Raw genomic sequence first — 72,089 nt, forward strand, 5'->3', positions numbered from 1 at the left:
CCTTGGTGAAGATGCCCCGCTCATCGGCGTCAATCCTCAAGCCCGTGCCCCACACGTCGCAGATGTAGTTCTGGTTCATGAACTGGTCGGCAAAGTATGGCCAACACAGGAACGGGACGCCGTGACTCACCCCTTCCATGGTGGAGTTCCATCCGCAGTGCGAGATGAAGCATGCAACAGAAGGGTGCGAGAGCACGCGCTGCTGGGGAGCCCAGCCGACGACTAGGCCCTTGTCTCCGACGCGGCGTCTGAACTGGTCCAGCCAGCCTTCATCGACGCCGTTGGCAAAGTTTGGCCGGACCACCCACAGAAACGGGCGTCCGGTGAGCGCCAGCCCGTCGGCGAGCTCCTGGAGCCTTGCAGTGTCGAAGACTGTAAAGCTCCCGAATGCCACATAGACTACTGATCCGGGTGCCTGGGCGTCGAGCCAGGCGAGGCAGGCCGGGTCTTCGGGCCAGAGCTGGCTGGCTGAGTTCGACGTCGGCCCCTCGAGGGGGCCGATGGCTAGTGCCACCTTGGGGAGGAGTGCCAGCGCCTCGGACTCGATGGCATGGAACGTGTTGCAGACAATGGTGTCAGCGAGCGCGAACATTTGGTTGGTCTTGATCATGCCCTTTATCATGGGGCTTCGAAGCCTAACCCAGGGGATGTCGACGGCGTCGATGGCTGGCGTGTTGGGGCTCAGCTTGATCCTTTCATTCCTCTTCACATTTGCTGCGCACGGAAACACCATGTCCAGCTTGAATTCTGATCTGAAGAGTACAGATGACACAGAATCGGGTTTGGTTTGCTCTTACCATTTTCGTCAATGATGCCATCCTCTACCAACTTGGGAATACGCATCCTTACCGCGAAGGTGGTGGCCGAGAAGGTCGAGAACAAGGCGACGCGCACGCCCACCGTTCCGGCCAGGTCCAGCACCCAGCTCATGGAGACATCAGCCACCACCCACCGAGTCTTCTGAGCTCGGACCAGCTCTTCAAGGCGGCCGAGCATCGCCGCCGGCAAGCCCTGAGCCAGCCGAACGATGTCTGCGCGGTCGCCGTCGGGGCCCATGCCGTCCGGTAAAGAGACCAAGTGGATCCCGGCGTGGACAGCTGCCCCGGTCTCTCCTCCTGCCGCCAAGGCCGTGAGGATGCGGGCGTGGTTGAAGTCCGTGTTCACGAAGTCGACCTCGAAGCCGTGGTCGACGAGGCGGTGGGACAGCTCCATGAGCGGCATGATATGACCCTGGGCAGGGAAGGGCAGCACCATGACACGAGGCCGGGGAGGAGGAGGAGCCGCGGCCATGGCCATGGAGGCTGTTAGCAAGTAGCGTGTGTGCGCTGCCGCGCTGGTGTGGTATACTGTCAGAGCCCCAGAGGTCAGAGGTCAGAGCCTGCTGTTGGCTGCTTGCTGCTCCTGTGGATAAGAGAGAGAGAGAGAGGTGCATGCATATGGCTATCCGCCCGGTGCAGCCGCGTCAGACATCTGCAAGAATCCATGGGCGCTCGTCTGACTGCATCAGATCTCACATCAGCAAGGATCCATTGGTGCTCGTCTGCTTGCCTATCGGTTTCTCATTTTGACAAATGGTTCATATCGATGAATTCCCAGCCATGTCGATTGTCGAGTTGTCTCGTGTCTATTTGTGGAGGCAACCAAAATTTCTATACTAGTACTTGAGTATAGATACAGACGAACATGCACAACTTTGTGACAGCTAAGTTCTGCCACCAAATTAACCAGGCCAACTGTATTTGTATCCATTTCCCTGGGACACGATTTTGTACAAGCAGGGGGACCAGTGGTAATATTCTCTTTCCTATACCCTCCCTGAAATTGAAGAAGACAAAGTCAGGCATGAATCTCACGGCCGAATTCGAGTGTTATATCCTCTTTTGTGTCGATATTAGCTTTACCATGCTCAATATGGAAGTTGCCAAATGCTTTTATATATGAACAAATTGCATTTCTAGTACTAGTACTCCCTCCATCCCTGTTTATCTGTCGTTTTGGCCTTCTACTACATACATGAAAGATTCTCTGAATTTAGACATACATGATATCTAGATACACAGAAGATGCTTTGAATCTAGACACCTATAAATATAGTTAGAACGACGTATAAATAGGTACAGAGGGAGTACATTCTTTTTTTTTATGAAAACAGGAGAGGCTTGCCCTACTGAATTTATTAGAAAAAAATTAATAGGAGTACAGCAGAAGTACAAGAGGGGTGGGAGAAAATTAAGAAACAAAAAAGGTGAGGAAGAAAATGAGACTAACTAAAAAGATTAATCAAGGAGGTTTAACCATTGATCTATGATGGGGAAGTAACTGCGTTTTGCGTGCAGTAAGAGAAGCGCAAATTCTGACTTGAAAAGCCTTTTGGCAGAAGCTAGAGATGGCTGGGCTTGGTTGAAGATCAGACCATTCCTTTAGTTCCAGATTGTCCAACACATTAGGATTATTATCTCCATGAAGAAAGGAACTTGGAAGCTGATTTTTTAGGAGAAAGAGAAGGTGGACTAGAGTTTCATCTGAAGAGCTGTCACACAGAACACAGCTGTGATCTTCTAATTCCATGTTTTTCTTCCTGAGAAGTTCTCTGGTACTCAGCCTGTTCCTTAACAGCAGCCAGCAAAACACCTTATGCTTGTTTTGACATCAGCTTTTCCATGCCCAAATCTGTCCACTAAGGTGCTTACAAGCCTTTGTTACAGAGAACGTGGATGAGTTCCAAATGTAAGACCATGTGTTCCATAGTACATTCTAACGTTAGCACTGTACTATGTAGTGTTTGCTTGGTTGGTAAATGGCAGGCATTAAGCATTCGGCCATTCGTACATCAATCTAGCAATTGGTTTCTTGTCTGGAACTTGTCATGGCACTTTGCCAGATTAAGAGATGCTATCCGTTGTCGCTTTCAGGACATGGTCCATTGCTCCATATATTGTGCATTGCACTCGTTCTCTAGTGATACAGTTTAAATGCGAAGAATCCTTTATTGTTGCCTAAAACAATGCGATCAGACATGGTCCTCCTAACATGTTTGCACATAAAGTTTTATTTTTCTAACGGCTTTGCGACAGATGAATATATAACCACCTAACCTCTGAACTCTGAAACATTTCTGACATGAAGACTAATTTTCTCTTAGCAGATTCACTAACTTGATCAAATCCTGATGCGAGGACCCTCCATCCGCGACGCTGGCGCACGCCGCGCTCTTCAACGACAGCGTCCTCGCCTTGATCCCCTCGTCCCCAAGCAGCCGCTCCACCTTGTCCCTGATCTCCTCCTTGGTGACAATGTCCCTCCCGTCGGCGCAGACCTTCAACCCAACGCCCCACAGGTTGCAGATGTAGCTTTGGTTCAAGAACTGGTCGGCGAAGTAGGGCCAGCAGAGCAACGGGACGCCGTGCCGCACCGCTTCCATGGTCGAGTTCCACCCGCAGTGCGTCACGAAGCACGCCACCGAGGGGTGCGAGAGCACGCGCTGCTGGGGAGCCCAGCTGACGACGAGCCCTTTGCCGAAGACTGCGGCGCCGGAACCCATCCAGCCAGCCCTCGCCGACACCGTCGGCGAAGTTCGGCCGGACCCCCCACAGGAACGGCCGCCCGGTGAGCTCCAGGCCTTCGGCCAGCTCCTGGAGCTGTTCCGCGTCGAACACCGTGAAGCTCCCGAACGCCACGTAGACGACTGAGCCGGGAGCCTGCGCGTCGAGCCAGCGGAGGCAGGTCTCGTCTTGGGGCCAGAAATGGCCGGCCGCCGCCGACTTGGGCTCCTCCAGCGGGCCGATGGCTACCGCCGGTATGGGGAGGTGGGCCAGCGCCACGGACTCGATCTCCTGGAAAGTGTTGCAGATGATAGTGTCGGCGAGCGCTAGTGTCGGGTTGGTCGTGATGGCTGCTCTGGATCATGGCTCTCCGTGACATAGGGCTCTTGCCAAGGCTGGTCCACGGAAGCTTGGAGGCGTCGATGGCTGGCATCTTGGGGTTTAGCTGGATCCTCTCGTTCCTTTTCACATTCCCTGCGAACGTAGAACTATCATGTCCTGATCTAATATATATAACAACGTGATTTTGCTCTTACCCGTCTCGTCGATGATGCTATCCTCAAGCATCTTGGGAAGGTGCATCCTCAGCGCGAAGGTGGCGGCGGAGAAAGTGGAGAACAAGGCGACACGCACGCCCACCTTGCGGACTAGCTCCAGCACGAAGCTCATGGACACGTCCGGCCACCACCCACCTGATGTCCCTCGACCTGATCGTCTCCTCGAGGCCGCCGAGCATCGCCGCCGGCAAGCCGTCGAGCACCTTGCCGATGTCGGTGCGGTCGCCGTCGGGGCCCATGCCGTCCGGGAAGGAGATCATGTCGATCCCGCCGGCGGCAGGGGTCGCTCCTTCCAGGGCCGTGAGGATGCGGGCATGGTTGAAGTCCGTGTTCACGAAGACGACCTCGAAGCCGTGCTCGACGAGCCTGTGGGAGAGCTCCATGAGGGGCATGACATGGCCCTGCGCGGCGAACGGCAGCATCATTACACGAGGCCAATGAGGAGACGCCGCCATGGAGGATCGGACGGTGGCTGAAGACACTTGGACGTGCTGGTAAAACGGCTGCTGGCCGGCTACAGGGCGATCGTGAGCTCTGAGCTGCACTATCAGATTCAGTATCAGAGGTCGTGTCGCTTGCAACGGCGCCACTCCTTGTGGATCAGGAGGTGCATATATAGCCTGTGGCTAAGACTATGAAGTCTCATCGACGCAGACGTCATGCCGTGCATCAGCAAGAGTGGACTAGCATCATCTGCGTCGCGGAGTTGCCATATCTTTGCTCGGCGGCGCTAAAGAACAAGTCATGTGAACTGTACCACAGATTTAATTTGGCAGTATTGATTATAGCATATGTAACGTCGAAGAGCTGCTTGTCTGGAATATAGAAATTTTACAATCTAATTTCACAGAAAAAACACAGGAACAAGAAAATTTTACCGTTATTCCAAAAGGATCCTAAATTCTACCAGCAACTAGGAGTAGTAGTTTTCTAAGAAAAATGACGCTGGCCACAGAGAGCGAATTTAATCAGGGCAACATTTCATTTGGGATTGACTGGCCAGAACCACACTCAAGGAGTTAAGGTTTTGTCATGAAGATTACTGACATTTTGGAATTTCGATCGATTATATGTTTCCAAGTTAAAGCTGTAGAACAATTTAGATTGGATTTTCCCCTTTCCGATATTCTTTCCCCTAGAATATTTTCCAGGATTCATGGCCTCAACCTCAAGCAGTACAAAACGTTGTGGTAGCCATGGCGCTAATGACTCAATGAATGAGGATGGTGGTTTTTGTGTCACGGGTCCGTAGGGCAGGAGCCGCACGTACTGACGAAAAACTGTCAAAACTCGCAGACAGCAGAGGTTGAGCGCACAACCCCTGTAAACGTCTGACCCGTGTCTGTGGCTACCAGTTCCTAGCGGGAGAGCATGCAATGCTGAGACTGAGACGTCCCTTTCACGTGAGGTCATTACTGATTTTAGCAACAAAAGTTGGTTCCATTTTCTTTAAACGAGCCCGTTTTCAAACCCTTTCACAAAACTGAAGTTGCTTCTGAACTTTGCTAGGATCTCATCAGAGAAGGTTGAGCAATCCCTCGTGGTGCAACTGTTTGAAGTTTTGACCAAATCTATCTCTTATTAAGCTAATCCTCAGTATATGTTCTATCTCAACGTGTAAGACATTCACGTCATCTTCCACCTAATAGTCATGTCATGCCACTAACTTCTAACCTCTTAATGCAAGCTATCCACGTCATTTCAAGTTCTATCTCAACATGCCAGACATCCACATCATTTTCCACTAATAGCTATATCAATGCCACTGACTTTCGACCTCTTAATGCAAACTATCAACGTCTCCTGTAGTCCTGTTCCTTTGGAGCGAGAGACTTTAGGCATGCCAACCAAACGGAGCCTTATTCAGCAAGAGCCGAGAGTGGACTAGTTTTATCCATCTCTTTGCGCGGCGGTTGCTAAAGAACAAAGAACAAGTCGTGTTGAACACTTGAACTGTACCACAGATCTGACAGTATTCATGTGATATTGTCATAGCATACAGTACATATATAACGTCTAAATTCTGCCAGCAACTAGGAATATTAAGGGGCTGTTTGGTTCCTACAGGAACTCCTAAAATTCCTGTCACATCGAATGTTTGATACATTCAATGAGTATTAAATATAGACTAATTACAAAACTAATTGCATAACTTACGATTAATTTGCGAGACGAATCTTTTAAGCCTAATTAGTCTATGATTTGACACCGTGGTGCTACAGTAACATACGCTAATGACAGATTAATTAGGCTTAAAAAATTCATCTCGAAAATTAACCTCCATCTATGTAATTAGTTTTGTAATTAATCTATATTTAATGTTCCTTATTAATATCTAAATATTCGATGTGACATGAATTTTAGTGCATGCATGGATGGGACAAGATGCTTCTTTACAAAATGCAGTTAGGTGTAATAATGATCAAACTACAGAACTCCTTGATGTGCCCGTCAGTTGTCACGCTACACTCAGCTCGACCGACCGATCGGCCCAGCGAGGGCCCAAACATCATCGTGGATGTTGGTCTGGTCTACCACCACCAAAGCTGTCTTTAAGGCCGCAGATTGCAGAAATACAACCTCAAAACCAAAACACCCAACTCTCACACTAACCACGCCGAGCTCACCAGGGAGGATAAAGGCGTGGCCGGGCGGTGTGCTTGAAAAATTGGAGTGTAACTATAAGACTTTTCACCAAGGCACAAAATAGCAAAGCCATAGCACTATGCTCTTGCATGAGAATGTAGGGAGGGTCTCGAACTCTCGATCGAGGGCAAATTCTTGTACGATGATGAACCACAGTAAGATAATATTGATTCACCAAGAATATACTCCTTTTTACTTATAGTTTACTTTGGATTTGTCTTAAATCAAACCTTTTGACTTTAACCAATCTTATAGAAAATACACCAACATCAACAGTATCAAATTAGTTTCGTTAATTTTTTCACCGAATATGTTTTGATAATACATTTATAGATGTTAATATATTTTTTCTGAAACTTGATCGAAGTTATAAAGTTTTACTTATTAGCATAAAGCCGAAATGGATTATAATTTGGAAGGGAGTAAGCATCTTCAAACAACGAAGTGAGAGCTGTGCTATCTTGGTTGTGTCGTTATGAGATCATGATCACTGCCCTGCTGAATAATCTGGAATGCTAGGAATGGCTTCATCTTCGACAACAAAAATGCAAATCTTCAGGCTTGGAGGATTGCCTTCAATGAAGAAATTGGCTTGGTTTGTATCAAAGCTAATAGGAAAACTAGTAGCCTTTTATCCACTTGGAGAGATAGCCTTATTTAATTCGTCTTTTTCTCTTTGGCTCTGAAAGCCTTGTAACTTCTCTGTACATACATTCTTTTACATATATACAAAAATATAGGTAGGGGCCTCCCCTGTTGACTTTTGAAAAAAAAGGAGTGGAAAAAAAGGAATAGAAGAGAGACAACGATAGCTTTAAGTCAAGAAATTGTTCGACGATAGCTATATAAAGTTTATGCCAATAAATGCAGGATACATGGAGCTAGAACAAGTTCAATTAATAAACAGATAAAAATACTTGCAAAGTATTTTTAAATAAGAACATAGCTACACTAGAAAAATAAAAACCATTTGCGCGGGTCCATCTTGCTAGTTTACTTCAGTAATTTAGAAGTTTTTTTTGAAACTTAAAGGCATACAGTAGTAATTTAGAAGTTAATGGATCAGTTTGCAGCCACCTGACAAGTTGTTGCATCGTGAGCCACAATTCACCCTAAAAATATCCAAGAGCACTATAGGAGTACATACAAACTAGTCAGTTCCCCGCGTTGCCGCGGGGCGAGTGGTTGTTGTCATGATTCAATAATATGAACCATTCGAGGAAAGTGGATTCAAATGTGTTGATACGGAGTGGTCACGAGAGAGTGGAGTTTAATAGGATGTCAGTAGGTTCTGCACGCATGGGAGGGTTGTGAGACGCAAAAGGAGCATTGTACATTACAAAATAAGGATGCATCGTCACAAACACTTGCTGTCCTAGGCAGTCCTCCCGCGCAATGTGCGGGCGCGAGCTAAGGATAGAAATGTGCTGCATTACATGTCTGTGTGCCAAATAAAAAGATCATAAAAGCTTAAAGCTACATGTTTCTTGTAATGAAAATTAGACAACTTCTGGCCAAATCAAATGTGCCGCACCTGCATAGAAATGTAACAGAAGCCATCATTCTTCAAATGATAGCAAAAAAGAATGAAAATTGGACAGCATCTGATGGAATGAAAATCGGACAAATTAGAAAACCTGAACGTTTTCACGCGAAGCGTTTAGTGTACAATGGCAACTGAAGCAACCTTTTTGCAGGCAAGGAATTGTAGCCTATGAGGTGGAAACATGTTAAAGAAGGATTGTATCAAAGTTGAGTGTTGTATCATTATTAGTCAGTCTAAATATTAGAATTGCAGTCATCCATTAAATTTGGTGTATAATTTGGTGGGCCAAAGGTTCAAAGCTTGATCAAATACAATATAGTTCATGTCATCGTAGAAACGAATAGCTTTCACACACCAAAGAAACATCATCGTGCACATTATTTTCTAGGATTAATCAAGCTTTCCCGTTCTTTTTTTTTGTCAATTAATCACCTTCTAAAATTCGACTCCCAGGACCCCCATAAGCCTGATTAACCAAAATAGAGGGGTGAGAACAGATACAGTACAGGTTTGGAAATTGAATCTTTAAGGGGGTATGACCCAACCAAGTGTCATCTCAACATCTGTTTAATCTTATGTAGGCCTTGCGAAAATTGAGAAGACCCTTTCACCGTAGACTGAAAATAGATTTTTATTTGTTATATAAGCTGTTTGCCTCAAATGGCCTTGGTTCCTTTAACCAATTTGGAGATCCATTCTATGATGAAACACCCATTCATGAGTCTGGTACTAATAATCCCTATTCCCCTAGGTCCTCTGGTCTATGCAGCATGTCTCATCTTGCCATATGATGTTTGTGAAAGCTTTAGTTTGGTTTTGGTGAATTGATGAAACCCTAAATGCTAACTTAGTTTATCAAAGTGATCATGAGATAGGTAGCACTATTCCAAGTGGTGGAGCAAAGGTGAAGATCATGATGATGGTGTGACCATGGTGATGATCAAGTGCTTGGACTTGGAAAAGAAGAAAGAGAAAAACAAAAAGCTCAAGGCAAAGGTGAAACTCGATATGAGCTTTTTGGTTTGGTGATCGAGACACTTAGCAAGTGTGATCACATTTAGGATCGATAGCCGTACTATTAAGAGGGGTAAAACTCGTATCGAAATGCGGTTATCAAAGTGCCACTAGATGCTCTAATTCATTGCATATGTATTTAGATCTAGTGGAGAGCTAACACCCTTGAAAGTGTTTGTGAAAATATGCTAACACACGTGCATAAGGTGATACACTTGGTGGTTGGCACATTTGAGCAGGGGTGGAGAAGTTGGTGAAGTAAATGAGGTGTTTGTCGCTGTGAAACAGTGACCGGACGCAGGCCTTGGCTGGACCTGCGCTTCTGGTCATGTGTTACAGAGAGGGTGCGGTCTCGGCCATGTGACCGGACGTTGGCGCGAAGTGGTGACCTGACGCGCAGTGGCCGCGTCCGGTCGTGTCTAACGTATGGTGACGTGGCGTCAAAACTGTTGGCGCGCTGCGGCTGTGAGGACCAGACTCGAGGCCGAGTCCGGTCATGCACTCTCGGACGTGTCAGGTTGAGAAAAGGGCGCTCAGGGCGCTCTCTGGAAATGACCATACGCCACATTGGTGGCGCGTCCGGTCATTCCCTCTGTGCGTCAGGTCACAGTGTTGGGCGCGTGATGTAGACTAGGCCCGATCTTCCGAAAGATATGATAGCGTCGATTGGTGGAGACTCGATGTTCACGATCTAGGCTTCAAACCAAGATTGATTCGGACCCCCGCAACCGTTACACCACTGCTCCGTTGGTTATCAACCACGCAAACGCGATTGACCTCGCCGAGAGGCTTTCCTGCAAGCGAATCGAGAACACAAGCAAGAACGAGATAAACACAATCTGAAATTGCAAATAAATATGAGGCTTATGATAATGAGAAAGAATTCAAGTCTTTATTTGAAAGGACTAATCGCCACAGGCGAACAAGATCAAGAACTAGGGCCCTGGTTCACAGCAAGCAGCCTTGGCGGCGACAGTTGCAGCAAAACGACGTCTGTTTCACGAGAAAATCAAGAAATAAACAAAACTCAAACCATAAGGAGAGTGACGGCTGCTATTTATAGAGTCTTGTGCGTTACCCCCCTGGACGCGCCCCCTAATGGGCCTAAACACGATACACGGTCCAACGGACTAAAAGACGGTGTCGCAGCACCCTGGCAGATTCTGGACGCTGACTTGTTTCAATGATTCCTATTGATTCCGAAGGTCTTTTGATGTGAAACCACTTGGATTGGCTTTCTTATCAAATTAGCTTTCCAACCATATATGGATCGTCAAAAACAGAGTCCAGATACGTCCTGGGTGACTAGTTTAAGGCAGTCTGGTCCTGTAGCCCGAACCAGACTCGAACTTGAGTTGGACTGGGCTTCCACCATGAAAAAGATGAATTGGACACCCATGCTGGACCTCCTCCTCTACTTGGCTTGTATGCGATGAAGTAGTGATGTCCTCATCATCCTCCCTTTCTTGAATTGAAGTCGTCCTCGACCGAAGTAGATCGTCTCCTCCATTGGATGACAGCAACGATGGTTCTGGAAGAAGACGTTCATCTTGGCGCCCCATCCTTCACAAAGACGGCTGCCATAGTGGCTTCCCTGTTGGGAATTCATCCTCCTTCTCCTGTAAAAGGTTAGTACCAACAAGAGGCATAGCACTAAGAGTAGGACCAAGTGGATATATAGGCGATGTACAAGTTAGAGCATAACATGGTTCATCATGATCAATAAGAACAGATTTAAGAGCAAATAAAACTTCTTTCATGTTACTTGATGGTTCATTTGTTGGTTTGCTAAAGTCTTTATGATGGTCTTTCTTTTTCTTTTCAGCAAGTTCATTTTCATATTACATAATTTCAGTAGGTGATAAAGGAAGTAAAGCAATAGTCTTTCCTTTAAACATAAAAGTATATCTATTTTGCCTACCATGATGTACAATATTATTATCATATTGCCAAGGGTGGCCTAACAAAAGTGAACAAGCTTGCATAGGCACGACATCAAAATCAGCATAATCACGGTATGACCCAATAGAAAATTGCACACGAGCAGATTGTGTTACCTTTGCCTTATCACTATTGTTGAACCACTAAACATGGTATGAATGTAGAAGAGCACGTGTAGATAAACCAAGAGTCTTGACAAGCTCAGAACTTACCAAGTTATTGCTGCTCCCTCCATCAATTATAGCACGAATATGGAAATTATTGACAATGAAGAACATTTGAAACAAATTATGGCGTTGTAGCTTGTCTACTGGCTCAACTTGTGTACTCAAAACACGCTGAACAAGGATTGATTTGTAGTCTGCAGTGCATGCCACACTATCAATTACCTCATCAAGATCTTCAGCACTATCCGCAAATTTATCTGCATAAAGATCAGTTGCAAGTGCAAATTCATTCTCTTCATCACTAGCACTAGCATACCCACCATCATCAGTAGCAATATATGCGCGTTTGCTGGGGCATTCTTTAGCAATATGTCCCATGCCCTTGCAGCGGTGGCACACAACTTTAGAAGAGCTGCTAGAGGAAGGTGTAGCAGATCCACTAGAAGAAGGTGTGGTAGGAGAATTCTTCTTTACAGGCGCTGGTGGTGTCTGCACATTAGAAAATTTACTCACCTCGGTTGGACGTGAAGGAATGGATGGAGTCACGGATGGAGTCGTGGATCGCCTAGGTTGTCATCTCTGTACTTCCCTTTCAGCTTTAATAGCATAATAATATAATTGGGAAAATCTAGTCCATTCTTTATAGTCAAGAACATCCTATATTTCAAGACGTAAACCTCCAAAAAATCTAGAACACTCATCAGCGTGTGGGCAAGCAAGCGAACGGACGCGGCGTTGGGTGCGCCTGGTCATTGATCAACGCGTCCGATCACAACTTAACCATGCGCAGGTGAGACTAGCCGTTGAAATCAAATGAGCAACGTTGAACAAGGACGACACATGGCATGTATCCGAGGACCAGACGTAGGGACCGAGCGTCAGGTCGATTCGACCTGCATGTCCGGTCAGCGTGATGACAGTGGGGTGCAGGGGGCCAACGACTCTATTTCGTGGGAGCTTCTATTTAAGCCCCTTGGCCGGCTCAAGCTCACTCTCTTGGCCATTTTGCATTGATATAGAAACCTTGTGAGCTTAGCCAAAGCCCTCACACTCATCTCCATCATTGATTCATCATCTTTGTGAGATTGGGAGTGAATCCAAGTGCATTGCTTGAGCGATTGCATTAGAGGCACTTGGTGTTCGTGTTTCGCTGCGGGATTCGCTTGTTACTCTTGGTGGTTGTCGCCACCTAGATGGCTTGGTGTAGCAAGGATCGTCGAGTGGAGGAAGGTGCTTGTCTCTGGCTCTGATCATGGTGATTGTGAGGGGTTCTTGACCTTTCCTCGGTGGAGAGCCAAAAGGTACTCCAGTGGATTGCTCATGGCCTATGTGATCCTCATCTTATGTTGGTTGTGCAGCACCCTTTTGAGGGTTTAGCGTGTGTTGCCAATTAGCGTGTTAACCTCCAAGTGAATGAATCGACACAACGAGGACTAGCTTGCTGGCAAGCAAGTTAACCTCGATAAAAAATCTTATCATCTTGTTCTGATGATTTCTTGATTGATTGTGATTGATTGGCTCCATCATATTATGATTGGCTCTATCCTCGACACGGCGGTATAATTATCACATCCCCTCTCTTGTATTTATATTTCTAGTATTGTTTTGCTCTTTAGTGTAATTAGTTTTGAGAGCAAGCTTGTGTCAAGTCTAGTAGTTAGTGTGACTCTTTAGTTAGTCTTTGAGAGTACTATAACTTAGTGTAGCGACATAGCCTTTATGTGCTTAGAGATCATAGTCACTAGAATTATGGTAAGTGGCTTGCATTTTTAGTAGGCTAGCGTAGCATTTGCTTCGCCTCATATTTGTCTAACCGATTTGTTAAGTGTTGTTGTAGAAATTTTAATATGCTATTCACCCCTCTTTAGCCATTAGGACCTTTCAAGTGGTATTGGAGTCGTGGTCATCTTGATTTGAAGCTTAACAACCCTCGGTGTTAAAATGGCTCAAATCAACAACACCAAGAAGTCATCCTAATTTGATAGAATAAATTATCCATATTGGAAGTCAAAGATGACCACACATATCAAGTCAATCAATAGAAAGAGATGGAATGTGGTAGAGACCAAGATTGAGGTTGCTAATCCGAAGGCACCCACCGTGGCCAAAGAGATATTGCTCCAAAACAAGGACATAGCTCTTAGTGAAATTCATGATGCTCTTGATGAGAAGACATTTGAGCAAATCAAGAATATTGAGATGGCTCATGAGGCTTGAAATAAGTTGAAGAAATCATTTGAGGGCACTTAAGCGGTGAAGGGCGCCAAAGCATACATTCTCAAATAAAAGTTTGTAAGCTTCAAGATGAAGAATGATAAGAGTGTGCTGGAGATGTTTTATAGGCTTCAAGTGCTAGTCAATGATCTCAAAGTACTTGGTGAAGAAGTGAAGGACAAGGACTTCTCTCATAAGTTCTTGAGATGCTTATCTTCAAGATTTGGCATGTTGGTCACATTGCTTGTTAGGAGTGGTTTGGACACCATGACACCAAACCAAGTGTTGAAAGATGTGATGATCGATGACACATATAGAGATGATGATAAGGAAGAAAAGAAGAAGAAGAAAGATGAGAAGAAGGATTAGAAGAAGAGTGTGGCATTCAAGGCCACATCATCCAATGGCAAGGCAAAGCAAGAATCATCAAGTGAAGATGAAGACTTGAGCTTTGATGAGATGGATGATGAGAAGATGGCTCTCTTTATCAAGAAATTTAGCAAGTTTATGATGAAGAATGGCTACTGTACTAGAAGAAAGAAGTATTCATCCAAGAACAAGGAAGAGTCAAGAAGGTGCTTCAAGTATGGAAGCAATGATCATCTCATTGCTCAATGCCCATACCCTGTTCGCTTTGCTAAAAAAATAAGCAGAAACACTGTTTCGACTGGTTTGTTGTGAGAGAAAACACTATTTTGGCTAAAAAACAAGCTAAAAAAGACAGATTATAAGAGAAGTGAACAGGGCCACAATAGAGACAATGATGATAATGACAAGAAGAGCAAGAAGAAGGACAAGAAGGAAAATAAAGAGAAGAAATATAAGATTACCATCAAGAAGAAGAAGGGTGGTTCATATGTGGTCACTTGGGATAGTCATGCTTCCTCAAGTGATGATGATGATAGTTATGATGACAAGACCACCAAAAAGAAGGCTGTTGCAAGCATTGCTATCAAAGAGAAACCTTCTCTCTTCGACACTCCATCTTGCTTTATGGCTAAGGCCACTAAGGTACAAACTTATGATGATGGATGTGATGAGGAACATGATAATAAAAGTGAAAGTGACAATGATAATGAACCAACTAAGGATGAATTACTTGACATGCTAGATGATGCTAAAAACACTTTGACATTAAAAGAAGGGAATGCAAAAGCTAGTGTAAGGAACTAAAAGCCCTTAAGCAAGTCTTTGATGAGCTCAATGCATCTCATAAGAGGCTAGAGGAAACCCATGAGAAGCTTGGCAAGGCTCACAAGAAGCTTGAGAAAGCTCATTCATCTCTACTTGATGAGCAAAATGTGAAAGAGCATGTTGAAACATGTGATGTTGGCTTAACTTGTGATATAATTGATGAATCATTCTATAAGCCTATCATTTTTTGCTCCCACTAGTCCTTCTTGTAGCACATCGACTTCTACTTCATCTAGCAGTGATGGTTTCACTTGTGATGCCTCACTAATAATTGAGAATAAGACTATCAAGAAGGAGGTCAATGTGCTCACTCACGTCTTAGACAAAGCCTATGGTGGTGAGGGCCACTTGCTTATATGCTTGGGTAGCCAAAGAGCTTCTCTCTACAAAAAGGGATTGGGCTATACTCTAAAAAAGGCAAGGCGGCCTATGCTCCTCACAAGACTAGTTTTGTGAAAAACAATAGTCGGTTTTGTACTAGTTGCAAGCAAGTTGGTCATATAGAGCAAAAGTGCATAAACAAGAAGTCACAAGCTAATGTATCCTCCATTAAGCTTGATTCTTTCTATGTGCTTATCAAGAGTACAAATGGTGTGAAGGCTAAGTTCATTGGTGCACCATGGATGGGCTCAAAGAAGAAAACCATTTGGGTGCCAAAGAGCTTAGTGACTAACATTCAAGGACCCAAGTAAGTTTGGGTACCTAAAAAGAATTAATCTTCTTTTGTAGGTCAATTATAAGACCGGTGGAAGGTATTGGGTTCTTGATAGTGGATGCACTCAACACATGACTAGTGATGCAAGAATGTTCAACTCAGTCAACACCAATGATAGTAATAGCTATGATAGTATCACATTTGGTGACAATGGCAAAGGCAATGTCAAAGGGCTTGATAAAATTGTAATATCAAATGACATGAGCATTTTTAATGTGTTGCTAGTTGAGAGCTTGAACTTTAATTTGCTATCCATAGCTCAATTGTGTGATCTTGAATTCAAATGCATATTTAGGGTAGATGATGTAGAGATCATAAGTGTAGATGGCTCTAACTTAATATTCAAAGGCTTTAGATATGAGAATCTATACTTGGTTGATTTCAATGCTAGTGAAGCTCAATTGTCAACATGCTTGTTCACTAAGTTTAGTATGGGTTAGTTATGGTATACAAGGCTTGGTCATGTTGGAATGAAATAATTGAATAGATTGATTAAGCATGACTTGGTTAGAGACTTGAAAGATATTGTGTTTGAAAATGATAAACTTTGTAACTCTTGTCAAGCCGGTAAATAAGTTGGAAACACCCGTCCTAAGAAGAGCATAATGAGCACTAGTAAAGCATTTGAGTTGTTGCACATGGATTTGTTTGGGCCAACACAATACACTAGCATCGATAAAAATAAATATGGTTTTGTGATAGTGGATGATTACACTAGATATACTTGGGCATTTTTTCTAGTGGATAAGAGTGATGTGTTTGTAATATTTAAATCATTTATCAAGGGCATTCACAATGAGTTTGAAACAACCATCAAGAGAGTTAGAAGTGACAATGGTAGTGAGTTGAATAACACTAGAATTGATAAGTTATGTGATAAATTTGGAATTAGACATCAATTCTCGGCCAAGTGCACTCCACGATCAAATGACCTTGTTGAGAGGAAGAATATAACACTTATTGACATGGCACAACGAGGACTAGCTTGCCGACAAGCAAGTGAACCTCGGTAAAAAAATCTTGTGTCATCTTGTTCTAAGGATTTCTTGATTGACTGTGATTGATTGGCTCTATCATATTGTGATTAGCTCTATCCTCGACACCGCGGTATAATCATCACATCCCCTCTCTTGTATTTACATTTTTAGTGTTGCTTCGCTCTTTAGTGTAATTAGTTTTGAGAGCAAGCTTGTATCGAGTCTAGTAGTTAGTGTGGCTCTTTAGTTAGTCTTTGTGAGCACTCTAACTTAGTGTAGTGACATAGTCTTTGTGTGCTTAGAAATCATAGTCATTAGAATTGTGGTAGGTGGCTTGCATTTTTAGTAGGCTAGCGCAACATTCGCTTCGCCTCATATTTATCTAACCAGTTTGCTAAGTGTTGTAATAAAAATTTTAATAGGTTATTCACCCCCATCTAGCCATTAGAACATTTTAGTTTGGCAGAAGAAATTGCTCTTGATGGAATCCATTTGATCATGAATTATCCTCCGGGAGTAGTTAGAAACCGTAGTGTAAATAGGAATACTACTTAAACTGTAATTAGAGTAAGGTTCTCTTCCCGTCTAAATTGCACTTCTTGTTCTTTGATAGAAAAAGTTAATAATATTCGTAACTCTAATGTGCGTCACCTACCTGCCACAATGGTACATATAAGACCATGATAATAAAAAAACATATGTGCATGTACGTTTCTTATAATTTCATATCAAGCATGCATATGTGCGCATAGATATTGGATTATGAAGAGCAATAATGTATGGATAAAAAATTATAGGTGTGCCATAGATCAAAGTACGAAGGATTATACAGTATGTAACCAATTAAAGACTAAAAAATATCATTGACTTACCGAATGACATCCATCATGAAAAGCGACAAATACCAAGTTGTTTGGTTACTGCTAGTTGAACCCTGCGGTCGAAAATGTCATGTATTTCGTGTAGGCGGGAGTGACAATAATTAAGCAAATGTGGTAAACAATGATCATGAGAAGGATATAGAGCTTGTTAGGAACTTTGTGGCAGAGGATAAAAATCCAGATATGCTGCTAAAAATTAGGGAGTTGAATATTGGCACTGGAAGAGGTAGACAGTTTGTGGTAGGAAACATTTGGCAACAGCTTACGGAACCATACACGACACCAAAGAGATCAATGTAGCTTTTGAAGGCAACAGAATTTTCCAAATTTCTATAGCAACTGAAAAATAATAATGATATGGTTGCTGAAATTCTGATTAGCAAGCCATCGAACCATGAAATTAACGATGCTCAGATTATTTCCTTGTCACAACCAACCTCTAAGCTGAAAATAGGATTGATCTGTTTTTTCAGCAAGCACGCTCTGATCATGCACCCAATGGAACACGGTATTTCTGAAGATTAGCTATCTAAAAAATTAATAATTGTAATGCCTCAACCTCATGTTGATGAGATTAGTTACACACTAAGCTTACTGATATTTGGTTGGGTGTACACTGACCATGTTGTGGAGCACGGAAGCAGAAACATGGATGGATCGATAAGATTATGTATTGCAGTAAAAAAACACTCGAATATTTAAGTCGTTTCATGAGCCGTATGGTCTATACCATGTCACAAATACATGTAGTAAGCTGCAAACGTTAAAAAAAGGATTGACAACAAAATAACATTCAGGAGAGGAAGCACACAGGGAAAGGTAATCGGTAAATGTGATCTATAAGCGGTTCACATTCTTTATATCTTTCGTGACTGCTTTCAAAGAAGAGAGAATTCCTTCGTTGCCATCAAAATCTATATCGGTCCCTTAATTGCCATCGAAAATTATGAGTTTTCTTCATTGCCATTGTTTCTAATTTTTTGATCCCCTCATTGCCATCATACATCTATTATTCCTCTCATTGCCATCTAATTACATCATTTATTTTCTTCATTGCCATTGTCCATACATAATGGAGCTTCAAGTGCCAAATTTACCCCTGCCTCCTACCTTGACCCTAACAACGCCCCTGCACAGCCTAGATCGAGTTCTGTTCTGCGCCTCCGTCTCCAATCCAAGAGAAGGCTTGCATCCTTAACCCAGCTCCTATCTCTATGGGTGCATCGAAGCAGGCAAGAGCTCGCGTGCCGGGCCTGTTGGAACTGACCTACGATCAGGTCGGCGCAGGCGCTTAGGTGCCAGAGACGAACAGGCCGGCGCAAGGGCTTCTTCGACGCGATGAACTCAACAAGAACTCTCACAAACGGGGGATTGGATTATTTGGAGTGGAACACGAACACAGAGGCACGAGTACATGGCTATTTGAAGCCCAGCGACACAATGCCGAGCAACAACTACTGGCCGGGTTCTCACACACGCACGAGAGCCCATGTCACCAATGCATGCACGGGCCACCACCGCATGCACCACACGAGTACACGACTCCCACTCGTTCCGTGAGAACACAGAACAGGTCCACCCAATTGACGGCCGCGTCTCCCTAATGCATGCAAACTACTAGAACATATCTCGTTACAGCTACATGCAGGACCGAGAAGTACGTGACACACACGTACTGCAACAAACAAAACATGGCCTACATGCAAGTTAAGGACTCAAACTAATTCAAGTCACGATTAGCGCTAACAGGGCCCGGCGTCAGGGAGAAGCGAGGACGGCGCGCGGAGCAGGCGGCAAGGAGCAGCGAGGACGGCGCGGGGGCCGCGGCGAACCGTGGAACCGGCGAGGATGTCGCGCTGGGCCGGCTGCGAGGACAGGTGCGTGGGACCGACGGCGAGCAGGGCCGCGATGAGGATGGCGATTGCATGGGGCGCCGACACGATTGGTTATCAGAGAAAAAGGATGGGCATAATCGTCTTTTCGCGTCAAGACTAAGGGCATCAAGCAAGAATGGCAGTGAGAGAATTAAAAATTAGAAATAGATGGCAACGAAGGGAACTCATAATTTTCGATGGCAACGAAAGGATTGGTATAGATTTTGATGGCAACCCAGGAATTCTCTCTTCAAAGATTTGGTTGTAGACTTGTATAGCATTTCTATTGATATGGCGGAACATGCATGGGAGGCTCTGCACTAATGTATAAGGCAGCAAGAGTTATAGGCGTAAACAGACTCAACATTAAGGCTAACTGGAAATTGAGAAATCAGAATTTGCAAGAATAATCCTAACTCTTCCAACACGATTTTTTTTAATTTTAACATTTTTTTAAACTAATTCTAAATCTAATATTGTTTGTTTTTTATTTCTAAATCTAATATTTTTGGCCGCGCCTATTGCCATGGCATGCCGCGCCATGCATGGTGGCGCGGCGAGAGAGCTGATGTGGCGATGACCGGGACGCTGACCGGTGACGTGGCAGGGTCTGCCACGCCACCGATCCGCGCCATCCATCACGATGGGGCAGAGAAGAACAGAGAGCGGCCGCTGGGATCAATGCGACGTGATGGGCTAGCACATTGCCTACTCGTGGAAATGATTTCGCTTTGGGAAATGATCTTTTTCTTGCAGCGGAGGACATGAGCCAGATGGCAGTTGCAGATCAGATGACGCCGCTTTCCCTTGATGACTTTCATTACTGCTGTTACCTTTAGGAGCCCACGGCATGTAGAGACAGTAGACCTGCATCATGGCCGCTTAGGATACCCGATGCAACAGTGGATGCACTACTCGGCCGCCTCGATGACGAGCTAGAAGAGAAAGAGATGGTGCGGCGACCGAGCAAGAGGACCAGAGGAAGCATAGGCGGGGGGGGTTCTGGGGCCTTGGGCGCACTGATGATGCATGCATCCCAGACCCACCTCCTTGTCTGACTGCACTGTGCAGTGCAGCCTGGTAGGCGGCAGGCAGTAGGCACGCCATCCATCGGATCCTGCTGGGCTGCTGCTGCTGCTGAAATCTGAATCTAATCCAGCCACATAAACGCAAGGACCGACGCGAGGCACGCCTGCTGAAATCTGCATTGAATCGCTCCAGATCTGTCTCACCAACCTATCATGGACTCTCCACCCCCACCATTTGATGCCAGACGATGTCGATCAGGCCCTTGTTTAGTTGGCCAGAGTTGGCGCGCGCCGGGTTCCTGTAGCGCACTGTTGCGCAATGTACCATTTCGTTTGTATTTGGTAATAATTGTCCAATCGTTGACTAATTAGGCTTAAAACGTTCGTCTCGCAAAGTACAACCAAACTGTGCAATTAGTTTTTGATTTCATCTATATTTAGTACTCTATGCATGTACCACAAGTTTGATGTGACGGGGAATCTTCTTTTTGCATAGTGCCAAAGTTGGGAGTTGGGGTGAACTAAACACCCCCCAGGAGTAAACGTCGCACGGTAGCCATTTTGGCCACCGACACTTTGCACAGAGTTAATGTCTGTCAGCCTTGAAGTACAGGTTTGAACCCAAGTGGAGCAAGGTCTATTTAGTTCCCCTCTAAAACGTTAATTTTTTCAAGATTCTTTGTCGCATCGAATCTTTAAACGTATGCATGAAGCATTAAATATAAATAAAAAATAAAACTAATTACACAGTTTAGACGAAATCTACGAGACGAATCTTTTAAGCCTAATTAGACTATGATTGGATACTAATTATCAAATAACAACAAAAATACTACAATATCGTTTTGCCAAAATTTTCGACAACTAAACTGGGCCAAGATAGTAGCATGCAAGCCAGTTTATGTTCCGATTGTTCCCTAAGGCCTTGTTTAGTTTCCATCAAAATTCTAAGTTTTTTCACTCTCCATCACATCAATTTTTAGACGTTTGCATGGAGTATTAAATATAGGTAAAAAAAATAACTAATTACACAGTTTAGTTGAAAATCACGAGATGAATCTTTTGAGCCTAGTTGGTCCACGATTGGACAATATTTACCAAATAAAACGAAAGTGGTACTATTCATCAGGTTGAAAAAACTTTCGATCTAAACGAGGCCTAACTTTTACATTCAGAGATATGTAGTGGTAGGCACTAGGCAGGAACATTGGTACAGGTCTTGTTTAGTTCCCTTCAAAGTTCCAAGTTTTTTCACTATTTCTCCATCACATCAATTTTTGGACGCTTGTATGGAGCATTAAATGTAGGTAAAAAAAATAACTAATTGCACAGTTTAGTTGGAAATCACGAGATGAATCTTTTGAGCTTAGTTGGTCCACGATTGGACAATATTTACCAAATAAGACGAAAGTGCTACTATTCATCGGATTGAAATTTTCTTCAATCTAAACAAGGCCACAATATCTATCTATTTCTCAGGAGAAAGCAACGAAGTATAATAGATTTGTGCTACCTTTTATACACCGTGAAAGAGGCCAAAGCCCGTTCGGCTTGCTAAATCTTAGCTTAAACTGGTTGAAAAACGATGTTCTAGCTAAATTGTTGTGAGAGAAAATTACTATTTCAGCTGAAAAAATAAGCTGAATATAAAGTAAAATGAACGGGGCAAAAAAAAAAAAAAGTTTATCTTCTCCTGCCGTGCGCAAGGCTATAGCGGTAGATTGCGTACTTTCTTCTGGTCCTAGTCCAGCTAGCAAATCCTCAAATCATAATTCATGCATGCATGATACTAGTCCGCGACCTGCCTTTTTTGTTGCTGCACAGCATACGCGAAATACAGAAGAAAACATAGCGCGTGTTTAGTCCTAGAAAGTGAATTTAGGGCTACTGTAGCACTTTTATTTTTATTTGACAATTAGTGTTTAATTATGGACTAATTAGGCTCAAAACGTTCGTCTCATAATTTCCCACCAAACTGTGCAATTAGCTTTTTTTCATCTACATTTAATGCTCCATGCATGGACCACAAACATTTGATGTGATAGGTACTGTAGCACTTTTTAAAATTTAGGGTGGAACTAAACAATGCGACAGCATCCAACCAATCAGTTACCAGAAAGCAGTATTGTGATTGCACTAAGAAAAAGAACAGGTAGCATAGCGACTGAAGTTGATGACTTGCACTGGCTCACTGCACAGCTCACTATACGGCTACTGCATGCCGTGGGCTCCAAAGGTAACAGCAGTAATGAAAGCCATCGAGGGAAAGCCGCGTCATCTGATCTGCCACTTCCATCTAGCTCGTGTCCTCCGTTGCAAGAAAAAGATCATTTCCCAAAGCAAAATCATTTCCATGAGTAGACGATGTGCTAGCCCATCACGTCGCATTGATCCCAGCGCCCGCTCTCTGTTCTTCTCTGTCGCGCCGTGATGAATGGCGCGGTGGCGCCGCGCCAAGATCGGTGACGCGGTAGACCTTACCACGTCACCAGTCAGCGCCTCGGTCGTCGCCACGTCAGCTCTCTCGCCGCGCCACCATGCATGGCGCGGCACAGATATTTCGCCGCGCCATGGCAATAGGCGCAGCCAAAAGTGTTAGATTTAGAAATAAAAAACAAACAGTGTTAGATTTATAATTAGTTTACAAAAAATATTAAAATAAAAAAATTCTCCAACACATCATGATCAAAATTTGTGGAAATTGCCTAAAAAAGGTTTCATCTGTTATCTGAAGGTAGTATCAATGGTACATAAGGGCATGCAAACTGTACAAATGATGGGGCAGTTAATAAGAAATGGTGAAACTAAAACAATATTGGCAAAAAACGGTCTTGTTTAGTTCCAAAAAGTTTTTTCAAAAAGTGCTACAGTAGCCATCACATCGAATCTTGCGCATGGAGCATTAAATATAGACGAAAAAAACTAATTGCACAGTTTGGTTGGAAATCGCGAGACGAACGTTTTGAGCCTTATTAGTCCATGATTGAATACTAATTGCCAAATAAAAACGAAAGTGCTACAGTAGTCAAATTTTCAAATTTCGCCCAACTAAACAAGGTAAGAAAAAAGCAATCATGGTGCTCATTGCTGGGGTGCAGCCGGAGGCAAGAGCAATAAAACGCATCACTTTATTTTGCTGCACAAATAACAATCCTACAAACCCCTGAGCAAGCATGTTCTATTAACCGGGAAGTGGCAACTAACCTTGACTTGAATCATCAGAACTGTTTTTTGCGTCAGTCCATAATATGATTGACCGTCGTCAACTAAAATTGCAACAACAACCAATGATCCAGTAAAGCAACCAAGGATCCAAAAAAAAAACCTGGCACCCATGAACGGCACTCTGCTAATGTACAGATTGAGGCACAGGCAAACACCAAATGAAGAGGGGAAAATACCTGGAACTACCACTCAATGGGCTAATGCACTGTTTGTTTGGCGGATAAGACATAACTGAGAGTACTGTTAACTGATTTATTGTGAGAAAAAAATATTATTGATTAGCTTAAAAAAAAGTATCGTTTATAAGCCAAATGAACGTGACGTAAATCGGTGGTCGTCGGCACCCAGATGCTTCCACTCTATGATGTCCCTGGACGCTTTTTTTTTATGGATACGGCATTTGGGCTGGAGGAGGGCTCTGTGGTGGAGGTGGCAGAAGGATAGGGAAGACAGCTGATGGATTGCAGGAGCGCGTGGTCAGGAAAGAGCAAGAAAAGAGCGCACAGTGCGTGCAACAGTAACGGGAGACGTGGTCTCGCGAGGGTTCAGCTTTAGTTTACGAAAATAAGGTTTATTATTGTAGATTGTAGATGGTCTACGAAAATAAGGTTTACGGTAGATATGGCCAGACAATAACTCTGCCTGTCGTGTTGTCACGCACTCACGCTGCACTGCAAAGAAAAGCACATCTCGGCCGACCGGCGTACCTGCACCGCCGCACAGCCAGTCAACCAGCTGCCTTCTTGCCGCGGAGGGAGGTTACGGAGAGGGCGAGCGAGCTAGCAACCGATGGCCACGGGCACGGCCACTGCGGCGCCTCACGTCATGGTCCTGCCGTTGCCGGCGCAGGGCCACGTCACGCCGCTCATGGAGCTATCGCACCGCCTCGTCGACCGCGGCTTCCAGGTTACCTTCGTCAGCACCGGCTCGCCCTCGTGCTCGACGCCCTGCGGTCGCCGGCTGGTGGCAGCGCGCAACTGGACGGGATCCGACTGGTGTCCGTCCCAGATGGGCTGGCCGACGGCGACGACCGCAGGGTCTTAGACTGTAGATGGTACTAGGAAAGATCCGAGAGGTTACTTACGGTTAAATAGAATCACGAGTCCTTGCAATCAGTGTCGGAGCTACAGAGTATGCCGGCTATGCCCCAACATACCCTGTTTTCCCGATGCAACAGCAAATACATATATGTATATTTAATAAAAAGAAAGAAAAAAACTCATCCGTGATGCGAGTGTCAGGGGCAAGCGACAGGCAGGCCGCGGCGTGGCTCTGCGAGCGTCACGCTCAGGCCCACGCGGCCCATGCAGCTAGACGCCCAGACGACCACTTTGACGGGATTACGGAGCCAATACCGCAGTGCACGGCGCATCTGTTCGACTTCAACTATTCCGTCGTTCGCCCTACTCGTGCCTATACGCGGCTACGCCGTCACGGTGTCTCGCAGACGCACTCACGCCACCGAGATGCCGATCGCTGTCGCGGACGCCTGAGTCGCCGATCGCCGACATCCGACGCCCACGCCCTACGGCCCTATGCCCTACGGCAGTACGTATACGCAATACGCCAATACGGATCAGATCAGATCAGAACTGTTCTCGTGATCTCGTCTGGTTTGGTTTAGGCTTCAGGTGAGATTCGTGTTCTTCGGATTTTTAAAATTTTATTTATACATCAATTGCTAATTTTTTAGCGCTAAAATTATATAATAATCTTTCACGTAGCAAGGTGGGGGATTTTTTCCAACATCTGAGTGGATATTCTGATCTATTGTTCAGTAAACATATCATGTAAGTGATCCATAATCATATATGTGAATTCAATCGTGCAAGTATAATTTATTTAAATATTTAGCTCTATTTTCTTTGTTAATTTTATGCAGTTATGAAGAGAACCGGGAATATTGCATCTATTTTTCAGAAGCATGAAGAAAAGAGAAAAAAAGAGGCGGCTGTTGCCACTTGTAATCGCTCTTCTAATCCGGTTGTAGCTGTGGTGGAAGAGCAGAGTCATGAGAGAGTAGTTGAGTAAACTCAAAATCCTGTGCTACCACCGCCACCGCCGCCACCACAGCCGTCTTCAGTGCCACCAGTTTATGACATCAATCGCCTTCCACATGATCCAGGTGAAAGACGTCCCATTCTTAGTTATCCTGTTAATGATCAAGATGCAATTCGAAGAGCATATATTACTAAAGGTCCAGTCAAATCTTTTGCACATGATTTTCCGAAAACAAAGATTTCAGGAAAAGATCATCAATTCAATTATTGTTGGATGTACAATCATGAATGGCTTGAGTATAGTATTAAGAAGGATGCTATATTTTGCTTTATATGCTACTTGTTCAAGAAGGGCGCTGGGTCAGAGGCATTTACTGTTGATGGATGGAATAATTGGAATATAGGAGAGAATGCACTTCTTAAACATTTGGGTTCTAAGGCATATATTGCAGCTCAAGAGAGATACATTGGCTTTATAAATCCCAAGGTAGCAATTGATTATAATATTCAGAAGTGGAGTGATGAGGATCTTCGACTTTATAAGAAAAGGTTGACTTATTCACTTAGGTGTATCAAGTTTCTTTTGCATCAAGGGTTGGCATTTCGTAGACATGATGAAAGTAAAGAATCTAGCAACAGAGGGAACTTTATTGAACTTTTGAAATTTCTTGCCAGAAATAGTGAAGAAGTGAACAAATATGTTTTGGACAATGCTCTAGGTAACTGTACCTTAACTAGTCCAGACATACAAAAGTAAATTATTCACTGTTGTGCCCTAGAAACTAGAAAGAAAATAATTGAAGAACTTGGTGATAAGCCCTTTGCAATTTTAGCTGATGAGTCTAGTGATATATCACATAAAGAACAACTAGCTCTTTGCTTGTGTTATGTTGACAAATTGGGAAGGCCATGTGAGCATTTTATTGGAGTTGTTCATGTAGATGATACTACCTCTTTATCACTGAAGGCTGCAATTGAAGCTTTACTTGTTAGTCATGGCTTGAGTTTGACTCAAATCCGTGGTCAAGGATATGATAGGGCTAGCAACATGAAAGGAGATATTAAAGGGTTGAAAACATTGATCATGCAAGAATCACCTTCTGCTTATTATATTCATTGTTTTGCTCATCAACTGCAATTGGTTCTTGTTGCTGTTGCTAAGAGAAATACTGATTGCGGCTCTTTTTTTGATCAAGTATCTATCTTGTTGAATATTGTTGGAGTTTCTTGTAAGCGTCATGACATGCTTAGAAATGCTAGGCTTGAGAATGTCAAGAAAGCACTTGACTGTGGTGAAATTGAATCTGGAACTGGATTACATCAAGAGATGGGTTTGCCTAGGCCTGGGGATACTCGATGGGGATCTCATTACAAAACTATATGCAGCATCATTACTATGTATGAATCAATCCATGATGTACTGGTTGATCTTGGGGATGATCCGACATATAAGGATGATTGGACCAAAATACATTTTGTGACCGGAGCGTTTGAGACCTTTGAGTTTGTTTTCTTTGCACACTTAATGTATATTATTCTTGGATACACAAATGAGTTATCTGAGTGTTTGCAAAGAAGAGAGCAAGATATTCTTAATGCAATATCACTTGTTAATGTGGCAAAGAAAAGAATGCAAGAATTGAGGTCTGATGGTTGGCATAATTTTCTTGAGAGGGTCACCTCATTTTGTGATAAACATGGTGTTGATGTTCCTGCTATGGATGGTAATTATGTTCCTTATGGAAAATCAGTAAGGAAAGCTCGTGCTCGAAAGCAAACCAATGATGACCACTTCAGAAGAGAGGTATATATTGGTGTCATTGATCAAATAAGTCAAGAACTTGATAATCGGTTTGATGAGATTAATATGGAGTTGTTGTCTTGTATGGCAGCCTTCAATCCTTCTAACTCATTTGAGTCTTTTGATGCACGGAAGCTACGTAGATTAGCTGAATTCTACCCAAAAGACTTCTCAAATAATAATTTGCTCAGACTTGAATTGCAGCTAGATAATTATATTGATGACATCAGGCAGGATGATAGATTCAAAGGTCTAGAAAATATTGTTGATCTCTCAGTTAAGCTTGTTCAAACAAAGAGGCATAAAGTGTATGATATGGTTTATCAGCTTCTCAAATTTGTATTGCTTCTACCCGTGGCAACGGCAAGTGTTGAAAGGGTATTTTCTGTGATGGTTTTAGTGAAAACAAAGCTACGAAATAAGATGGGAGATAGTCTTTTGGATGATTGTCTAGTCACTTTCATTGAGCGAGAAATTTTTTTAAGTTGATGAAGATGATATAATTGAGACATTTATGTCCCTTCGAAAGCGTCGAATAAAAATGTCGGCAAAATAACATTGTAAGTCTCTGGTACTCTATTATGCATATATTTTAGTTATCGGTATGGCTTTTGAAACTATTTATACAATATTTAGCAGATACACTGTCCACTTAATTCATGATTATAAGCCTTAATACCGAATTGGTAAATGCATTTACCGAATTATGTATGAAATTTTTTTTGAGAGGCATACCCTAACCTAAAATCCTAGATTCGCCACTGCTTGCAATGAGAGACATAGAAGGGTGGAGTAGAAAATGGATGTGTCAAACCTGACACCGCAGTGGAAGATCCACTCACGTCCGCCATAGAGTCGATCTGCGCTAGGATAGCGATGGTCGGGGAAGAGGACGTCGGTGATGGGCAGTGGTGACCGACGGTGAAGGCAGTGAAGTCCGGTGATGCTGGTGGCTTCCCGTTACTGGCTGTGCCCCTCTCTGATCGGATTAGGGTTTAGATGTCGGTGGGGAGCTCGGCTCAGGTCAACCTCGTGATAAAAGCCGCCGGCTCCCACCTCTTTTTATAGCACAGTGTGACAGGAGCCCTCCAACCATGGTGGGCTGGGCGCCCTAGATCAGGACGCGAATCAAAGGCCTAATTGGGTCGTTGGGTCTAGTTAGGATTAGAGATCAATCTAACGATCTCTTCCTTGATCTCTTTTCATCTTTCACTTTCATATCATTTACTTTTGTTCATTCCATTACAGATTAGCGCATAGAGCATGTCTCATCGTCACGGTCCATTGCCGATAGATTTAACAGCTACAACACACTACTCTGTTCTGAAATAGATATTTATCTTTGGGTCTTCTTTTGTCCAGAAATTATAGGCTTTCCCTTAAACTCATGCCGGCTACATGTTCTCTGAACACGTTGGATGGTAAACCTTTTGTAAGTGGATCCGTGAGCATCTTTACTATACTTATATGCTCAAGACTTATGACTTGATCCCGGACTTTATCTTTCACAACATAATACTTTATGTTAATGTGTTTGGCAGCACCACTTGACTTATTATTGTGAGCATACTGTACTACCAGATTATTATTGCAGTATAACTTAAGTGGTCTATAGATGTCGTCAACCACCTTCAAACCAGGTATGAACTTCTTTAGCCAGTTCACCTGCCTCGTTGCCTCATAACACGCTACAAACTCGACATACATTGTGGACGATGTAGTGACGGTTTGCTTTGAGCTTTTTCATGAAATAGCTCCCCCTGTGAGAGTGAATGCATATCCAGACGTTGATTTTCTATCATCTCCCGTATAATCAGAATCTGAATATCCCACTATATGGAGTGAATCAGATCTTCTATACATTGTCATGAGGCCTTTCATTCCTTGTAAATAACGCAAGACTTTCTTTACCAATTTTCAGTGTTCTGTTCCAGGATTGCTCTGGAATTTGCCAAGTAACCCGGTAACAAATGCCAAGTCAGGGCGCGTACAAACTTGAGCATATTGCAAGATTCCGACAGCTGAAGCATATGGAACCGCTTTTATTTGATCGATCTCATATTGGTTCCTGGGGCATTTAAAATTCTCATATCTATCGCCCTTGATTATAGGAGCAGGTGAGGGACTACATTTGTGCATATTAAATTTTTTTAAGATCTTTTCTATGTATGTCTTTTGTGACAGTCCTAATACCCATTTACTTCTATCTCGGTGAATCTCGATCCCTAGAACGAACGAAGCTTCACCAAGATTTTTCATATCAAATTTTGAGGACAAAAACTTCTTTGTCTCCAGTAGTACACTGACATCACTACTAGCAAGTAAGATATCATCCACATACAGGACAAGGAAGATAAACTTCACATTCTTAAACTTTGTATAGACACAATTGTCCTCTACATTATCTTTAAACCCAAAATTCCTTATTGTCTGATCAAACTTCAAGTACCACTGTCTTGAAGCTTGTTTTAATCCATAAATGAATTTCTTTAGGCGGCATCTCATTCGTTCTTTTCTTTCCATGACAAAACCTTTTGGTTGTGCCATATAAACACTTTCCTCTAAGTCCCTGTTGAGAAATATCGTCTTTACATTTATTTGATGTAATTCTAAATTGTAATGTGCCACTAATGCCATTATGAATCTGAAGAAATCCTTACATGAGACTGAAAAAATGTCTCATTGTAATCAATCCCTTCTCTTTGCGTAAAGCCTTTTGCCACAAGTCGTGCTTTATATCTCTCTATATTCCCTTGTGAGTCAAGTTTTGTTTTATAGACCCATTTACAGTCTATTGTTTTGGCTCATTTAGGAATTATCTTCAAATCTCAAACTTTATTGGCATTCATAGATTTCGTTTTATCTTCCATGGCCTCAAGCCACTTTGATGAATGATCACTTCTCACGACTTCTTCAAATGAGGTGGGATCATCCTCTATTTGAAATTCCTCAGTGTTGTACACTTCATAATCAATAGGAATAGCTGATTTTCTAACTCTTTGAGATCTTCTAGGGGCCTCCACATTTGGCACATCTTCTGTTTGAGGCTTTTGTTGCTCCCCCTCATGTGTGGCAATTGATTCTATAGGATCCTAAAGAACAGGCTCCTCATCATCATTCATTATTGCCACAAGCGGAATAACAACAGGTGTTGACACCATAATATCTTGTACTGTCGGTGCAGCGACAACAGGTAGTGAGAAAAATAGCTCATGAATCATCGAAGTGGGCGCATACACCTACTTCTCTTCAAGGTCAATTTCTTGAGCTACCATGCTCCCCCTCATCATTTTATCCTCTAGGAAGACAGCGTGTCTCATTTTCATAAACTTTGTATGTCTATCTGGACAGTAGAAACAAAAATCTTTTGACTTTTTTGGGTAGCCAATGAAATGGCAACTTACTGTTTTAGGATCTGGCTTCCCAATGTTTGTGTTAAATACTTTAGCCTCAGCAGGACTCCCCCACACATGTAAGTGGTTTAGTGAGGGTACTCTTCCTGTCCACAACTCATACAGTGTTTTGGGCACCGACTTACTTAGTACTGTATTGAGAATATGAATGGAGGTTTTTAACGCCTCCATCCATAGGCTCATCGGTAAGGTGGAGTAACTTATCACACTGCACACCATATCCATCAGGGTATGATTGTGCCTTTCAGCTACTCCATTCTGCTGAGGTTCGCCCAGTGTAGAATACTAGGCTATTATGCCATTCTCCTGTAAGAACCTTGTAAAAGGTCCAGAAACTTGGCCATATGGGGTATGCCGACCGTAGTACTCCCCCACGGTCGGACCTGACTATCTTAATCTTTAAATTGTGTTAGTTTTCAACTTCTGACTTAAATTTCTTAAATTTATCCAATACTTCTATTCTTTTTTTAATTGGATAGATATCGCCATAACGGGAGTAATCATCTGTGAATGTTATGAATGAATCATAACCATCCACACTCTTTACAGGAAATGGACCATGGATGTCTGTGTGAATAATCTATAGAATTCATGCGCTTCGTTTGACATCTTTCTTAATTTTCTTTACATACTTTCCTTTAATACAATCTCTGCATTGTTCTAAATCTGAGAGCTCTAATGGAGGAAGAATATCATTCTTAACTAGTCTTTCTATTCTCCCCCTCAAAATATGGCCTAAACGACACTGCCATAATTTTGACAATGCATCGTGAGCTCTCTTTCGTTTTCTGTTTACATCCGCAGACGAGGATACATTCACATTGTGGCACGCAACGTTCTCATTATCGCATACAACATTTACATCATCACGTAGTGATGACAAATAAAGCTCATTTTATAAGATAGCAAGACCAACACATGTATTATTAAATGTTATCTTACATTTGCCATTTCCAAAATGACAATCATATCCATCATTGTCTAAACATGAAGCACTAATCAAGTTCCTCTATAACGAGGGAACATAAAGAACATCTCTAAGTATAAGTTTAAAACCATCAGCAAGCTCTAGAGAAAGATCGCCAACGGCTTCAACTTCTGCTCGGACTTCATTTGTAACTTTAACGTGTCTTTCACTTCTTTGCGTAGTCCTCGTCGAACGGAATCCCTGTAAAGAATTAGCAACATGAACAGTTGCACCTGAGTCAATCCACCAAGTAGATTTCGAATACTGTACATATAGGGATTTATTTATGAACGTAATAATATTCTCACATTTCTTTGTCATGATCATCTTTAAGTAATCAGGATAATCTTTTCTATAATGTCCTGTCTTTTTATAATAGAGACACTGGTCTTTCTCTAATATGAACTTGTTCTGCTAAGACTGATGCAGCATGGGACCATTTTCCTTTAACTTTGAGAAGAAGTTAGGATTAGTATTCTTTTTCTTGTTATCCTTCAAATAATTGATAGAGCCACCATTGGTAGCTTTTATTCTCTTCTCCTTTTGCACACACATAGCCATGAGCCTCTCCATGTCCTATTTTTTGGGTTGTATGTTGTAGTTGACAACAAAAATGTCAAACTCTTTTGGCAAGGAAGCAAAAATCTAATGGATAAGGAACTCATCCTTAAGAGCCAGATCCATTGGTTTTAGCTTGGATGCCAAATTGCCCATCCTTAATATGTGCTCTCTTATGCCACAATTACTTGAGTACCTCTCTGTCACCAGCTACTTTATCAGCTGGGTAGCATATGTCTTTGAAGAGCCAGTAAACTAACTCTTTATTCTTTCAAGGTACTCAGTGACGGTGTCACACTCTTAGATTGAGCCCACAATTGTAGGCTCAATCGTGTTCTTTATCACAGCCAAACATTTCTTGTTGGCAGTGACACACTTCCTATGCTCAAGGTCATAGGACATTCTTTGAGATGCAAAATCTCTCTCTCTTTTGTTGTCCAAGCGGCATCAGCCTCGTTTGTCTCCCTCACCGGTGTCACAGGCTCTGTGGGACACGATGTGGTGACTACCTAGTCCACCTCAGCCAAGATAAAAGCCATGTCTATCTTTTTCTTCCACTCCGTGTAGTTATCACCTTTGAGAGTGGGGATCTCTTTGATACAACCCATCAAGTTATATCCGCCTGAAACCATAATTCAAATAGAGTGAGAACATAAATAATAACAGTAACAATTGCATGCCTTAGTTCCAACGTTGGTCAAAATTAAAATATATAATTATTCTCTACATTAATTCTACATCACCGTTGGGCAAAAAAAGAATTAATGCAAGACAAAACATCATAATATTGCCATTAATCAACGTTGGTCAGAATAATAACAATATTATAATCAATTAAAACATATCCATTTTTTAAAATTAAATTCTCCCGTTGGTTCGAATTTAATAATAAAATAACATCTTTAAATACGCAGCGGAAAAATAATCTCAATTTAGTGAATTTTACTTACAGGAAAATTCTCTTTTCTATTTTCTTTAAGCCATTTATCAATTTCCAGGAAATAAACATTTACTGAAAAAAGAAAAAGAAAAACACATTCATTTCAACATTATTGCTTTGGCCCAGCCGGCAAAACAGACCGGCCCACCTCCTTTGCCCGCGCGCTGCCCTCACCCAGGCCGCAACCTGGGCCTGGGCCGGTAAAGTCACGCTGTCGCGTGCGCCCACCTGGGCCAACCGGCGGTCCGCTCGATCTGAGTCGTCTGCGCCGATCCGACGGCCGAGCGGTGATATCGCGCTAGCAAAAACTGCGACCGTTGTCGTTCGACCCGTAACCCTAGCTCATTCGCTTCTTTGCTCTCTCTCTCTCTCTCTTCGCCGCTTTCTCTTCTTCCTCATCACAGCAGCACCGAGCGAGCAACCGAGAGCGACGACGGTGGAGCGAGCAGCCATGGCGCCGTCGTCGGCCCCCTCTCCAGCGGGTGAGCGCGCCGCCGTCGAGCGGCCTAGCCGTGGCGCCTCTTTGGCCGGAGCCTGACGAGCAACGCCCCCGGCTCGGCCTTCTTCTCCCCGCGCGCTGACGAGGTAGCAGCGCTGTGCAGCGGCGAGGTAGGTCTCCCTTTCCCCCAACATCCCCATATCCTTTCCTTCATCTGCTTTTGAATTTTTTTTTCTCGGATTTCATCCAATTTGGGGATTAGGGTTAGGGTTAGGGTTAGGGTTTCACTGTTGTTCTTTTTCCCGAATTGATTGCGGGTTTTAGGGTTCGGTTTAGATGTGAAACCGAGCCCTCCTTTTTCTTTCTTTCACCCAATTAGGGTTAGGGTTCATCCGAACCCTCTGTTCTTGTTAGAGCCGCACTGGATCTAACCTTCTTTTTTCTTTTCTAATCGGTTTACCCGTTCTAAATCTAAAACCCTAGAAACTGATGGCTCTGGTACCATTGTTAGAACTGTAGATCGTACTAGGGATAAATCCGAGGAGTTACTTGCGGTTAAATAGAATCACGAGCCCTAGTACATCTACTATTGCAACGAGAGACATAGAGGGGTGGAGTAGAAGATGGACGTGTCAAACCTGGCACCGCAGTGGAAGATCCACTCGCGTCCGCCATGGAGTCGATCTGCGCTAAGGCAGCGATGGTCAGGGAAGAGGACGTCGGTGATGGGCAGTGGCGACCGGCGGTGAAGGCAGTGAAGTCCGGTGACGCAGTCCAGAGGCGACGCGGCTGGTGGCTTCCCGTCACTGGCTGTGTCCCTCTCTGATCGGATTAGGGTTTAGATGTCGGTGGAGAGCTCAGCTTAGGTCAACCTCGTGATAAGAGCCATCGACCCCCACCTCTTTTTATAGCGCAGTGTGACAGGGGCCCTCCAGCCATGATGGGCTGGGCGCCCCCGATTAGAGCGCGAATCAAATGCCCAAATAGGTTGTTGGGTCTAGTTAAGAATAGAGATCAATCTAACACAGGGACCTCAGCAAGTTCATGGACGGGCTGTCACGGTGCGTGCCGGGCTACGTGGACATCAGGGAGACGAAGGTCAAGTGGCTCGTTGGGGACGTGAACATGGGGATGTGCTTCGAGGCTGCCTGCAAGCTTGGCGTCCGTGTGGCCGCCGTCTTTCCCGCCTCCGTGGCGTGCCTGGGAACGCTGTTCAAGGTCCCTCAGCTCATAGAGGAGGGCTACTTCGACGATAAGGGTATGTATGGTTGCTGTAATCTCGCTGCGTTTACTTGGCACACCGGAGCGAAAAATTCTCACTCCACATCCATCCGTGTTACAAACGCAGGCTTCCCAAAGCGGCACGGTTTGTTCGAGCTCGCCCCGGGGATGCCGCCGCTCTGCCCATCGCAGATGCCGTGGAGCATCGACGGCGACGTGGCAGGACAGGAAGTCGCCTACCAGCTGGTGACCCGGAACACCCAGGCAGGCCCGCAGCCACGCCGAGATCATCGTGTGCAACTCGTTCCGCGACGCCGAGGCCGCGGCGTTCGAGTTGTTCCCCAGCATCGTGCCCACCGGTCCGATGTTCGCCGACGCGGAGCTGCTGAAGCCCGTGGGGCAGCTGCTGCCCGAGGACACGGGGTGCCTGCGGTGGCTGGACGCGCAGCCCGACGGCTCGGTAGTGTACGTCGCGTTCGGCAGCTTCGCCATCTTCAACCCGCGGCAGTTCGAGGAGCTTGCGCTGGGGCTGGAGCTCACCGGCAGGCCGTTCCTCTGGGTGGTGAGACCGGCGGCGGCCTGAGCAAGGCGTGGTTCGACGAGTTCCAGGGCCGCGTCGCCGGCAGGGGCGTGGTGGTCAGCTGGTGCCCCCAGCAGAAGGTCCTGGCGCACCGTGCGGTGGCATGCTTCGTGTCGCACTGCGGGTGGAACTGGACGATGGAAGGGGTGAGGAACGGCGTGCCCTTCCTGTGCTGGCCATACTTTGTCGACCAGTTCGCGAACCGGAGCTACATCTGCGACATCTGGAGGACCGGCTTGGCAGGGTCGCCCGGTGAAGATGGCGTCGTGTCCAAGGGGGAGGTGAGCAGAAAGGTGGATCAAGTAGCTGGTGACGAGGGGATCGCGGAGAGGGCACGGCTGCTGAAGGATGCTGCTTACAGGTGCGTCGGTGAGGGCGGCTCCTCGCATGAAAATTTCAATAGGTTCGTCGATCTCCTTCGCGAGTGATCTGCATTTCATTGCGGTCTGGACTGAAGTGAAAGAACAAAGGATGGAACACGTGAACTGGTGGACGCAGAAAATTTTCCCAACACTATTGTGGTCATGCTAGTTTTGAGTCAACAGTAATCACGTTTTGTGAAATAGAGGCGACTGGTGCCACACAACTGCTGCCCCGGAAGATTGTGAATTGTGATATATACTACCAGTCACCTCTGTAGCCTAATTCGCTGATGTTGTATGTAACCTTTGTTTCTGCTGATGATGGGCAATCTTGATTCTTGATGGCCGATAATCAAAATAAAATGGGTTGGATTGGACTATCGAAAACTTGGCCATTGGGCCAACAATAAACGGTGGGGGCAGTCCTTACGCTGTTGGCCACGTGGACGTGGGTGGTGTCCAAACTTGATTTGTTTTTTTGAGCTCCAAACTTGATTTGTTTAGTACCACACCGCGTGGCTGAGGTTGGATTCGTGTGCAGATAACCAGTCCTCGGGATTACTGATTCACCACGAGGCCCTCGTGGTAAGCAATTATCAATACTGATTACAAAAAGCTATTATTTCAAGTAGCACACTATATGATGTGCTTAGCTTTTTTTTCTTCACGAGCTCACACATATATAATTGTTTTGTGGAATGGACTTGATTTTCATAGGTGTTGCTCGACGCATATGGTCCACACAATCATAATTCGACACCCTTGCTCTAGCTCACTTGAGTTGCGTGTGAGCAGGTGTCTGAGAGACGATTGGTGGAATTTGACGAGAGGTTAGGAAATGGCTAACAAGATGAGAGGTTTGAGGTGGGCGGGCGGGCTATGGACAAAATCCTAATTCGATGCATGCTCCAACTCACTTGGGTTGCGTGCGTGCGGCCAGGTGTCGAGAGACGATTGGTGGGATCTATATCATTATCCGACGAGAGGTTAGGGGATGGCGAACAGATGAGAGGTTTAGGTGGGTGGGCGGGCTATGGGCGGAGCGGCGTACTCGCTCCTCACATGTTTATTGGGCTAGGGAACCAATGCACAATGGCTCTAGAGGCCAGCCCAACAATGATGGTGGTTCGAGGGCTGTAAAGTGCCTTCACCAGCTCCTCAATGCAATGTAGCAAAAAGTTAGAGCCGTGCCAAACGATATCCTATTATATTATTACAACAATGTTAAAAGGAGTTGGCTGAGAGGGCCTAAAAATTACCACATTGATTGAAAAAAGAGAACTCATCGTTTCATTTTTGTGATGGTCTAACAAGATTAAACCAAAGATTCAATGCCCAAATGAAGGCATCTAAGACTCAATTTGGTGATTTAGGATTTTGGTAATCGATGAACACAAGTGCTAGAGGTCTAGAATTTAGATGTCACGGTGCTAGAGTTTTAGAATTTGTATAGGTTATAAAGCCGTTGCTTTAGAGCCCGGTTCCGGTGGTTGTAGTCCACCGTTCGTGCCACACAAAGGGCCAGCGACCCGCAGACGGGCGTCCTTGCGCGGGCAAGGGCGTCGTCCGTCCGGCGAGCTTCGAGCTACCAGCGACCGACCACGAGGCCCTGTGGTGTCGCAATCCTGCTGCAAATTTTCTTCCTCAGCCGCTAGGCTCAAAGATCTTAACTGCCATTCAGTTGAGAAGATGCTTACAATTTTAATCAAAATATGATTGTACAGATTTTTCAGAACTTCGAAGCAGAGAATTTTCACGTTACAGACTTTTATGGTGTTTCATTCTCCTACAGTACTGCGTCCTGCAACGTCGCGATTCGTGAACACCAACACTCGCCCCAAAATTTCAGCTTTAGCTCTCCACTCCTCGCACAAGATCCAAGAACCGCCTGAGATTCTCGCGTGACGACCCGCCATCGCCGACTGCCCGGCGGGCGAGATCCCGCAGCGCCAGCGCCCTCACCTTCGTCTCATTGTCGCCGAGCAGCTCCTCGATCTTGTCCCGAACAACTTCTCTCCCCACGAGCCCCGTTCCGTGTGTCGCCGGCAATGGCACCTTCAGCCCCGTCCCCCACACGTCGCAGATGTAGCTCTGGTTCAGGAACTGGTCGGTGAAGTAGGGCCAGCACAGGAGCGGCACGCCGCTCCGCACCGCCTCCATCGTCGAGTTCCAGCCGCAGTGCGTGAGGAAGCAGGCGACCGCGGGGTGCGCCAGCACGCTCTGCTGCAGGCACCAGCTCACCACGCGCCCGCGCGGCGCGGCGCGGCGGCGGAGCTGCTCAAGGAGCTGGTCCTCCGACGACCCTGGCCTGACCACCCACAGGAACGACCGGGAGGTCAGCAGCAGCCCCTCGGCGAGCTCGACTAGCTGCGCGGCGTCGTAGGCGGCGAGGCTGCCGAACGCGACGTACACGACGGAGCTGGCCGGCTGCGCGTCCAGCCACGCGGCGCAGGAGGCGTCCTCGGCCCAGAAGCTTCCGGCCGGCTTGTCGGAGGAGGACCGTAGAGCGGGCCCACAGGGAGGACGCCGGGGAACAGCGCCAAGGCCCCGGGCTCGAGCTCCCTGGACGGAGTTGCAGACGATGGTCTCGGCGAGGTGCGTGGCCGCGTTGTTCCGGTGGATCAGCTGGAAGATGATTGGCTGGCCCTTAGCGTCGCCGGCGCGGTTCCACGAGAACTCCGACGTGTCGATGGCCGGCATCGCCGGAGCCAGCCGGAAACGTGCCGCGCCGCTTGGGCCAGCCTCTCTCGTCGAGAACGCCGTCGCGTATCATCTCAGGAATTTTGATTCTCGTCGCGAACATCGCCGCCGACGACGGGCAGAACCCGGCGGTCCGGAGGCCGTGCTTCTTCGCCACGGGGAAGGCCCACGCCATGTTCACGTCGGCGATCAACCAGCTGACCTTCTCGCGCTCTAGCCGCTCATCGGCGGCATTGATGCTGGCAATAAGCTTCTCCAGCTCGCCGGGCATGACCTTCGAGAACGAGTCGGTGAGACGGGCGAGATCCTTCCGGTCTTCAACGCAGCCCAGGCCGTCCGGTATGGACACCAAGTCGACCCCGCCGAGTTCGCTGTCCCCGGTCGCCAAGGCACCGAGAATGAGACTGGTTTAGCTCGGTGTTCACGAAGGTGACCTTGACGCCGTGCTCGACGAGGCAGTGGGAGAGCTCCATCATAGGGATGACATGGCCCTGCGCGGGGTAAGGCAGGACTAGGACGCGTGGTGCCGCCATGACCATGCGAAAAGGTGGGGAGGGGAGCTTTGATCTTGGAACGGAACCAAGATGTCGCATGGTGGCAGAGAGCTCTGCCTGCGCGCGTGATACTCGTTCAAGTTGCGCAAAGAAACAAAAGGTCGTACATCATCGATTTTCACAAAAATAGCTCTATGCACTTCGTCGGCTCATTGGACAAATAAAGCAAGAAAACGGAGACACGAAGATCTTGCTATATGACATACGCTGAATAACATGGAAAAGGACGTTGTTGTCCAAAAAAAAACATGGAAAAGGACAACATTAAAAAAACAAAACTTTATTTAACTGATCCTGACACAAGCGGCCTACTTTATAATTCAGATGAAAGGGGCAATTATCCCACCGAAAGCGAAAGAAAAATCGGTAGGTAAGCGGCAATTATCCATCTATTGCATGAGAGTATTATAAAAACGTAAAATGAGTAGTTCGAAAAAAAAAACTCATATGTTATGCATGGACACACGTCTCACTACCACTCTCTCAATTTCAAATTATAAAATATTTTACTTTTCATGATATATTGCTTTTGCTATATAATGTATTTAAGTGCAAAAATACTGTATATCTACAAAAACCAAAATTTCTTATAACTTAGACTGTCTACAACAATCGCTGACCCAAAATACAAGACTCATTCGTTCTTTGGGTAGCGCTATAGGCAAAGAGTTCAATACATATTTTTTATCTTCTCCAACAACAAGACTCAAAAGACAACATTTTCTGCAAATGGGTCTCCAGGAGCGAGGATATTCAGATTTGGATTATGCCTCTCCTGGCACCAAAAATTAGTCTTCCATATAGGTACCCTGTTTGAGGCTATAGGTATTGTGTTGAAGACCTATTTTGGAATTTTGGTTCCGCAGTGGGTCTCCTGTTTGAGACAGCCTTAGAATGAAGAGAGTATCCATTAATTTTTTTTTCCGACCACGTATGCCTAAAAGTCAATTCAACCTGCTAAGAAATGGTGAAAGTACTCTCCCTTTTTTCAAGTAGATGCATGCCTTTTAGTGTATATTAGGACATAATGTATATATAGATACGTAGCAAAAACTATATACTTAAAAAAAACAAGAACTACTTATAATTTAGAACGGAGAAAGTAGCTTATTATTATTGGCATAAACATGATACAATAAATAAATTATTATATGGGCGCTGCTAGAGCAGTGCGCGTGCAGGATTTGGAAGTTTGGTGCGCAAAGCAGAGCTCCCAGGCTGGTTGTGTGTCCTGCGCGGTGATCAAATTTTCGCGTCGACACATTTTCTAGTACGCTCGGTGGGACCACAATCATCAAGATCATCAAAACACCCCTCGCACAATAGTTTTTAGTGACAAAACACACACACACACACAACAACTCTTCTTCCTCGACTCTGGCGCCCTCGCCCTCGCCCTCGCCTCGCCGCCGCCACTGCCACTGCCCTGCCGCGGTGAGATAGGGTTCGGGCAAAACCCTAGCTCACCCACGGCGCCACCTTCTTTCCCTCTCCCCTCGCCTACCGCCGCCGCCACCCACTCCCCTAAACCGCCCGCGAGCCATCCCTCATCCGCCTGGCCGACCTTCCTCCCCCAGGACGGCCCCTTCTATACCTGCCAGAGTTGGGGAAGATAAGGGAAGAGCTCGCCGGAACCCTAGAAAAGCAGATCTGAGGAGGAGGAGAGAGAGAGAGAGAGAGAGAGAGAGAGAGGAGGAGGAGGAGGCCTACCTGGTGTAGATCCGTCGTCAGGATCCTCCATGGCCGTGCGCAGGGAGGCGGTGGGCGCGGGCGCAGGAGGTGCTCGCCGGTGAGGTTGTCGCCGAAGAGGGAGGGAGGGAGGGAGGGAAAGGTGGGCGGGTGGGTGGGGTGTGTGCCGTGTGGGCGAGGTGTGCAGGCGGAAGCCACAAATGATGCACGTTTAGTTTTTCACTTTTCCTATCCATCTATCGACTGAAATCAGGCTCATCCTTCAGTCGACGTGTGGTCCTTCGTATCGGGTCCAGCTGTGGCTGTTTTCGCCTTGTCGGGTCCGTCCTCATTATCGGGTTCAGGATTGGAGAACACACCCACTATCGCCCACCGCCCAGACAGGAGTCATAGGACACCGTACACAAACAGGAAGGGACTCGGTGTTTTTGGTGGAGCTCTTTGCGGCGGAGGGGGCGATTCCTCTATCCATATCCGTGCTCCTCTCCGTTTAGGCGCGCCGAAGCCTCTCCTCGCTGATTTTGGAGGCTCAGTCACGGCCGCCATTGGTAGAGGTCGTCAGGTACCCTGACTCGCGAATCCCTATCTTGTTTTGGATTTATCTCAGGTGTTTCTACTGGATCTGGTTCTATAGTTGGTCGATTGGATTTCATGGTGTCTGGATGACCGGATGTATCTGTGGTTCGATTCCATGGAGGATGGAGTTGGCTTAGCTCAGTGAAACTTTGGGGCCATGGTATCTGGGATTGCATGGCTTAGTTTAGTAGATCCGGTGTTGTCTCTCTAGGTTGCATGGGGGATTTGCCTTTTGTGGTGGGGGATTCGCCTTTTGTGGTGGGGGATTCGCCTTTTGTGGTGGGGGATTCGTCGGAATGGCGAAATGGTGAGTGGAGAATTATACGAACTGCCGATGTGCTTCTGTTCAGTCTGGTGGGCTGTGTTTGGGTAGTGTTGACGAGTCTGCTGCCGCTGATATGGGGATGCTGAGATGCTTGGGGATTTTGCAGCCTAGGGGAAGCAAAGCAAGCAGACAGGTAGGGAGGACGGAGGGAAGGATCTTGTAGTTCATTTCTCTCTTTCCATTTGGTTTGAATTACCTAATGCAGTTGAATGGTTGTTCACATGCTGCTCTAGCATGTGCAGTTTTCCCTATAAATAGGAATAGGCCTATAATTAGTTCTATGGGAAGTTGGCACTTCTTGGTGTTAATCTGCTTTTTTAACACAATGTGATTGTGGATATGGTTCTCATGGGTGAATTGTCATGGATTTGTGATCCTCCACCGTTCTTAAAATTACTATTTCCTGTGAGAATTCAGGATATGGCTTTCATGTCATGGCCTTGGAAGCTTCAATTAGAATTTCCCCTGTCCTTGTTAGTTTGCATGTGTTTCCATGCATTTCAGTCGGGTTGAGTCAGTTGTGTTATTTTCTAACAAACGTTGCTTGTGGCTATCATTAATAAGTTTTTAATTTATGCATTTTGGGTATTTTTGGAACCTTCACTTATCTGTCAGTTTTAAGGACAGGGTTATATATTAGATCTATATGCCTGCTAGAGTTTTCAATTTTTTCTAGTCATGTCAAAATTCATGGACACTAAACTGAATATCCCATATTCATTATTTTGTGCTGGATATTTTGATTAGAAATTTTTGGAAAATAGCACGCACCCACTTTGTAATAGAACATAGAATTTCACAAGAAACACGAGATGGACCTCATAAGGACAGTTTAGCGTCAATAAGAACCTAAGTACCCGATGCTCTTTGTTTACACTATCATACTGAACTTCTATCCGGTTCTATAACCTATGTATGCATTCTTTCTGAAACACAATATCCTACATTGTACAGCTCAACCCAAATTCACCAAATTAATAAACCTTCATCTTTAAATGTACTCTGTACATTCTGAATTTGTTTCCAATGCAAAACAGCAAAGCACTCACTCATCATCTTTGCTCCAAAATGAATACGTACAAGAATGGCAGTTGGGTTAGATGCTGTGACCGTTTGCATCCATTTGTTGTAGACCCGACCGGCTCTCTGTTCTTTTTTAAACTGAATGCAGAGCTTCACTTGTTCTTTTCTAAACAGGTATCAGTATTTTGTAGTCGTAGTATTATATACTTTCTTTTTCGAGCATCGCTAGATGGCATGTGACAATATGGTTTCTTAGTCCTGAGCATCGCTAGATCGACAACTACACTTACTTGTGCTGCATTAGAAAAAAAAGCACCTATTTATGGCTTTTTAGTCATGTGTCTTATCCGGGTTATTAAAGGCTCTCCTCTTGAGGAGCTTTTTTTTTATCTTTTGCTGATCTTGAGTGGATTTGAATTTTTTTCTGTCTAGTTATGTATCCAAATTCCAGTGACTTTAGGTAATATTGTTTTGGCCATTTTGAGTCACATTGATTGTTAACTATCTCTTCCTATGGTCCTGTTAATAATTACGTTAATTTTTGTAATCTGCTACATTATTTCGTTGTTGTTTTGACCTTGTCATTCCTTTCAGCCGCTTCTCTGGCTTATAGTGTCGCACCATGTTTACTTCTGGTTCTTGTTCTTAGCGTCTAATTATTCTCTCAACTGATCCTTCAACCTGCCCACTTCTCCGGCCTCCTATCTCTTGTAATCTGTGATTGTGCTGCTTTTGGGAAAAACTTTCGTAAATTGTCCTTCTATAGAAAATAATTGTCTTTTGTAATATGTGATTGTGCTAGTATTGAGAAAAGATTTTGTAAATTGTCCTTCCATAGAAAATTATTTTCTCTTGTAATCTGTGATTTGTCTTGGTTATGGGAAATTTTTTTGTAAATTGTTCTTCCATAGAAAAAAATTTATCTCTTGTAATGTTGTATTTGTGCTTGTGCTTGCGTAGAATAAAAATTGTGTCTTTATTATGTGATTTTATTATTGCCAAAAGCTATCATCCATGTATCCGTTGAAATTATGTGATTTGTCAAAATTTGGATCTGATTTATGTGCCACCAAGCTGGCTAAGTGAGCTCTGGGTCAACGTTCTGGCATTTCAGCATGTTGATTATCTTTGCAGTAAGAATAAAAACCTGAATACACTTGTTTATTGAAGCTGGCTTTGCTATTGTGGTGGATTTTAATATTTCCTCCCATCACAAATATAAGTTCATCCATAACTTGTCCTTGCATTGAGCTTTCAAGACATTTTATTATTATGATGAATCAGCTTGCACAGTTTTAGTATTTGAATGTTATTACCTTAGTAGAGCTAGTCCTCTGTATTCGTTGTCTGACAGTTTGGCTTGTGAAATTGCAGTCACCAATAATGTAAATTGCAAGTATCGAACATTGCAATTTTCATATTTGTATTTTGTAATTTTTTAAGACCATATTCCTTGCTCTGCAGGATCAACTTGGAAGTGTTGCTCTCCTTTCAGGATTCTTATTCATCATGCTGAGATTTGGTCTCTGTACTAGAGGGTAACTTCTTTTTGTCTCTATATAGGAGGATATAGTCTTTATATTTTGAAGTTTACGTGAAGTCTTTGTCTAATTGAATCTGTCAGGACAATGAGCCACTCATGAGAGTGCTCTCCAAGCTAATCAATCTCGATAGCCCGGACCTGGTTTTATTTGTTGGAGAAGCATTGGTTGGTAATGACGCCGTGGATCAACTCACTAAATTTAGTCAGGTATAGTAACTTGCATTTCAAGGAGAGATGAATAGTACCACATAATGTTTTTTTATCATGTTTGTTATACAAATATCTGTTCCTGTTTCACTGTTTCTGTTTCAGTCAAAGTTCTTACCTCTTTGGTGTGACTCGACTCGACTTCCTTGCATTGCAAAACTAAAAAGAACAAAATCTCAATTTGTATTCTTTCTGCACTGGTTACATGATCTTCGTATGACAACAGAGGCGTTGATAATCTTAAACATTTCATTTTTGTGTGTGTTCTGTTCTTCTTTTGTTCTTCTAGTGAAATGATACATAGCTCTCCTATGGGTTAGATAAAAAAATGTACTACCCTTTGTCCTTTTGTGTGCCTCATGCTTTTGATTACTGGAGGATAAATATACTTGCTAATTCCATGGTGCTGTGTAACACAGGGCACAACATGGAAAAGGTTCTTGTACCACGTTGGCCTAGGATTTATGGTCTGTTTGGCCTACCTTGATCCCGGAAACTGTACGTTGTGCACCATTTCTTCCTCTATCTCTGTTCTCTATATCGCACAGTATTGATGCTTGTTAAATTTGAACAGTGGGAACAGATTTGCAAGCTGGTGCAGATCACAGATATGAGGTACACTTTCAGATCTTTGTTAAATCACGCCATATTCACCCTTGCAAGCAACATTTCTTGCATAATGCAAACCAAAACTAACTACTTTGCTCCTTTTTGTCATTTTTTTAATTTGCTCATTTATAGCTCCTCTGGGTGACCTTGATTGGCCCCATCTTCGCGTTAATTATTCAGTCACTATCTGCTAATCTTGGAGTAGTGACAGGTATTTTATAGAGAACTAGTATATATTATGCTTAGGAGTACACTCTCTCACGTCAATTGGAATTGATGGTTGTTCACTGACTCAGGGCGGCATCTTGCCGAGCTATGCAAGACGGAATATCCAGCATGGGTGAGAATCTACCTATGGCTGCTAGCAGAGTTAGCTGTGATTGCTGCAGATATCCCAGAAGGTTAAGATCATTTCTTGATAATCTTGCATAAAAAATATTGTTAAACTGCTATGTTTGATTTTCGGCTGATCGTGTATTATATTAATGAACATATATTGATACAATAAAAGAGGATTCAGTGTTGTTGTAGACTAATTCTTAATGCCAAAGCTAAACTGACTGATTTGTTCTTCTTGCTAATTTCCAATTCATTTGGTCCACTGTTTATTACTGTAAAACTAAGGAATGAAAATTAATCAATAATTGTTTTTGCCAATATATAGAACTCAATTGGTTTTCACATTCATTTGACCGTTTGCTTTTTACAAATGTTACCATTTTTCAGTTATTGGAATAGCTTTTGCTTTCAACCTCTTGTTCCACATACCTTTGTGGGTGGGGGTTCACATCACTGGCTCAAGCACACTTCTCCTCCTTAGAATGCAAAAATATGGGGTAATCATTTTATTGCTAGACTATTCATATCAAAAATGTTTTTACTGACATTCTCACAAACTCTTGTGTACTCTGTATTCTCTAAAGTTGTGTTTGGTTTGAGGAGTTGGCCTAGATGAAATGATCCATCATGAGAATTTCTGTGGGATGACTCGGTCCTTCATGTTTATACTATAAGTGCTTATGAGAAAGAAGTAGTGATGGATCAACACATCCAATTCCTCAGACCAAACAAGAAATTTAGGAGTCCTATCATGTACCATCCCACATTAGCATGATGCTAGTTCATTCTTAGTCTTATATGGAATCTGATCCTGCAGGGGCTGCCGGTTGCACACTCTTCCTCACAGTGGCATTAGCTCACTAGCTCAGACTAGTGGAGTTAGAGAAGAAAATGATCCTATGCAGATACGGGCTGTTTGGATGCTGCCTCCCAGGCAACTCCAGCGCCAGGCAGCGTTCCCAGGCGTCCGATTTTGATCGCCTGGGGCTGAGATCAGTTGTCTAGCAGGCACGTCCAGGCGAGGGCGGCATCCAAACAGCCCCTATAATGCTGGAGCTGGACTGATGGAATTTTGTACATCCAGGGTTGAAATCTGAACTGGGCAGGTTGCAGACTTGCAGTTCAGGGGGAGCTCTGACTTTGACATGCATGTTCTGGTAATCTGGTTGCATCTTGGTTTATTTGTGTTGAGTTCCATGCAGTTAAATTCTTTTTTGCCTTGGCGAGAAGAATGTCGTTGGTTCTGATAGTGCTCTATAGGCATCAGTGCTATTTACTTGTTAACCAAAGTGCTCGTTTTGGCCACTCATCACATGAACTGAATTGTACTACCAAAACTGGTGTGATGCTATCTGATCTATCAAACTAGTTCACACATTGTGGGAATCTAGAATAGGAAAATCTAAATTGACTTATTAATTGAATGATGGCTTTGCTTAATTGGTTCATTGGTCAAGTATGCCGAGCTGAACTGGAAATTTAGCTTCTTTGTATGCTCATTTCATCTTTACTAGGCTTTAGCTGTTGCTTCTATTTATTGACCAGTACATGTGTACATGTTTTTGACTAATGACTACTAACTGCTTGTATGGCTACAGACTTATTCAAGGATATCAAAGATTTTGCCTCCCAACATGCATTTGCATCCTGTGATAATTTTTAGTCAATTGTAGATAATTGCATAGAAAATAGTACACTTTAATTGTACTATCAGCAGACTCCTCGTTTATGAGCTAGATTTTGTATAAATATACCAATACTTTTACTTATATACATATATAGTAAAATTGCAGTAACAACACATAGTATTTGCACTATTTGGAAAGTGCAATTTTCATATTCTTGTTTTGTAATTTTGAATATTCTATTCGTTGTGCATTTTGCAGCAGTAGAATAGAAATGGCACTATATTAAGGACCTGTTTGGCAAGGCTCCTCTCCGGCTCCGGCTCCGGCTCCTCCAGAGGAGCCCTGCCAAACGTTTTCTTGGAAGAGCCGTTTTTCAGTAAAAAACAGAGGAGCCGGAGCCGTTTTGGAGGAGCCACAATTTGTGGCTCCTCCAAAACGGCTCCGGCTCCTCCGGAGGAGCCCCTCAGGAGGAGCCGTGCCAAACAGGTCCTAATTTTGATTTGTGGTATGGCCCAAGATTATTCAGTGTATGCTTGTATGTATGTTTATTGGGCCGATTGTTTCATTTTGGGCCAAATGAGCTGCAAATCTCCATTGCGGGTATCGGATCATGTGCCCGTTAAGGCTTGGCGGGCCCGGTAGTTGCCTGGGTTGATTTTTGGGTTCATTCGCGGACCCGTTTTCCTTGCATGAAGAAGAAAAACAATAGAGACGAGCCATTGGATGCAGATCCAAGGGCTGTGGACGTCGACTGAAAAAAGGTGTATATATAGCAAGTCCCTTAGTTTTTAGCATTTACGTTATTATATATATCCTGTTGTTGTAACTTGTAACACGTAAGGATGTTTGCTATCATACATAAAGCTTTATTAGTCTTTCCTAGGAAAAGGGGAGTAGGAACCCAGTGTGGCCGCCTCTATGGAGCTCCGCCGGTGCAAACCTGCTCTCTTTTTTTCCCATGAGAAAAAAGCTAGCACCGTCATTCTTTCAGTTTCAGGAGGTCCACGAACTTCTTGAAGTTGTCATGCGACGACCCACCCTCGGCGATGGACCTGCACGCCGCGTCCCTGAGCGCGCTCACCCTCTCCCTGATCCCGTCGTCTCCGAGGACTCGCTCCAGTTTGCCGCTCAGCTCCTCCTTGGCCACGACGCCGTCCGGCCCCGGCGCCACCGCCAAGCCGGTCCTCCACACGTTGCAGATGTAGCTCTCGTTCAGGAACTGGTCCGTGAAGTAGGGCCAGCACAGGAACGGCACCGCGTTCCGCATCCCCTCCAGCGTCGAGTTCCACCCGCAGTGCGACACGAAGCACGCCACCGCACGGTGAGCCAGCACCTGTCCAGTGGAAGGAAGCACCCCACGGTGACGATATGCTGTGCAGGACGACGCTGCAAGTATGGCGTGGAACATATGTACCTGCTGCTGGGGGCACCAGCTCACGATCATGCCCCTGCCGCCGACACGGTCCCGGAACTCGTCGAGCCACGCTTTGCTGAGGCCAGCGGCGAAGTCGGGCCGCACCACCCACAAGAACGGCCGGCCAGCGAGCTCCAGCCCCAGCGCAAGCTCCTCGAACTGCCGCGGGTTGAACACGGTGAAGCTGCCGAACGCCACGTACACGACGGAGCGGTCGGCCTGCGCGTCGAACCACTCGAGGCACCCGGTGTCCTCCAGCAAGAACTGCCCCACCGGTCTCTGGAACTGACGGTCGGCGAGCAGGGGGCCGATGGGCTGAACGCCCCGGGTTCCGCGTCGCGGAACGAGTTGCACACGATGACCTCGGCGAGGTCTTTGGCCTCGTTGTTCCGGATGACGAGCTGGAATATGGCCGGTTGGCCTTCCGGCGCGCCGGCGTTGTCCCACGGTAGCTGCGACGTGTGGAGCGGTGGCATCCCCGGCGCGAACTGGAATGTCTCCTGCCGTTTTGGCCAGCCTGCACTTGTTCGAGAATCACCAATCAGAACGCAGGCCATCAGGCAAAGCAATTCACAGTTCTAAAAATATGATGCCAAAATTGGCCCTCAAAGAGAATATACTCGTCCTACGCTGACAATTCTACCGATGCGCATGACACATGACAGCAAAAGTATCTGTAAAAGTATATATACTTAGCAGAGTGCTGACAAATGAGCAGCTACTCCTACGAGGGTTGTAGTATCTCAGTTGCAAACCTTTCTCGTCGATGAGGCCGTCCTATATCATCTGAGGAATTCTCAACGTTGTGTCGAGGAAGGCAGCCGACCCGGGCCAGAAGGCGGCGGCCCTGATGCCGAGTTTCTTGGCGACCTCGAACGCCCACCCCATGGCCTCATCGGCGATGAGCCAACTGATCTTTTTGCCCCCGGACGCCTCAGTCCTACCCACAAGCTCCTCCAGGTATCCCGGCATGTGCCGCGACAGCCCGTCCACGAGCTTGCCGAGGTCCTTGCGGTCGTCGCCGTCGGCCAGCCCGTCTGGGACGGCCACCAGGTGGATGCCATCGACGTCGAGCGACCGGCCACTGCCGTCAGCCGGCATCGCGTCTAGTACGAGCGCGTGGTTGGCCTCGGTGTTGACGAATGTGACCTCGATGCCATTCTCGACCAGCCGGTGGGAGAGCTGCATCAGAGGGATGACGTGGCCCTGGGCAGGGAAGGGCAGGGCCAGGACGTGAGGTACCGCCATGGCAGGAGCTGGGAAGTCAGAAGCAAAACCAAGACGTGGATCGGCGTCTGAAACCTTGTGCTTGTGGTGATGATGGCGCGCGTCTCGGTTGTGACACGAGTACCACCGAGCTGAATGGATATGGAGTCACATGGAGGATTGGCGGCCGCTGCCTTAGCTATAGCCAGATTTTTTTTTTCAAAAAACAAACTTAGAAACAGAGCATTCAATATATCACATACTCCTTTAAAAAAAAGAGGAGTATACAGGACTGAATTCTCTACTCTAAGACCTCTGTATGTCGTATATACCCATTCAGACGCATCCAAGTCCAACAAATATTTAGGGGATGCGCATTTTAGCATTTTGTTACACATTGCAGTATGGGTAATTTTGGTAGTTCTTTTGTTTGCTGGGCAATCCGAAAAACACGTAACAAAGCTTGTTTGAGAACAAGTTAATAAAAAATCCAGTCGAAATAATCTGTCATGCTTGTGTCCTCATGTGATGCGATGTTGGCATTAAATTCAGACTTAGAGAACCTTTGACCAAAGCAAATTTTGGCATTAAATTCAGACTTACTGGCCACGTGAAACAACCAAAATTCATATGACTATATAGTGAATGCTAAATATTTGACTCGTCCAAATTAACAACAAGGTTCACAGCATTATTACACACATCAAACAAAGATAAGAGGAGCGAACCTCCACATTCATAACATTTTCCCAATAGCAGTCCCAAGTTTAGACAACACATTTGTTCAAAGACTAATTGAAAACCATATATACACAACAGAGAGCCCCTAACTATACTCTCTTTGATAGAGATGACTTGTTGCATGGTCTTTCCTAAAGTAAGCTTTAAAATGATTGTACCAACACCAAGAGCATGCGGATGAGATCTGTTTCGCATCAGGAAGGCTCCAGTACTACTGACCAGGGGCAGATCTAACGATTAGGGTGGTGGGGAAGCACCCCCAACCCCTCCTATAAGTTCCGGCCACTGGACAACTACTAGAAGGGCATTGTGGGGTGTACGACTCCGGATACCCACGGCAGACCACATGGGCTGCGCCCCTAGGGGTGGCCCAGCCCACAAGAAGAAGCCTTGCGAGGCACGACTCTGGTCGATGCCTCCCGCAAGACATTGGAAAGATATCCTGAAGATATTACGAGTTCTGTTAGGATATGTATGATCCCAAGATTTCTGTAATCAGTTATTACTTTTCGGTTATCTCTTAGATCTAACCGACTTGTAACCCTGCCTCCCGGACTATATAAGGCGGGCAGGGACCCCCTCTAAAATCACGGCATATCATACGATAGCTAATATAAACCAACAGACCACAGGAGTAGGGTATTACGTCATGCTGACGGCCTGAACCTGTCTAACTCGTGTGTCTCTGTTGCATTCTTGTTCTTGATCTCGCACTCCTCTGCCGATCAATCTACCTTCGTGGGATACCCCTCGGAGGACTGCCGACAATATTCTGTCGACAGTTGGCGCGCCAGGTAGGGGTGTGCGTGCTGTTTCCTTGTCGAACAAGATGGCTTTTTCCGCAGGCTCTTCATCCCTTCCGCAGCCCGGCCAGATCTTCATGTTCGGATCCATCTCCTGGGTCATCAACGCTAACGGAGTCGGAGAGCTCCTCGAGCCGGGGCAGATTGGTTCTGCGCCGGTCACCACCACTCTTGCAACTGCAAATCCGATCTCGGAGCCTATTCCGAGGTCTCCCTCGGCGACGACTCGTCGTCCGCTTCCTTGCTACCAGAGGAGGCCGATCAACAACGACGATCTAATCGAATCTATCGATCGGGTCAGACTAAAGCTCACCGATTGTCTCTCCGTCGCCGAATCGGCACTGGACACTCTGGTTCAGCGCCGACCACCCTCCGATCCAGATCTATCGGATGGTGCTCAGGAAACTGCAGGGGCTACGGCCCTACCCTTCGGATTCTCCAATGCCGCCACCGCTTACCAGCACGCCCTAAGGGGCAAACTCGCCGACCAGGTTGCTGTCCAGCTCCCGCCGACCGTCAACATGCTACACTTAGGCCGGAGCCCTAGGGCGCACCTCCAGACCATCCTGTAAGAAACTCTGGGATCCGAGTCTTAGGGCTCTACGGAGACCCTCGCCGAAACATTCTCCGATCAATTTCTCCTTCCACCCTTCCGGGGTGGTGCGATCTTCAACGTCAGCATTGACAGCCCTCCTCGGAACGGCGAAACCGAGGAGGAGCGCGTTGCTCAGGAGAACCGAAATGTCAACCGCGCGCAGCGGTGAGAAAACGAGGCAGCCATCGTGAGGGCCGAGGCTGCTCAGAATAATTGTCTTGACTCTCAGGGAAGACCGCTCCCGCTCTACCGTGACCTCGACGAAGAATTCCTCCACGTCGATGGCCATGACGTCTTCAAGACTCCAAGCGCCAATTTGGCAGTAGCCGCCAACGAGCTTGCTCATTTCCCTCAAACGCCCGAGCTCGCCAAGATCGCCGCCATGCTTAAAGCGGCTCACTGTCAGGTCAATGAGATCCGCGAGGATTAGAGACCTTCATGCTCTACGAACATGATTCATCGATCAGCTACGCTGAGGTCCAATCGCCGCCCAAGTCAAAGCTGTTTCGCCGACCAGTCGCTACCTCTCCAAGGGGGACCCGGGGGGCATCGCGTCGAACACCATTACCAACATGACTAGGAGGTCGAACAGGATGCTAGAGTACATCTTAGCAACCTCCAGGATGCGCGGCGGCGTATCGAGCAATGTCGCTTTGGTCGCCATGAAGATGAAGTACGTCGCCGCTAGGATTACGAAAGGGAGTACAGCAACCCGGACTCAGCCCTCGAGCCTATCCCCGACCACAACGCCACAGACTACGGTGTCGACAACCCTAAGGGGCCTCCGGCTTTCACAAGGGCACTCCGAATGCTTCAATGGCCCCATGGTTTTAAGATCACTAGGGTCGAGCCCTACGAAGGAAGAATGAACCCAACTCAGTGGCTGTAGGCTTACACCACTGCCGTCCATGCCGCGGGAGGAGACACCAGCGTCATGGCAAATTATCTCCCCGTCATGCTCATGCCACCCACCATGTGCTGGTTCACTAGCCTTGCGTCGGACTCCATCGGCTCATGGGAAGAGTTGAAGAAAGTCTTCACCGACAACTATATGGCCACGTATACTCGACCCGACATGAAGCATGATCTCAGCCGCATCAACCAGAAGCCATCTGAGCTCCTCTGCAGCTACATCCGGCGTTTCTCTGAGATGAGGAACTCTATCCTCAACATCACGGAAGCTGAAGTCATCACCGCCTTTATCCGAGGACTCCACCATCGCGAGCTTCGCTCCAAATTCAACCGTAAGCCGTCGACCGGTATCGGCGAAATGATAACTACCGCCAACTAGTACGCCGATGTAGAGGAAGCCATGGTGCACTTCAACAAAGATGTAGGCACTCAGCGACCACCTCACCGATACGATGATCGCCCTGATGACCGACGTCACAGCGACCACCATCCCGATGATCGCAGCTATCATCGCGATAGCGGCCGTGATCGAACAGGAGGACACAGGCCTGGCCAAAATCACCGCTGTCGGCCAGAACACATCTTCGCCACTGTTAGTCAACCTCGCGCCAAGCGTAACTATGATGAGCAGTACCAAAAGATCCTCGATGGCCCATGCCCTCTTCATAAGAACGCCAAACACAAGATGAAGGACTGCATTGGTCTAGCCAGGGAGTTCCAGGACAAGAGGCTCGATGACGATGCCAACGATGGAGCCGGAGGTCACTAACCGCCTGGGAACAATAACAACGCCTTTTAGGACCACAATAAGGTGGTCGCCACCATCTTCGGGGGCCTCGCCTCCACTGAGAGTCGAAGGGAATGGAAGCTTGCCGCCCGACGAGTGCTCACCATCGCTTCAGAAGAAACTACCACCAACCCCAGCTATCGCCCATGGTCCGAGATCCCCATCACCTTCAGCAGGGCCGACCAGTGGGCAGACATACCATATACATGGTGTTTCCCCTCGTCCTCGATGCAACCGTCCAGAAGGTGCTCTTTAGAAAAGTCCTTGTTGATGGTGGCAGTGCTTTGAACCTACTCTTCGTCGGAGCCCTAAGGGAGTTGGGCCTCATGATATCATATCTCACACCCTCGGACTCCTCCTTCTAGGGTGTGGTATCTGGAAGGGCATCTAGACCACTTGGAGAGACTACCCTACCAGTTCAGTTTGGTACAGCAAGCAACTACCGCGTTGAGCATATCAACTTCTACGTCGCCGACTTCGACACCACCTACTACGCCATACTTGGCTGGCCAGCTCTGGCCAAATTCATAGCTGTACCACACTACACGTATCTGGTGTTGAAGATGCCTTCGCCTACAGGAGTCCTAGCTCTGTGGGCCAACCTTTTCGTTACCTACGGCTACGAGACAGAGAGTCTCACTCTCGTCGAAGCCACCGACCTCTCCATCCAAATGGCTAGCGTGGTCGCCGAGGCCAAGACAGTACCCACCGATGACATAGAGATTCTAGAGCTAGAGCTTCCCTATGCCTCCGCCAAGTTCAAGGAAATCAAGGAGGTCGGCCTCAGCCTCGATGACGCCTTCAAGACCATGAAGATTGGGGCTCACCTTGACTCTAAATAGGAAGGCGCGCTCGTCTCCTTCCTACGTGCCAACACCAATGTGTTTGCTTGAAAACCTGTAGACATGCTGGGGTACCACGGGAGAAGATCAAGCACTCCTTGAATGTCTCGCCGACCACCAAACCGATCAAGCAGAAACTCTGCTGATTCGTGCCAGACAAGAAGGAGGCTATTAGGGTAGAAATAAAATGGCTCTTAGCTACCGGGTTTATAAAAGAACTGTATCATCCGGATTGGTTAGCAAACCCTATTCTCGTTCAAAAAAAGAATAAAGAATGGAGAATGTGCGTTGATTATACTGATCTTAATAAACACTACCCTAAAGACCCCTTCGGCTTGCTTTGGATAGACGAGGTTGTAGACTCTACCACCGGCTACGAACTACTCTCTTTCCTTGACTGTTACTCCAGCTATCATTAGATCTCCCTCAAGGAAGAAGACCAGATAAAGACGTCGTTCATTACACCTTTTGGTGCATACTGCTACAAAACTATGTCCTTCAGACTCAAGAATGCCGAGGCTACCTATCAAAGGGCCATTCAGATGTGCCTCGACCAGCAGATCGGCCGCAACATCGAAGCCTACATCGATGATGTGGTCGTCAAAACCAAGATAGCCGATAACCTTATCGCCAACCTCGATGAAACCTTCACCAACCTAAACAAGTACCGATGAAAGCTGAACCCTTCAAAGTGCATCTTTGGAGTTCCATCTGGTATACTGCTAGGCTACATAGTCAGTGCTCGAGGTATCAAGTCTAATCCTGACAAGGTCTCTGCCAACACCAATATGAAACAACCAACATGTGTCAAGGATATACAAAAGCTTACAGGTTGCATGGCTGCTTTAAGCCGCTTCATATCATGCCTCGGCGAAAAAGGGTTGCCTTTCTTCAAGCTCCTCAAGGCCTCTGAGCAATTTTCCTAGTCAGAGGAGGCAGACTCAGCTTTCGAGCAGCTCAAGTTGTTTTTGACAAAGTCGCCAATCATGACAGCGCCAAGGCCAGACGAGACTTTGCTCATATACATCGCTGGCACTTCTCACATCGTGAGCACAGCTATCGTCGTCGAACGCGAGGAAGCCGGGCACGCTTACAAGGTGCAACGTCTGGTCTACTTTATCAGTGAAGTACTTAATGAGCCAAAAACTCGTTATCCTCAGGTACAAAAGCTGTTATATGCAATTTTTATTACGTCGCGCAAGCTCCAACATTACTTCGAATACTACAAGATCATCGTGGTCACTGAGTTCCCCTTGGGGGACATTCTTCGCAATAAAGAAGCCAATGGCCATATCATTAAATGGGCCATTGAGCTCGGCACCTATTCTATTGAATTCAGAAGCAGACCTACCATTAAGTCACAGGCGCTCACTGACTTCGTCGCTGAATGGACCAAGATCCAAGAGCCCATCGCCGCTGCTTGCCCTAAACACTAGGTAATGTACTTTGATGGCGCCCTTAATATCAATGGTGCTGGTGTGGGCATTCTGTTCATTACACTGACCAAGGATAAGCTACGTTATGTTCTTCAGATACACTTCCCGGCCTCCAGCAACGCCGCAGAATATGAAGCATGTCTCCATGGTCTTCGTATAGCCGTCGCGCTCGGTGTCAAATGCCTCATGGTGTATGGGGACTCCGTATTGGTTATCAACCAGCTCAACAAAGACTGGTCCTGTTCTAGCGAGAAGATGGATGCTTACTGCGCTAAAATCAGGAAGCTTGAAGGAAAATTCTATGGCATTGTGGGGGTATGGCCCCCAAGACATGGGCCGCACCATCGAAGGTGGCTCGGCCCATAAGATCAAGGCGTGCACGGCGCTGCTCGACGTGCACCGCAAGATATTGTATAGTACCAAATAGGATACTTTACTTGTAACCCTGCCCCTCTAGAGTATGTAAGGAGAGGTAGGGGTCCTCTACTCGACATCATGTATTCAGTATAATACACCAAAGACACAGGACATAGGGTATTACGTCGATCAGACGACCCGAACCTGTCTAAATCATTGTCTCTACGCCTTGTGTCACCATCTGGTTCCTGATTACGTGCATCCCCACCGACAAATCTACCATCGTGGGATACCCCTCGGTGGACTGCCGAGCATATTCTGTCGACAGTTGGCGCACCAGGTAGGGGTGTGCGCTTGATCCATGGCGAGCCAGATGGATCTCAAATCAACAACGCATTCTCGTCGTCAATCTCATGGAGATCCATCCCGGTCCACGACGACGATTCATCGCTGCTACACCAGCCCCTACGACAGCAGATCCAATCTTGGAACCAACAACTCGCCGCCGATGCTCTCGTCAGCCCTCGTCGACGACTCGCCACCGCTGCCCTCATCGACGACTCGCCACCACTACCCTCGGTGGCCTTCGCCGATAGCCCTCGTCGACATCCTTCGCCGACGTCTCTCGCCATCGACTCATCGTCACCGCTTGGCGGCCCTCGCTGACATCCTTCGCCGACGTCTCTCGCTGTTGTCTCATCGTCATTACTCAGTGGCCCTCACCGACATCCCTTGTTGCCGCCATGTTGCAAGCGAGCTGCCCACGTCGCCAACCAGATAACGCTATACGCTGCCGACCAGATATTCTGTCTAAAGCTAAGTCACGCTTTAATATTTTTCTAAATATTCTCCAATCTCCGTATATCGCCATTATTTTTCTCCGAATTGTTTTCTCCATGTTTGCTCTCCAAACAATTTTTCGAACCCCCGAACAGTCGCGTTGATGCTCAGGTGCCTCCAGAGATGGCCCTGTCTCCGGCTCCTCCCTACACGTGCTACGGGCTCCGTGCTCTGCGTTATGGGTGGTCGGCAGCGGCTCCTTGGTCACGCCTGTTCCTCCTACACATGCACGGGCTCCGCGCTCGACGTTATGACTATGGGCTAGCTAAGGCTAGAGACTTAGCTACACACTAACTGTTCGGGCGGTTTATATTAAACATAAATATATTTTCATGCCAACTGATAGCCAAACTACATACGCTGTTTCATCACCATTGCTGATTTTTCTCTAGGGTTTATTTATTTTTACATCATGTACTACCCGTTCTATATGTTTGTATTGCAGGATCATCGTCCAGGTGATCGAATCACCTAGTGCTCGGGCTTCCCCACCGATCAACTGGTCGGACCGCTCGGTTCATGGACTCCGTCGCCGACCAGTTGATCGGACTGTTCACCAGCCGCTTCTACTTAATGCTCACTTCGCCGTTGACCAGTTGACCAGACTGTTCGCCGCTCGTGCTTCATCGCCAGCTACGCCGGTTACTCCTCAGCGCCCGGATTCTTTGTGCTCGAGGACTAAGTGGGCACACTTCACCGCACAGACGTCGTCAGCTATGTCGGTGCTTAGACCTCGCCGCCTACGCCGAGGACTCCTCGGTGCTCGATCATCGCCAATGACGCTGGAGACTCCTCGCTCCTCGGTGCTTGGTCATCACCAGTGACGCCGGGGACTCCTCGCTCCTCGATGCTCGGACATCACCAGCGATGCTAGGGACTCCTCGCTCCTTGGTGCTCAGATATCGCCAGCGATGCTGGGGACTCCTCGCTCCTCGGCGCTCGGTCATCGCCAGCGACGCCGAGAACTCCTCGCTCCTCGGTGCTCGGTCATCGCCAGCGACACTGGGGACTCCTCGCTCCTTGGTGCTCGGACATCGCCAGCGATGCCGAGGACTCCTCGCTCCTTGGTGCTTGGTGCTTGGTCATCGCTAGCGACGCCAGGGACTCCTCGCTCCTCGGTGCTCAGACATCGCCAGCGACGCCGGGGACTCCTCGCTCCTCGGTGCTCGGACATCGCCAGCGATGCCGGGGACTCCTCGCTCCTTGGTGCTTGGTCATCGCCAGCGACGCCGGGGACTCCTTGCTCCTTAGTGCTCGGTCATCGCCAGCGATGCCAGGGACTCCTCGCTCCTCGGCGCTCGGTCATCGCCAGTGACGCCGGGGACTCCTCGCTCCTCGGTGCTCGGTCATCGCCAGCGATGCCGGGGACTCCTCGCTCCTCGGGGCTCGGTCATCGCCGCCTACACCGGGGACTCCTCGCTCCTCGGTGCTCGGTCATCGCCGCCAACGCCGGGGACTCCTCACTCCTTGGTGCTCAGTCATCGCCAGCGACGCCGGGGACTCCTCGCTCCTCGGTGCTCGGTCATCGCCGGCGACGCCGGGGACTCCTCGCTCCTCGATGCTCGGTCATCGCCAGCGATGCCGGGGACTCCTTGCTCCTCGGTACTCGGACACCGCCAGCGATGCCGGGGACTCCTCGCTCCTCGGTGCTCGGTCATCGCTAGCGACGCCGGGGACTCCTCGCTCCTTGGTGCTCGGACATCACCAGCGACGTCGAGGACTCCTCGCTCCTCGGTGCTCGGACATCGCCAGTGACGCCGAGGACTCCTCGCTCCTCGGTGCTCAGTCATCGCCAGCGACGCTAGGAACTCCTTGCTCCTTGGTGCTCGGTCATCGCTAGCGATGCCGGGGACTCCTCGCTCCTCGGTGCTCAGACATCGCCAGCGACGCTAGGGACTCCTCGCTCCTCGGTGCTCGGTCATCGCCAGCGACGCCGGGGACTCCTCATTCCTCGGGGCTCGGTCATCGCCGCCTACGCCGGGGACTCCTTGCTCCTTGGTGCTCGGTCATCGCCGCCAACGCCAGGGACTCCTCACTCCTCGGTGCTCAGTCATCGCCAGCGACGCCGGGGACTCCTTGCTCCTCAATGCTCAGTCATCGCCGGCGATATCGGGGACTCCTCGCTCCTCGGTGCTCGGTCTTCGCCAGCGACACTAGAGACTCCTCGCTCCTCGGTGCTCGGACATCGCCAGCGACGCCGGGGACTCCTCGCTCCTCGGTGCTCGGTCATCGCCAGCGACACCGGGGACTCCTCGCCCCTCGATGCTCGATCATCGCCAGCGACACCGGGGACTCCCTTGCTGCTTGGATCTTGCTACGTCTCATTATTGTGCTATCAAGCTGCTCCATGTTGTTCACATCAGGGTGCTGATCTTGGGCAGCACATCTGGGGTCTTGATACGTGCATGTTAGACGATGTCGGCAAGCTTTCAAACTTCTTTGACCCTGCTACAAGATTCATTCTTTATCTTCCAGCATGCTCGGGGACTAAGTGGGCACACTTCACCTTGTGGTGAATATGCTTGTTCTCATCTCGAGGCTATGCCCGGGGACTGGCTGCCTGCTCGGCTGGTCTTCTACTTTATGACCCTGGCACCATGTGACTGTGTCACCTACTATCAGGCTCGGGGACTAACTATGGGGGTATGGCCCCCAAGACATGGGCCGCACCATCGGAGGTGGCCCGGCCCACAAGATCAAGGCGTGCACAGCGCTGCTCGATGTGCACCGCAAGACATTGTATAGTACCAAATAGGATACTTTACTTATAACCCTGCCCCTCCAGAGTATGTAAGGAGAGGCAAGGGTCCTCTACTCGACATCATGTATTCAGTACAATACACCAAAGACATAGGACGTAGGGTATTACGTCGATCAGATGGCCCGAACCTGTCTAAATCGTTGTCTCTGCGCCTTGTGTCACCATTTGGTTCCTGATTACGCGCATCCCCACCGACAAAGCTAGCATCGTGGGATACCCCTCAGTGGACTGCCGAGCATATTCTGTCGACAGGCATCGAGTATCACCATGTGGTACGTGACCAAAATCAACTCGCCGACCAACTATCCAAGCTCAATTCTTCTCGCGCAGTGATTCTACCGGGGGTTTTCGTTCAAGATCTCCTGGTGCCATCCATCAAAGAAGATTAGGAAGTTGAAGAAGTTCTCCCTACCGAGCAGTTGGTACTTGCGGTACCTTCGCCGATCGCCGATTGGAGGGATCAATTCATCAAGTACCTCACCAGCGCCGAGGTACCCGCAGACAAGACTGAAACTAAACGCCTAGTTCGTCGGAGCAAGCTTTACGTGTTGGTAGACGGTAGCTTGATGAGGAAAACTGCCAAGGAAGGGATACTGCAGAAATGCATCACCCAAGAGGAGGGAGTGAAGTTGCCTCTTGAAATTCACTCTGGTTCCTGCGGCAACCATGTGGCCTCGAGAACATTGGTCGGCAAGGCCTTTGGAGCTGGTTTTTATTGGCCCACAGCCATCACTGATGCAGAAGATCTCGTCCGATGTTGTGAAGGATGCCAATTCTTCGCTAAGCAAATACACATGTCGGCGGAAGAGCTGCAAACCATCCTAGCTTTCTAGCCCTTTGCATGCTGGGGACTGGACATGATCGGGCCTTTTAAGCCAGCACCATGTGGTTTCTAGTACGTATATGGCACCATTGACAAGTTCTCCAAGTGGATTGAATATAAACCGCTCGCCTCGGCTACTGCAAAGAAGGCAGTTAAGCTCTTTGAAGATATCATCCACAGATTTAGTCTACCAAACAGGATCATCACCGATCTTGGAACTACGTTTACTAGACATCATTTCTAGGATTTCTGCAAAGACCGTTGCATCTTCATCAAATATGTTTCCGTTGCCTATCCAAGAGCCAACGGTCAGGTCGAATGGGCGAACAGCATGATCCTTGATGCCCTAAAAAAGCAATTGTATTAGAAAGAAGAAAAGCACCCGGGCAGATGGCTCAAGGAGCTTCCAGCTGTAGTCTGGGGACTGCGTACTCAAGCTAGTGCAGCACTAGCGTAACTCCATACTTTCTGGTCTATGGCTCAGAAGCCATACTACTAGCGGACGTTACTTTCCGAGCACCTAGAGTGGAAAACTATGATGAAGAGCAGGCCAAGGCTATTCGGTCTGAGGACGTCGATAGAGTCGAAGAAGAGCGCCTAATCACCTATGTCCGTACAACTAAATATCTGGAAGGCTTGCGAAGGTACTACAACCAAAACGTCAAAGGTCGTTCATTCTCTGTTGGCGACCTCATTCTCCACAGGAAATAAAGGACTGAAGGTTTGCACAAGCTCTCTTCCCCTTGGGAAGGGCCTTATGTCGTCAAGGAGGTTACTCGACCAGGTTCTTATCGCCTAAGTGACTTAGAAGGAGTCGATGATCCCAACTCGTGGCACATCGAACACCTTATATGTTTCTATCCTTAAAACACTACAGATATATACTCTACAAATTTATATTCAGTAATGTTTTTTGGTCTCCATAACTTGTCTTCGTTTTATCGCTATTGTAGACTAACAACCACTTGTGGTCGCCGAGCTATATGCTACTTCATAACAAACTCCAATACGTAATCGCCGTAACTACGCCGAACATGGTTTCTCGAAATCGCCGAACTCGTTTTCTCCAAATCACTGAACTCTTTTCTCCAAAACGCCGAACACGGTTTCTCCAAATCGCCGAACTAGTTTTCTCCAAAATACCGAACACGATTTCTCCAAAACGCCGACCGCGATTTCTCCAAAACACCGACCGCGATTTCTCCAAAACGCCGACCGTGATTTCTCCAAAACGCCGAACGTGTTTTCTCCAAATCACCGAACACGATTTCTCTAAATCACCAAACACGATTTCTCCAAATTGCCAAACTCAATGTCTCCAAATCGCAGAGCATGTTTTCCATATAGCAAAAACATTTTTTGATCGGAGAGTAACATTTTTCTTTTCTGTTCTCTTCGAAGACGACCCAGTCTCCGACTTCTCCCTACACGTGCTACGGGCTCCGCGCTCTGCGTTATGGGTGGTCGGCTGCGGTCCTTTGGTCACACCTATTTTTCCTACATGTCCATGGGCTCCGTGCTCGGCGTTATAGATTATGGGTCAGCCAAGGCCAAGAGTTCAACATAGAATACATTGCTCGGACGCCGCTTGTGTTGCCTTTATCTCCAAGTTCGTATAGCAGCTACCGACCAGAACACGTTCAGCGCTGTTTTTTTATGGAAAAGACTTAGACACCAATTTTTCCCTACACATGCCATGGGCTCTGTGCTCTACGTCATGGGTGGTCGGCTGCGGTTCCTGGGTCATGTCTGTTACTCGTACACGTGCATGGGCTCCACGCTCGACGTTATGGACTATGGGCTGGCCAAGGCCATAGGGACCAGTAGTAGACCAACTGGTCAGACGTTAGTTGAACTACGCATAACCGCGTCAGGTTTGAAACTTCGAAGATTATTTCGCCGAACTATAAGCAAACTGCATATATTACATATATAAGAACCTTATGACAAATATTTGATAAGTACTTGTTTCTTGCGCTATCGTGTTTTCTAATACACAGTCAAGGTTTTACAAATGGTCTTCTATAATCAAATTAATGAGCTCCACCATCGCCATCTGTCTCGCTAAACAGATCTATGTTGCTGGCCAACATTTTTGCTGCATCCTCCACTTCATCCTCTAGTTGCTGGGTCTCCACGTCGCTCAGTCCTTCTGTGAACCCACCCTCTATGGACTAAAGGTCGGTGTTCAGATAATGGGACCAAACAACCGCAAGGACATGGATAGCGACGGTAGTAATGGCATCACGGTTGAAGGTTTTGAAGTTTTCCCATGCTGCCTTGCACCTCTGGATGACGGTGTTAGGGTGTTGCCGCCGACCGTCGTGCTGAGTGGCCGTTTTTGGGTCAATGTAGTCAAGCACCGGCTTAATTGCGGCGACTACAGTATCGAAGTTCTCCTTCTGGACCTTGGCCTCCTGCACCAGCACATCAAATTGTGCTTTGGCTTTATGACGATAACCTGCGAGAGTTACAATGATCCGTTATACGAGGAGCTACTACAACAATGATACCGACCAGAAGGAATTCACCTTTTAGCTCCTCAGTAAGTTTGGTCACCCGCTCTGCTTCCTTTGCTTTTTCCTGGTGAAGTTGATCGATGGTCTGGCGCATCTGGCCGAGCTCAGCATCTTGCTCTACAAGCACAACAGTTGTTAACGGAAATGAGGCTGTTCAGCAATACTAAAGTACATTCGTTGATGTACCGTGCCTGCTTTCTGTTTGGATACACTGTTGAGCTATTCGCTATTCCTCTCTAGCTACTCAGAAGCACATTTTAGTTGGTCAGAGATAGCGGCCAGCTGCTCAGACTGGCTCCGCACTTGCTCAGATGCAGCCGCCAGCTTTTTGGTAAGGACCCCCTTTTGGTATTCTAGGTCCTGCACGTTGGACTCCGTAAGGTCTCGTTCATGTTGGGCTCACAGGATATTCTTCTCCAAGAGGTTTCTGGCCTCTTTGAGTTTTTCGTTCTCCACTGCAAGGGGCTCTATTCACCTTATTAGCTAGTGGCGCTGCTCGGCAACTCAAGATATTTCCTGCAACAAATATGATGACATTATTGTTAACCAATGCCAACAAACGACTAGGACTTTTCTAGAAGAAGTATTCACCTTGATCTGTTTCATCATACCAGTAAGGGAAGTCTCCAGTCTCCTGAACTCCTTGGTGGTGTCCTCCTCTTCAACAATAACTATTTCTTCACCGCGCTTTTGGAGGATCCAGACTGCTTGAGGTTGAGGTTCATTGCGCATGATCTCCTCCACCTCATCCTCTTCCATCACAGCCAGAGGGACCACCTTAGGGCTCGGTGGTTGGATAGCAGTTCCGACCATGCCCTCTTGAGAATCAGGGACTATCGTCTATTCATTTGACTCCGAAAGCTTTTCTGCCCTCAGTTCCACCATCGCAGAAAGAGCTGTCGCCGATTCGCTCACCATTGTAGGCAGTCGCTCGCCGCTAGGAAGATCACCAAGGGCAGCAATTGGCTCCCCCGTGTGCTCCCGAGCACTCAGGGACTCCAGGATGTGGTCCGCTATCGTCTCCACCGCTCTAGGACAAGTTTCTAGTCGTCGATCAGTCTAAGCGGGTGGGGCTAGATCTGTTGCTCGCCTTACACTATGTCAAATCAGTTATTCAGTAACAACATAAGTAAAGAAAATATAGCAAATTAACTGCAGCACAAGAGTACTTATGGTTTGGTTTGACGGTTCAATTTCTTAAACCGACGGTGCCGGCCAGAGCCTCCAGGCGCAGCTGCGGGGTTAACTCCAGTGCTCGGCGGGGGAATTCTTGGCTCTTCCTTAGTCAGCCTTGGTTCAGTCTGTTGCTCTAGGGCTATTGTCCTTTGTTGCCCTAGGATCTTCGTTGCCCGCTCTACGGGGATTTCCGACGTCTGCTGCACATCAATTCCCTCCGCTCGATGCTCGAGGACTCTCCTTGTTGGAGCCTCAAGGACTTCTTTGCCTACACCAGTTTGTTGCTCCGTGCGTGGGTAGAGCGAAGGCCCTTTTGTGCTTGAGGGAGGGTTCGTGAGAATTTCGTTGTCGTCAGACCAATCAAACACTGTGGTTCTTCATGTTCGATTGGTCTAGTCATCATCCAGAGTGATCCTGCCTGGTTTGCAGGGAGCAGTCGCTGCTGTTTTCCTCTTCTTCTATGCCGGCTCATCTTCTACCAGCCTCTTTCCCTTATTTTTTGTAGGCACCAGGGGAGGACTCTCCGTCCGACCAGTGTCCATTCCTCTGGATTCTGAGGAGACACCGATGGAGCTCTCCTCAATTTGAATAGGTCAATGTGCATCCACTGACGGCAGCCAATCATTTCTTGGTACACTCGAGAAATACACTGCCCTATCCTGCGAATGGATCTTCACATGAGTAGGATTAGTTTATTGCTCAGTAGTATAAATAAAATTCTCGGAAACATAAAGTAAAGACATTCACCTGAGGGGGCAGATTCTTGCAATTGAAGGGCTTCATGTACCCTAACAGCCTGAAGGAGGATAGCAGAGCGAACAGCTCAGCAGTTCGCTCTTCGATGTCTTTCCTAGAAAGTATTTTGGGCCTCTCTTGAGTCCCGTCGGTCCCCCCTTTGAATTCAAAACCTAGGTGCGCCCTCTCCTTACAGGGTTGTATGCGGCGCACTATGAAACTCGCCGTTGGTCTTCACACCCTTTATCAAGCCAAGGAGTTCATTCACTTGATCCATGTCGTCCTTGCTCGGTAGCTCCGACCAACTCCTTTGGCTTTTTGGGATGTGGTCGGCGTTACAACGCACCGCTGGGTGGCTTTGTCTCATGTAGAACCATCTGGTGTTCCACCCCCTTTAGTGAAGTGTTCAGTGGTATGGTAAGATATTCACTCGCCATCCCATCCCAAAGCTGGAGATACACCCTGTCGACCACCTCTGAACCAGCGCCGCCTCTCTTCTTCAGCTAGAATAGGTGATGGAAGAGAATGAAGTGGGGTAGGATGCCAAGGTATGCCTCACAAAAGTGGATGAAGATAGAGATGTGCAGAATGGTGTTGGGGTGAAGGTTGCACAGAGTAACCCCCTAGAGCTCCAACAAATCCCTCAGAAATGGGTGCACAGGAAACCCTAACCCATGCCAGAAATAGTCTTTGAATACTACCGCTTCATCAGTGTGAGGCGTGGGAAAGGACTCACCGAGAGCTGGCCACCATCCGACGGTCGCACGATCGGGGAGAACACCGGCTTCCACCAATCGGTTCAGCTCAGCTTCTCCTGTTTATCCTCTCTACGCTCCTATTTATCCTTAGCCTTGTTGCTACTTCTAGTTAAGTTAAACCTTAACATACTTGTTGACACCATTTTTTTGCACATGTCAAAATGATCAGAGTGGGCTAATCGGTAGGAGGAAAGTTACTGTATACGCTGACAGTCGATGAAAATCAGCTTGTAAAGATGGTTGCCGATGAATGGTGGTGATCGATGGAAAGGTTGATATAGACTTGAGCGTTGCCGATAAGGTTGGAGATGTTATTGTCGATGTCGATGAAGGAAGGCTTGAAAACTACTGTCGATGAAACAGGAAGTATGCCGATGGAAAGGAGGTCGGTGAGAATTCCATCGTAATTGAGGCGGACAGGGAAATAGATAGGAGTTGATTTCCTTTTCTATATTTGTTAGAGTATGATTCATGTAAGAGTCACGTGTTTCCTTAGATATGGACTTGGTGTCCTAGTCGTATTTGGTTATGTCTCTTTAGATCAGGATATAAATATAGATTGAGGGGCAATGTAATATATATCAATCAATATCAAAACCAATTTTTACTCCTATTTGCATCTACTTACTTTTCGGCGACTTCGTCAATTTGCATATTTTTCCTTTTTACGAGTTCTCATTGATTCGGCAAGTTGCATCGCTTCAGTGTGACCTTCGGCAATTCTCGAGTTCCGCGTGAGTACCTCTTGGCCATGACTTCCGGGCGTATCGCTGTTGTTAGGACCAAAGTGCTCGTATCTTCATCCTTGTCGATTAACAGGTCAAATCGACTGGCACGCTTTGGATATCGATTCGGGTATTAGCCCTTTGTGTTTGTAGATCCACTTTTGCATCAACACATCTTTTGGCATGCTTGGTGGGACAAATCAATCCGATCAATATGTTCAATCCTGAGATCGATTCAGGGAACATTATCGTGGTATCAGAAGAAGATCTTAAGGAAGAGCAGAGGCAGGCTATGGAAAAGGCTGTAGAAGAATACAAACAGCTTTGTCTGAAATTGTTTAGCCTGAACAAGAGTGGACAAGTCATCCAGAAGCAAGATTTGCCGTTGCCTCGGCAGGTTACCTTTGACTCAAATCCTGGTAAACTTCAAGAGATGGTTAATTCTGCAGTAAATCATGCTTTGATTAATCATTCCAATGTTCTGTCTAATACTATTCATAATGCTGTGGTTCAAACTCTCAAAGGACAAGCGTCACCGCATTACGTTGGGCCTGCCTATCACCAACCAGAGCCAGCATCTGTCAATACTCCATCGGCTCCCTTGGCCGTTGTGGGTATAGAAGTTACTTCTCCTCCAGTATCGGCAGGCTTACCTAATATTCAATCTACACCGATACGATCTGATCTGGTACTACCAGGAGGACGAGTTCAGCTTAATACAGATCTATCGGCATCAGCTATGTCAGGCCATGTGTCTCAGAATAGCCAGATTCCTGCTAATTGGTGGGGATATGGTATGCCTCTAGAGTCATCTGCTTTCAATCCTGGGTTACCTCAAGTGTTTGTTGCAGTAGAAAAAGCTCCTATACCATTAGCTGTTTCACCGATGGCTTAAGTGCCTCAATATGCCACAGCAACTACTGTGCAACCAACTCCAGGAGGTTTCCAGATGCCTTTGGTTCAAACACCCAATTCAAGTCCATCGGTAAGCTTACTGCCGATGCAGTAGAAAGCCCCTGCTATGAGTCAAACTAGGGTTCAGTTCATGCCTCAAGCTGGTTATAATTATCCAACAATGTTAGTAAATTACCAGCCATCGGTAAGTTTTGTACCGATGAGTTCTAATAATGGTTGGTCAGGACAGTTACCTGTTCAACATATAGTTCAGCAAAATCAGCAGGTTGCAGGGATTCAACAAGGTCATATGCAAGCTGGTTTCCAGAATCAAGCATCGGCAGCTCAGCCGATAAATCCTTTCCAACAGGTTTATGGACCACAAGTAACGGCAAATATGCCGATTGCTGGAGATCGTGGGCCACAAAGATATGTGGAGGGATATCAGCAGGCACCTCCTGTAGAAATTTAGCCAGTTTGTTAGCAGGAGGCTGATGCTTTTTGGGCCGATAAGATAGCAGAAATTATGAAGGATCAGTTTGGGATAAAGCCCAAGGTCAATACTTATTCTTATCAGACTCCATACCCTCCTGCATATGATTTAATTCCTCTCCCAAATCGGTACAAGGTACCAGATTTCACTAAATTCTCTGGGCAAGATAATACATCAACAATGGAACACGTCAATCGCTTCATTATTCAATATGGAAAGACAGCTAGCAGAGATGAATTAAGAGTTCGATTATTTTCATCATCTTTGTCTGGATCGGCATTTACATGGTTCATTTCATTACCACCAAATTCTATTATTACTTGGGTTGATCTAGAAAAACAATTTCATAAGTATTTCTTTGCTGCAATCCATGAAAAGAAGCTTACCGATTTAGTAAAATTGAGACAGCATAATGATGAATCAGTAGAAAGCTTTGTGCAAAGGCTATGAGATGTAAAAAATAAGTGCTACAGCCTGGTGCTGGATGATCGGCAGCTTGCCGATCTGGCTTTCCAAGGGTTATTGCCACATCTTAAAGACAGATATGCTTCTCAGGAGTTTGAAAGCCTCAGTCATCTTGTGCAAAGGATCTCTGGTCAAGATACTAGGGTTTTTGAACCTAAAAAGAATTGGAGTAAAAAAGTATCATTTGTTGAAGAAGTAGGAGATTCTGATTCTAATGAAGAACTAGTTATCGGCTTAGCTGAGTGGGTTAAGAATAAAAAGCAGATATCTTATCCCTTTGGTCAGAAAGAGCCAGAAAAGTTTACCTTTGATATCACCAAGGCCAACAAGATATTTGATCTTCTGCTTCAAGAGGGCCAAATTAAGCTATCACCTAATCATGTGATCCCATCGGCAGAAGAGTTGAAGAAGATCTTGTACTGCAAATGGCACAATGCAACTTCACATAGTACAAATGAGTGCAAGGTGTTCAGGCAACAGTTACAATCGGCTATTGAATCTGGGAGAATTAAGTTTGGTACTTCCAAGGCCCAGAAGCCGATGAAAATTGATCAACACCCTTTTCCAGCAAATATGTTGGAGGCCAAAGGGAAGACCAAGGTATTGACATCAGAGGCTGCTGAGAAAAACACATCAGTGGATCCCCAACATCGGATAATTACCGATGATGCAAAAAATAAGGGTTTGCTGGGAGAAAGCAGTAGTTCCAAAAACCCTCCTCGACCTGGCATTGTGATTACCCATCGAAGGTAGCAGGAGGATTGGCGTCAGCGTATGGACCGATATCGACAACAGCAAGAAGAGAGACGTCGGGAAGAATGGTATCGGTATAAAGATCATTGGAGGTGCCCGTTTTTCATCCATTGCTGGGAAGAAGGTATTAAATTGCCAACTGTTGAAAATTGCCCTGAGTGCAATGGTTATTATGGGGTCAATCGGTCAGATAGGAGGTTTCAACCTGGCAATCAGGGTTTATTTATCAATGAGCCGATCAGAGGCAGAGCATCAGTGCATGATCGGCTGGGGGCAGACTTAGTGTACATGAAAGGCTTGGTAAACGTGCTAGATATTTTCCAAGGAATCAAGAGGAGCTTGAGGAGATGGCAAACGCAAGAGTTCCCGATGAAGAAATATTCTATAGGGACCCTAATATACGCCATGTAGAATCAACTAGGACCTGTTATCAGCTGGTTTGGAAAACTAAGTTTCCTCGATGGTGCCCAGAGGGTCTGACAAAGACACAGAAAAGGAGGATGCAACGTGAGCATCAGGAGGATTTATACCGAGAGGAAAATTCCTCTAATGAGAGGTCCGGTCATCAGCAGTGGCAGGTAAAACACAAAAATAAGGGTCCATCAGCAGATGTTAATATGGTATTCATGTTGCCGATGGAGTTTTTGGCACTATCTAATAATAAGGAAGAAGTTATTCTCTCTGATCAAGTAGCTCAGTTAACACTAGATCCAATGATGGCTGTTTTTGAGAAACCTACCGATGACGAGAGACAACATCTTAAGGCTTTGTTTGTGAAAGGCAGAGTTGATGGGCAGCCTGTATCTAAGATACTTATCGACGGAGGGGCTGTGATTAATATTATGCCTTATGTGATGTATCGGAAACTTGGTAAGGGAGATCAAGACTTGACCAAAACCGATATGATGCTGAAGGATTTTGAAGGCAATGTGTCACCGGCTAAAGGGGCAGTATGCATTGAATTGAACATCGGCAGCAAAACCTTGCCGACGACGTTCTTTGTTATTAATGGCAAGGGTGCATATAATCTGCTTCTAGGGAGGGATTGGATTCATGCTAATTGTTGTGTTCCTTCTACAATGCATCAATGCCTCGTACAGTGGATTGGGGATAAGATTGAGTTTGTCCCTAGTGATTCTTCTTATATCATCGCATCGGCAGAATCAGATACTTATGAGTGAACTAAATGCATATCAGGAGAAGTTTGGGAAAAAGAGTTCCTTAGAGTTGCTGATTATGAAATTCCACCGATCCAAGCAGTCGGTTCTGAAGAAGAGTTTTAATGGATAGGTTTGCCGATGATGGAAAATTAGGTCAAGGGTTCACATCGGCAGATGATTTAGTAGAAGTAGATATTGGTGATGGCGATAGGCCAAGACCTACTTTTATTAGTGCTAAGTTAGATTCCAAGTGTAAGCAGCAAATAACTGATTTGTTAAAAGAGTATAAAGATTGTTTTGCTTGGGATTATACTGAGATGCCTGGATTAGACCGATCGATAGTTGAACATCGGTTACCTATCAAATCTGGATTTTGGCCACATCAGCAGCCAGCGCGCCGATGCAACCCTAATATACTTCCTGACATTAAGGCTAAAATAACTAAATTAATTGAGGCAAAGTTTATTCGGCAGTGTCGATATGCAGAGTGGATCTCTAATGTGGTTCCTGTTTATAAAAAAATGGAAAACTTCATGTTTGTATTGATTTCAGGAATCTCAACAAAGCCACACCGATGGATGGCTATCCAATGCCGATTGCTGATTTGTTGATTGATGCTGCAGCCGGACATCAAATTATCAGCTTCATGGATGGTAATGTAGGTTATAATCAAATATTCATGGTTGAAGAAGATATTCCCAAGACTGCTTTCAGATGTCCAGGTCATATAGGGTTGTTTGAGTGGATAGTCATGACGTTTGGTTTGAAAAATGCCAGCGCTACTTATCAAAGAGCTATGAACTTTATTTTTCATGAATACATCGGCACATTAGTGGAGATCTACATTGATGATGTAGTGATTAAGTCTGGAGATATCACAAAACATCTAGCCGATCTATGAAAGATACTGGAGTGCACAAGGAAGCATGGATTGAAGATGAATCCTAATAAATGTGCATTTGGTGTATCGGCAGGTCAATTCTTGGGTTTTATGGTGCATCAGCAGGGCATCGAAATCAGTGGGAACTCTATTGATGCAATTAACAAGGTGATTGCTCCTGCCAATAAAACTAAATTGCAATCTTTGATCGGTAAGATTAATTTCATTAGAAGATTCATATCTAATCTGTCGGGTAAGATCATGGCTTTCAATCCATTACTTAAATTGAAAGCCGATCAGGAATTTGTATGGGGAGCTGAGCAGCAGTTAGCCCTAGATGAAATTAAGAAATATTTAACAAATCCTCCAGTGCTAGTTCCACCTCAATACGGGAAACCTTTCAGGTTGTATTTGTCAACTGATGATACCGTTATCGGTTCAGCTCTTATTCAAGAATTTGAAGGGAAAGAACATGTTATTTATTATTTGAGCAGAAGATTAGTGGATGCTGAGACAAGGTATTCGACCATCGAAAAATTATGTCTGTGTTTATACTTTTCTTGTGTCAAATTAAGACATTATTTGTTATCTGCCGAATGTACGGTCATATGCAAAGACGACGTAGTCAAGTATATGCTGTCGATGCCGATATTAAGTGGTAGAATCGGCAAGTGGATTTTAGCATTATCAGAATTTGAACTACGTTACGAATCGACTAAGGCAGTTAAGGGGTAGGTTATGGCTGATTTTGTCATTTAGCATTGTAATACAGTGGACTCTCTGGAGGTTGCTCCTTGGACACTTTTCTTCGATGGGTCCACATGTGGTGAAGGAGCAGGTATTGGCATTGTGTTGATTTCACCTCAAGGAAGGAAGTATGAGTTTTCATTGCTGATTGTTGCTACATCGACAAACAATCAGGCTGAATATCAAGCCTTGATAAAAGGGTTAGAATTGCTGAAGGAGATACATGCCGATGCTGTTGAAATCTTTGGTGATTCTATGCTAGTTATAAATCA

General features: G+C 46.1%; 2 protein-coding genes and 4 pseudogenes across 2 annotated transcripts in view; 2 read left to right on the forward strand and 4 right to left on the reverse strand.

Annotated features, from left to right (window-relative positions):
• Positions 1-1,643, reverse strand: part of LOC136517542 (UDP-glycosyltransferase 83A1-like) — a 2,030-nt gene extending 387 nt beyond the window's left edge. The window contains exons 1-2 of the mRNA XM_066511135.1: positions 798-1,643; positions 1-714 (exon numbers count right to left, since the gene is read on the reverse strand). The exon at positions 1-714 is cut by the window's left edge and continues 387 nt beyond it. Of these exons, the coding sequence (XP_066367232.1) occupies positions 1-714; positions 798-1,296 (1,213 nt within the window). The 5' untranslated portion in view covers positions 1,297-1,643. The remainder of the gene's footprint in view (positions 715-797) is intronic.
• A 1,374-nt stretch (positions 1,644-3,017) lies between these two features.
• On the reverse strand, positions 3,018-4,775 carry LOC136517549 (UDP-glycosyltransferase 83A1-like; annotated as a pseudogene).
• An 18,773-nt stretch (positions 4,776-23,548) lies between these two features.
• On the forward strand, positions 23,549-36,050 carry LOC136537981 (UDP-glycosyltransferase 83A1-like; annotated as a pseudogene).
• A 1,603-nt stretch (positions 36,051-37,653) lies between these two features.
• On the reverse strand, positions 37,654-39,035 carry LOC136517535 (UDP-glycosyltransferase 83A1-like; annotated as a pseudogene).
• Positions 39,036-41,617: 2,582 nt separating this feature from the next.
• LOC136536114 (metal transporter Nramp1-like) lies at positions 41,618-46,294 on the forward strand. Its single transcript, XM_066528514.1, has 9 exons — positions 41,618-41,628; positions 41,695-41,779; positions 44,294-44,419; positions 44,839-44,917; positions 44,994-45,034; positions 45,161-45,239; positions 45,325-45,429; positions 45,755-45,864; positions 46,185-46,294. Exons 1-9 carry the CDS (start codon positions 41,618-41,620, stop codon positions 46,221-46,223), a joined length of 675 nt encoding a protein of 224 aa, XP_066384611.1. The 3' UTR covers positions 46,224-46,294.
• A 1,608-nt stretch (positions 46,295-47,902) lies between these two features.
• LOC136537983 (UDP-glycosyltransferase 83A1-like) lies at positions 47,903-49,657 on the reverse strand (annotated as a pseudogene).
• Between the last annotated feature and the right edge of the window lie 22,432 nt (positions 49,658-72,089).

Source organism: Miscanthus floridulus, chromosome 2 (assembly GCF_019320115.1).
Source record: "Miscanthus floridulus cultivar M001 chromosome 2, ASM1932011v1, whole genome shotgun sequence".
Classification (NCBI taxonomy): domain Eukaryota; kingdom Viridiplantae; phylum Streptophyta; class Magnoliopsida; order Poales; family Poaceae; genus Miscanthus; species Miscanthus floridulus.

Coding starts and splice junctions, on each gene's coding strand:
- LOC136536114 (XM_066528514.1), top strand. Junction 44,918..44,993: donor CTACCTTGATCCCGGAAACT/GTACGTTGTGCA, acceptor AAATTTGAACAG/TGGGAACAGATTTGCAAGCT. Junction 45,865..46,184: donor TTAGAATGCAAAAATATGGG/GTAATCATTTTA, acceptor CTGATCCTGCAG/GGGCTGCCGGTTGCACACTC.